The 58822-nt window shown below is 45.7% G+C and overlaps 1 protein-coding gene across 1 annotated transcript; it reads left to right on the top strand.

The window, feature by feature from the left end:
• Window positions 1-4018: 4018 nt before the first annotated feature.
• Window positions 4019-15635, top strand: TBX21 (T-box transcription factor 21). The gene is made up of 6 exons (XM_065897357.1): window positions 4019-4593; window positions 12389-12543; window positions 12928-13049; window positions 13654-13812; window positions 13967-14028; window positions 14265-15635. The coding sequence occupies exons 1-6, from the start codon at window positions 4103-4105 to the stop codon at window positions 14881-14883; spliced, it is 1608 nt and encodes a 535-aa protein (XP_065753429.1). The 5' UTR covers window positions 4019-4102; the 3' UTR covers window positions 14884-15635.
• Window positions 15636-58822: the final 43187 nt, after the last annotated feature.

Consider the following 58822-nt stretch of genomic DNA (forward strand, 5'->3'; position numbering starts at 1 on the left):
AAATCCTTGGCCCTGGTGTCTTTATGTGCTGGGTCTCCACCAATAGCCACCCCTCCCCAACTCCTCTACGGGCCACTCAGTCCTCCCTGCATCTTACAGTATAAGCCCATTCAAGAGCCTTCCAGTACCATACTGTCTTGATTACTGTAGCTTTGTAGTATAGTCTGAAGTCAGGGAGACTGATTCCTCCAACTCCGTTTTTCTTTCTCAAGATTGAAATAAGTAGCTAATGGGAAGCAGCTGCATAGCACGGGGAGATCAGCTCGTTGCTTTGTGTCCACCTAGAGGGGTGGGATAGGGAGGGTGGGAGGGAGACGCAAAGGAGACATGGGGATATATGTATACATATAGCTGATTCACTTTGTTATACATCAGAAACTAACACAACATTGTAAAGCAATTATACTCCAATAAATATGTTTTTAAAAAAGAGCCTTCCGGGTCCCAAGAGGGTGCAGCACCCACACATTTTAAGGAGAGGACCCAGGTGACTGTTAGATTCTGGGGTGAGGAATTGACTGATCCTGGAGCTTCAATAAGAAAATCTTCTCAATGCCTGTAGCGGCCGTCCTCAGCCATTACACAGTCTTCCAGGCGCCGAGGAGCACACAGCAAGCAGGGTCAGGGCACAGGCTCCCAGGCTGGGACATAACTTGGAGGTGGAATAGCAAAGTGGGAGGGGGCCTGAGAGTGGGATACATGGACTCTGTGGGGCCCAGAATCACCTGGAGTCCTTCAACATACAGATTCTGGGGGAACCCGCCATAGGCCTGGGAATCAGAATCTCTAGAGGCCCATCCCAGGAATCCACATTGTAACAGCTTCCTGGCACCATCTGCGACCCACAGGTGTGGCAGGTGCTGTGTGGCATCAGGTGAGCCAAGCTCAATTTGAGTCTTGATAAGAAATGGCTTGAAAAGAAGCCTTGAATACAGGCAGAGGACAACAGTGTGAAGAAAATCGCTGTCCAGGCTGGTGGAGGGGGGCAATTTTCTTTTCTGTTTTCCAAACCTTTTCTGATGTGATCATATGACTTTTCATTTATTACGATTGTTCTCCCTCAAAATGGGAAGGCAAACACTGTTGTGGGATCAGTGTTGTGGGATCCCACTGTTGTGGGATCAGACTCCTGGATCAGGAGTCAAGAGACCGGGATTGCAGCCCTGGTTCTGCTACGAATGGGATGTGAGAGTTTGGTAAGTCGTTCGTCTTCCCATATTTACCATCCAGCCTGTCTCGTAATATTTGATGTCTGCTGGAGACGGTGTCTCTCCCATCCTGGACACACAGCCTGCGTATTTTTGCTTCTGCCTCGCCAGGGCCAGCCTTCTCGATGCTCAGTGGGTCGATCCATGAGGTAGGGAGGAAGGGCAGCGATGGGAAGTGAGGGGATCCCAGGGGGCCTCGTCACAGTCTTCTCCACCTTCCCCACCTCTCCAGCCCTGGGACCTGGGCAGAGGGTGAGGTGGCGACAGGAGGAGGAGGTATCACTGCCAGAGTTCTTCTTCTCACCCAAGCTGGCAGAGGGGCAGGGCTGGCACTGGTGACACCAGGGCCACTCAGCCTCCGCTTTTCACAAGTACTTTCTTTTTTGGGTGGAAGGAATTGGAGGGAGGGGGTGAGGAATCTGGGGTTGATGAGCCAGGCTGTAAGACCCTCTAACAGCCCATCAAGTTACGAAAGACTGCCCCCAGCCACCCTCTTCCCCCAGGGACAAGTCCCCAGGTCCACCTGATTCCGAGATTCGTAATCCCTCCTGCTCCAAAAGCTGGGTAGGAGCTCAGGTCCTTCTGATCAGAGGTAGGGAGATGGATCCCTTGACCTAAGGATTAGCATGGAGAAGAGGAGTGGAGAGAGAGAGAGAGGAACAAGGCTCCACTCGGCCCTCCAGAGCCAAGCACTTAGCGAAAATGTCTCCCAAAAGAGATGTCAGCATTCAACAGTCTCATGTCTCCTGGGGAAATCAGTCATTCAGGGAAGACTTACTAAAATCTTTCACGTTTCCCCAAAAGTAGCCAAGGGTCCCAAGGTTACCCTCTCTTTCAAGCAATGCTGCCCGGTTGCAAGAGCAGGTAGAAACTTCCCCCTTCCGTAAGAATGGGGAATGGCAGGTAAAGGACCAGGAGGAGGCCAGTCCCCGGTTCTGGTGCTTTTGTGTGCTGGCCTCCATGCTCAGGGGATGCACTGATTCTCTCTCCTCCCTCCCTGGGTCATGCCTGCCTCCTGGGGTGCCCAGCTTTGCCTTCACCTGCCAACCTGCCTCTCGGTTCAGCTCTAGGTGGGAGCAGAGGGTCCCCATGGGCCCCTAAGGGTGAAGCCCTGTTGGGCTGGGGCAAGGATGCAGAGATGGGGCCAGCCCCCAGGGGAGAATTGAGGAGGGCTGGGGTAAAAGGGGGGAGAGAAGAGGTTAACTTTTAACATGGTGAAAATGTTAAAGTATTTCTCAAAACACTCTTACAAATGTAAAGATTTATCTATATATTGACATGCAAAAAATTCCACGACACCTTGTTGAGTGAAAAAAAATATTACAAAGCAGCACGTGTGGTGTTTATACAAAATTATATATATATATATACACGCACACATATATATATGGTGTGTGTGTGTGCAAAAGACAGAGGGGGGTGTGCAAGGAGTGATGTCTGGAAGGGTGTTCACCGAAATCTTAATCCTGTTTGCCTCTGGGGGGTAGAATTTGGCATGATTTATACAGTCCTATTTTTACTTTTTTCTACTGCTGAAATTTTCTACATGAGTATGTTTTATCTTTATACACAGGAAAACTCCCAATGACGATATTTTCAACCTGGGGGAAAAAGGATTGTTTTCATGATCAAAGGAATATAGCTACATTAGTCAGCAGAAAAGGAAAATAGAGGAAGAAAAGCTCCCGTAGTCCTATCACCACGGCGGCCCTTCAGAACATGTGGTGGTTTTCCTTCCTGTCAGCCGGCTCTGAATCTGTTCAAATCTGAATCTGTTCAATCTGGCTTTTCCATCCAGGTATAACAATAGACTGGGAAGTGCTGCCCAGGTGTGCCCTCTCAGGTAAGGCTCATAGCCCCTCTGAAAAGTACATCAGTTTGTTTTCTCTAGCCTAGGGGACTTCAGGCACTTGAGGCTGACTTTCAGGCAAGGGAAGTGACTTGCCCAGGTCACATATACCTGAGTGAGGGGAAGAGCCAGTCCTGGGACTCTGAGCACTGGCAGCCCAGTGCTACTTCCAGTGCGCATGGCTGCCAGGCCCCGGTGGTGGAGCTTCTGTGGGCCTGGACCAGCCCAGGACCCTGCAAACCCTCAGCTGTTGCCATGCAATTCGTTTGAAGGAACTCTTCTTGCTGCCCACCAGGTCCCAGGTCTGCCCTGGGGCTGAAGGAACAAGATGCATCGGACACAGTCCACTTGGGTCTCTGGCAAAGAGAAAGAATGCAAACACTTCACACAAGGCCACTCAGCACGGAGCCTGGGCACAGAGTGAGCATCAGTGAACATCCGTCACATGCCCACGGGCGAAGCGGCTCGGAGCCTGCGAGTAAGCCCATCTGGGCCATCACCGAAGGCTTCCCGTAGGAGGGGGCCTTTGAGCTGAGCCTTCAAGAATGGGTGGAATTTCCAGAGGGTCCAGAGAAGAGAAACAGTCTGCATTTCAGGTGGAGGGGTTGACGCTCTCAGAAGGCAAAGTATGCGAACTACAAAGCGCGCGGGGACTCGCTGGTCTACACGGTTGGGGGCCCTGCAGTCCTCACCAACCGCGTAGAATTTGCCGAGTATTAGCCACGAGGGGCGGGGTGAGGCGGGGCGGGGCCGAGGTGTGGGGGTGGGGGTGGGGGTGGGGGTGGGAGGCCCCAGAGAGCTTCATAAAGCCACAGCAAAGGCGCCGCGACGCTAGTGACAGCGACCCGCTGAAGACGGAGCCCGGGAGTTGCCGCGCGCCCGCCAAACGCGGGCGCAGGACCCAGGCGTCCAAGCCCGGGCTCCGGTGGGGCCCCCGCCCCCGCCCAACCCCCGCCAGCCTCCGCCCAGCCGACCCCCCGCGCCCGCCCCCGCGCGGAGAAGGGCCGGTCCTCGACGGCCGCGGTAAGGTGCCAGCCCGCCCCGGATGGGCATCTTGGAGCCAAGCTGCCGAGACATGCTGACGGGCACCGACCCGATGCCGGCGAGCGACGAGGGCCGGGCGCCAGGCGCCGACTCGCAGAACCGCTACTTCTACCCGGAGCCGGGCGCGCAGGACGCGGCCGACCGTCGCGTGGGCGCCAGCCTGGGGGCGCCCTACGCCGGGGGCGCCCTGGTGCCTGCCCCGCCGGGCCGCTTCCTCGGAGCCTACGCCTACCCGCCCCGACACCAGGCCACCGGCTTCCCCGGGGCGGGCGAGCCCTTCCCGCCGACGCCAGGCGCCGAGGGCTACCAGCCGGGGGATGCCTACACCGCCCCGGACCCGCGCGCCACACTCTACCCGGGGCCGCGCGAGGACTGTGCGCTGCCGGCGGGGCTGGAGGTATCCGGGAAGCTGAGAGTCGCGCTCAACAACCACCTGTTGTGGTCCAAGTTTAATCAGCACCAGACAGAGATGATCATCACCAAGCAGGGGCGGTAAGTGAGGCGCGCGCCGGGAGCGCCGAGCTGTGGGAGCCTCCTCGGTCCCGCCGGCCCGGACAGGGACGCGCTTTTCTTTTTTTTTTTTTTTTTTTCTGTCTAGACTGTGCTAGTGTCTCTGTGTCCCTCACAGTTTTGGCTCAGGCTTTGGGAGGAAAGAGGAGTTGAGTTTCGGACAGGAAAGTTCTGGGGGTTGTTTACTCTCAGGACCAACAGGCACAACTCAAAAGGGAGATGGAGGAGAGGGGCGCAGTGAGCCGTCGTCCTGGTTTAGGGGGAGGGTGCCTATGGTTTCACCCAGTATTGGGGTGCAGTCCCTACCTGGTGGGAGGCGCGGAGGGCGCAGGGGGAGTGTGTGCTGTGGGTCTGACAGAGCAGGGCGCCTCTTAGCCCCTGTGTGTGGGGAAACGGAGCGGAAGGCAGAGTCTTACAGTGGGTGGACAGCAATCCGGCCCTCATCCCGGGGCCCCTTGTGCCCACCTCTCCCAGCCCCCTTGCTGCTGTTATGTACAGGTCAACTCTGGGGGAAGGGGTGTGTGTGTGGTAAAACTGGGATTTGGTGACATGGAGAAGTGGTCGCCAAGTTTCCTTTCCGGTAGTACTTTGAGATCATATGTCTGGTGTGCGCATGTGTTGGGAGGGGGGTGGTGGTAAAGTGGGAGGGGGCATAGATTCCTTCCAGACACAGTCCCTTCCCCGAGGGCACAGATGTCCATGGGCCTGAGCAGGTGAAGCTAACCCATGGGTCCCAGCTGGCAGCCAGTCCCACACCCTGTACTCTTCAAGGTTTGTCCCTGAAAGCCTGCCCCACCCTTATCCAGATACTCACCAGTCCATCCTGGGGAACCCATGGCTCCATGGTTCAGGGTCCCCTGAGCTCCGTGCGTGCGGGGTAGGGTTTGGGGCCAAGGGTGCTGCTTCCGGAGAGAGTCTCCTACGAGGGGAAAGAAAGAGAAACTTGCAACTTGTGTGGTATTTGTTTAGTAAGCAACACTCTGAGTGGGCCCTGCCTGTGTCTGGTGTGTGAGTATGCACCCACCCTTCCCGGTGGGGGCCCATATGGGCAGGGGACCAGTGAGGGCCTCTGTGTGGAGGGGCTATGTCATCAGTGGACCTGGGAGGTGTTGAAGAGCAGCTACCAAGGGTTGGGCTTGGGGAGGGAGAAGGGAGAGGCCATGCTGGGCCTGAGGGTTGGCATTCAATCTGGGCATTGCTGGATGGATGATTCCTATGGGGTGGCTTGGGATTGAGGGACCTGTCCACCAACCACAACTGGCTTCAAGTTGCTGAACTGTCCCTCTTTCTCGGGGATGAACCCGAGAAAGTTGGCATTTTCTTTCGCGCCACGGCCTTCATCTTCTAGGCCTTCTGATAATTGCTCTCTGCTCCCCCAGCCCTAGCCCCTGTCTGGGTGCACCCAGGCATAGCCTAGGCTTCTAGGCTATGTTGTCTGAATTGGAGGAGACCCAGAAGATCCTGTCCCATCTTCTCCCAGGACAGAGAGGGAAATGGACCCAGAGACAGTAAGAGACTTTTCTGAGGTTACACAGAACATTCATCACTGGCAGAACTGGCACCAGCATGCAGAAGTTACGTGCCTGGGTTTCTTTCTCTGGTGCCCCACGACCAGGAGTAAAAACAGCCACCCACACTGTCCGAAGGCCTTGATGCATTCAGAGTGCTTTCACTTCCATTATTTCACTGTGTGCTAGGTAGGCCAAGCGGCCTCCCCATTTACAGCTGAGGGCACTGAGGCCCAGGGGAGCTGGTGGCTTACACTGGGTTACACGGCAGACCTGAACTCAGGCTCAGGCCTGAACCCTGTTGAGTGGTCAGGAAGCCTTCCCACCCTGGGGCCTGGTGGGGGTCTCCCCACAGCCTTGCAGCCAGGCCCCAGCCCCTCCAGTCTTGAGGGATGAGGTAGATGGAACTTCAGCAGAACCTCAGGGTTCTGGGGGTGAAGGGCTAGCTGAGGGTCTTAGGCGGATGCGTGTTTCTGTACTGGTTGCCTCCTTTACGCCTACAGCCTCCTTCTTTCCTTTATTTTCCTGCTGAATAATCCTCTCTGGACAAGTTTTGTTTTCTCTCTTTTAGATCCACACACTTAATTTCCTTTATTATGAAAAATTCCAATATATACAAAAGTGAAGAGAAACATGTAATGGATCTCCATCTACCCATTATCCAGCTTCAATAGCTGTCAATACTGGTCCAATCTTGTTTCTGCTTTATCCTCGCTCACTTAACTTGTGGTCTGAAACTATATTAGCGATAGTGTAAGTAATGAGTAAGTAAATCCTAGACACTGTATTACTTTACCCTTAAGTAGTTCTCCGTGCACCTCTAAAAATGGCTTTTTAAAAATAAACACAATGCCATTAGCAAACCTGAAAAGAAACTCTTAAATGTCGTCAGATTTCCCTGATTGTTTTGTGTGTGCGCGCGCGTGCATGTTTCACAATCCTCACACTTTCGATCCATCCTAACGGACTGCTTCGGACACTGCGGGCTGTGGGGCCGTTGGAAGGGGGCAGTGGCCCCTCACTACTTCCTCTGAGGCCTCCTCTTGGATCAGGCCTTGGGGGCCCCATGGCGGGGTGGAGAGGACGGAGGACACACCGCCCCCGATTCAGCACCCCTGACTGTGAGCTTGGGCTCCAGTGATCTGGGAAGTCGGCGGCCATTTCCTTCTGCTACTGGCTTCTGAAAAGGAAGACTTGGGCTCAGAGAAGAGCTCCCATTCTGTCCTCCTGCTTTGGTGGGCTGGCCTGTCCTTCCATGATTTCCAGTGACCCCCCAGTCACCACCACATCACCCACGGCTTTCTTCCTTTTTGAAAAATCCTTCCAGCCCAGGCCCACCCACAGCCCCGTAGCCTTTCGCCTTGGGCTGACTCACTCCCTCCCAGATCCTCCCTCTCCCACCCACCCTAGACCCATTCCTCAGTGTGCACACAGTGATACCCTCCTCCATGGGCAAGCATGGGTTGGGGAGCAGGGGGTGATTCCAGGGCCCAGAGACTGATCCAGGCAGCTCAGATGGGGCTGGGAGGGGAAACGGAGGACAAGAAGATGGACTGGCCAGCTGGAAGGCTGAGAGTTCAAGTTTGTGTGTTTGTGGCGGTTCATGGCCCGACAGACCCACTCATGTTGCCCGGCCTCGTGTCGTCTCTGGGAGGCAGTGTGTGTGCTGCGCCCAAGTTGGCCGGTGTCTGTCAGTCGATGGTAGACTTTCTCAGTAGAGGAAGAGAGAGGCGGCTGTCTCGTGTGTGGGCGTGTGGGTGTGCAGTAATTGCCGGCAATCCCCACTTTTCTGGGTGTAATTAGTTGATTATTATGATCAACATAACTGTCCTTAAGTAGCTCAGTTTGCATTTGTGTATCAATTTCAGTCCCGTACCATCCTCGACCACCGGCCTCAGCCCTTTTGGTTTTCTCTTCTCTACGTTCCAACTCCAAGAACTTTTTAGATTTTTTTAAATTTAATTTTATTTTTTTTAGCTTTAAGCCTGCTTTAATTTGGGCTGACTGGCTTTATTTCTTCTGGAGCAGGTGAAAATGGCTTTGCTTTCTCTTCCGCCATTTGCTGGTGGCTGTCTATCTATTCAGTGGGTCCGAGGTCGGTGGGAAGAGGCGATCCCTTGATGCCTGAGAGCTTTTTGAGTTTGGATCGGTACAAGGCATTGCCAGAACACCCTCCTCAAAGGTGGTACCGCTTTACACCCCCACTAATAGTGGCCGAGAGGACCCATTATCCCGCAGGTTCATCAGGATTAGATACTGTCAATTTTGAAACATTTTGCCAACATGACTGATAAAAACCATGTTTTAATTTGTACTTAACGATGGTGAATTGGAGCACTGTCAGAGGCGTACAGGATGGGGACGGGATATGATGACTTTGTGAATCATTTCAAACTGGATGGTCCTTAGAAGCAGCAGAGGAGCTTGGGGTCTTGAACCCTGTCCTCTGAGGGCTGAGTGAGTGCTGAGCGGTCTTTCCTAGGGGCTCATTCTGGCACCAGACCCATCTTCACTCCTGGTTCCTTCCCAGCAAAGTGTCGTGTAAATCAGAGGCTATTTTGGGATCCCAGCTGGTGGTGATTCTAGACTTTTAGGGTGAAGTTGAGACCTCCCTTCTCCTCTCCCTCTTCCCCACAGTCTTCCTGTGTCTCCTGCCTTTCACTCTACCAGCGATGAGCAGGATGGGGTGATGGAGACGGTAGCATGCGCTCTGCCATCAGGAGACCCCATTTCTGCTCTCCCACCGTGGAGTCATCACCAAACCTCTCTGAGCGTCATTTTCTTCAAGTATAAATTGGAAATAACATTTTATATCTCAAAGGACTGGTTCAGTGAACTGGCTGCTGCATAAGTAGTGGCACTTGAATTAATAACGTTCCCTTCTCTCTGTTACTACATGTTTAGATAGGAACTGGTTACAATATAGGACACGTGAATGACCTGACCACTGTTGTAGAATGAGCTGGTGGTAGAAATGGGTTGAAAGTGTTCTCCCACCCTAGACTGCTCAGTCTCATCCCTAACCTTTGACTCCTCCAGTTGACTGGCATACCGAGCTCCTGGGACCGAGGGCCTCAGACTGGAACTCTGGACTCTTGCTTGGGGCTCTTCAGCCAGGCCAGAGGGCTTTGATAGTTCTGGGCCTGGGAGAAGGTGGGATGGGGGTGGGATGGGAGAGACGGTGAGCTGAGTTTCACATCCTTCAAACTCCTTAACAGCTGTCAGAGGAAAGATGGACAGGAGTTATTATCTCCATTTACGGGTGAAGAAAGTGAGGTTTGGCTTGGGAATTAACTTATCCAAGGCCATAGGGCCACTAAGTCTCTTTTTCTCAGCCCAGGAGAGTCTGGGGAAAACAGGAATGTGACAGTACCCTCCCGGGAGATCTTTCCAAGGTTATTAGCGATATTGATCTGGGACCCTCTGGGGACTAGAATCCACCCAAAAGTGCTCCTAAGGGGGCTTCCCTGGTGGTGCAGTGGTTGAGAGTCTGCCTGCTGATACAGGGGACACGGGTTCGTGCCCCGGTCCGGGAAGATCCCACATGCCGTGGAGCGGCTGGGCCCGTGAGCCATGGCCGCTGAGCCTGCGCGTCCGGAGCCTGTGCTCCGCAACAGGAGAGGCCACAACAGTGAGAGGCCTGCGTACCGGAAAAAAAAAAAAAAAAAAAAAAGTGCTCCTAGGCCCCTAGAACTCTCCTTCCCCCAGGTTTCCTCACTCATGAACCAGTGCCTTTCTTCCCAACCTGCAGGGCTTCTTGTAGGGGAAGGTAGAAGTGTGTGGGAATGAAAAGTAATTCTGATGAGGATTTGACTCTGCCAGCTTAGAAACTCTGCTCTTCCTGCTTGGGTTAGAAGAGAAAGACTAAGCCATAGATGCGCTGGTTGTAGTGATGGTGGTGATGGGCTGGTGGTGGTTGCAGTGGTGGTGAGGGGGTAGTGATGGTGGAGGTGTTGGTTGTAGTGGTGGTGGTGATGGTGGAGGTGCTGGTTGTAGTGGTGGTGGTGATGGTGGAGATGCTGGTTGTAGTGGTGGTGGTGATGGTGGAGGTGCTGGTTGTAGTGATGGTGGTGATGGGGAGAGTGGTGGTTGTGGTGGTTGGGGGGGTAGTGATGGCGGAGGTGTTGGTTGTAGCGATGGTGGTGAAGGTGGAGGTGTTGATTGTAGTGATGTGGTGTTGGGGGTAGTGATGGCGGAGGTGTTGGTTGTAGCGATGGTGGTGATGGTGGAGGTGCTGGTTGTAGTGGTGGTGGTGATAGTGGACGTGCTGGTTGTAGTGGTGGTGGTGATGGTGGAGGTGCTGGTTGTAGTGGTGGTGGTGATGGTGGAGGTGCTGGTTGTAGCGGTGGTGGTGATGGTGGAGGTTCTGGTTGTAGTGATGGCAGTAGTGGCGGTGGTGTTGGTTGTAGTGGTGGTGGTGATGGTGGAGGTGGTGGTTGTGGTGGTTGGGGGGGTAGTGATGGTGGAGGTGCTGGTTGTGGCGGTGGTGGCGACGGTGGAGGTGCTGGACACGATGGTGGTAAGGTAGTGCTTCTTCCTCTGAATCTGTTGTAGCGATGGTGGTGATGGTGGAGGTGCTGGTTGTAGTGGTGGTGGTGATGGTGGTGCTGGTTGTAGCGATGGTGGTGATGGTGGAGGTGCTGGTTGTAGCGGTGGTGGTGATGGTGGAGGTGCTGGTTGTAGCGGTGGTGGTGATGGTGGAGGTGCTGGTTGTAGCGGTGGTGGTGATGGTGGAGGTGCTGGTTGTAGCAATGGTGGTGATGGTGGAGGTGCTGGTTGTAGTGGTGGTGGTGATGGTGGAGGTGCTGGTTGTAGCGGTGGTGGTGATGGTGGAGGTGCTGGTTGTAGCAATGGTGGTGATGGTGGAGGTGCTGGTTGTAGTGGTGGTGGTGATGGTGGAGGTGCTGGTTGTAGCGGTGGTGGTGACGGTGGAGGTGTTGGCTGTAGCGATGGTGGCGACGGTGGAGGTGCTGGTTGTGGCGGTGGTGGCGACGGTGGAGGTGCTGGACACGATGGTGGTGATGGGCTGGTGGTGGTTGCAGTGGTGGTGAGGGGGTGGGGGTAGCGGTGGTGGCGACGGTGGAGGTGCTGGCGACGATGGTGGTGAGGTAGTGCTTCCTCCTCTGAATCTGTTGTAGTGGTGGTGGCGACGGTGGAGGTGGTGGCGACGGTGGAGGTGCTGGCGACGATGGTGGTGAGGTAGTGCTTCCTCCTCTGAATCTGTTGCAGTGGTGGTGGCGACGGTGGAGGTGCTGGCGACGATGGTGGTGATGGTGGAGGTGCTGGTTGTAGTGATGGCAGTAGTGGCGGTGGTGTTGGTTGTGGAGGTGCTGGCGACGATGGTGGTGAGGTAGTGCTTCCTCCTCTGAATCTATTGCTCAGCACGATAGCACAGCATCCCAATTCCAACTTCCTCCACGTTTCCTGGGAACCAGGACTTTGAACATGAGGACTGTGCTCAATAGAGTCCCTCTTCCAGGTGGATGGGAAGCTCCAGCTAGGACTTCGGTTACTTCTCTGAAGACCCTGGAGCAGGCTGTGCTACGGACATCAGGCCCAGGAGGATGGGGCAGGGAGAGCCTGTGGATGGGTGCTCTGGAGCTAGGTGCGTGTTAGCACCGTGAGAGCCATGATGGAGAGGATGGATGGCAGACCAAGGCCAGACCAGGGTTCAGGGAACTGAGAGATGAGGACCTACTAGGAACTGCTTGTGTGCGGCTGGCTTGGGGCTTTGCTCCCCCTCTAGGGAGCATGCTAAGGCTTGCAGCTAATGTCTAGCAACTGACCCTCTGAAAGAAAAACATTTTTAAAAGTCCCGATTCATAGTGTTTGCTGATTTCCGTGGTAAATACCCCTATAATGGCTGCTCGTAAGCTGCCCATGTGATATCACTGAACGCGGAGTTGGGAAGACACGTGTGGTAGTGCACATAATCTGGTATCTCCACCGGACAGGTACAATAGATGTAAACAATCTCGAGAGCAGAGGTAATAGTAAACTGTAGTAAAAAGAACTGAGAAGTGATTTTTTTGAGTATTTATTACCTTGGCTTGTAATGTAATATATTTAATTGTAAATTTATGTGATTTAATTTTTAATCGTGACTGTTTAACAACTGGCTGGCAGACTTCCTGGACTTCTCCAGCTGGCTCTGGTGAGGGCTGGGAACCGGCTCCAGCACACCAGCGACGGACAGCCTTTGCGCAGGGCGTGGCTGTCCGGGGGGCTGGGGGCTGATGGGTATTGATGGGTCTCTCTGTTCTCCCCAGGCGGATGTTCCCATTCCTGTCGTTTACTGTGGCTGGGCTGGAGCCCACCAGCCATTACCGGATATTTGTGGACGTGGTCTTGGTGGACCAGCATCACTGGCGGTATCAGAGCGGCAAGTGGGTGCCGTGTGGAAAGGCTGGGGGCAACATGCCAGGTATGCGCCTCCTTGGGAACTGGGGGGCATGCTTTTTGTCTAATACTGGGCGCCCCCTGGTGGATCCAAGAGGAACCCCCAAGCCCCTAGCCCTGACTCCTAGGATTTCATTCTCTTTTCCATCCCTCCCATCCCATCCCACCCCACCCCACTCCACCCAACCCCATCCCCTCCCACTTCTCACTTCCGTTCTGTTTGTCATCTCTTCTACTTTGCTCTAGCCTGTCTTCGGCTCAGTCCTCTGCCCACAGCTCCCCCTGTCCTGCCCCGTCTGTCCTCCCCCTGCATCCTTCTTGCCATTCCCCTCAGAACAGGCAAAGAAGCCCCACATCACCAGGGGTCTGGTACCAAGGGCTGCATGCCAAAGAGATTAACTGTCCACAGGGAACCGCCTGTACGTCCACCCAGATTCTCCCAACACTGGAGCCCACTGGATGCGCCAGGAAGTTTCATTTGGGAAACTAAAGCTCACGAACAACAAAGGGGCCTCCAGCAATGTGACCCAGGTGGGACTCCTCCCCGTGGGATAGCCCCGCACCCCTCCCTGTCCCCGAGGTCGCAGCGGGTCCTGCAGGCTGCTTCTATTCTGGAAGAGCGACTTTTCTCCCTCTCTGACTCTGGTTCTTTTCCACCCACCTTGGGAGGAAGCTGAATCTCAGGGCAGACGGGCGTCCCATTTGGGCCAACATGGACCAAACCAGCCAGGGGGTTTCTTCACCGAATCCTGGGCTGCCATCACTCGTGTACCATATTGGGTATAGAGTTGGTACCGGTGGTCCCAGGGAACGGATGCAAAGTTTCTTTGAGTTGAGCAATTCTATTAAAAGTGCCCTTATCCCTGAAAAGCCCTGTTTGTGCTAATACCTTGGTCACAATGGACATCTGGGGATAGGTAAAGGGGCAAGAGAATAGAATTAGTGCCCTGAAGAGGCTAGGGACTGGGGCTGGAAGCCTGGGAGAAGTTATGTGGTGGCAGGGCAGAGGAATGGGCACGATGACCTCAGGGTCCTTTCTAGCTTGGCCATAGGGCTGGCCATAGATGGTGGGGCTGGGAGAGGGTTCCTTTGAACTCCCTCCTCCCACCCTCACAGCCGTCCTACCCTCCCTCAGATGATAGTGCTCCAGTCCCTCCATAAGTACCAGCCCCGGCTGCACATTGTCGAGGTCAGTGATGGAGAGCCAGAGGCGGCCTGCAACGCTTCCAACACACACATCTTTACTTTCCAAGAAACCCAGTTCATCGCCGTGACCGCCTACCAGAACGCCGAGGTGAGGGCTCCCTGGGCGAGGGTGGGCTGAGTCTGTGGCAGGGCGGGGGGACGACGAGGGGGAGAGTGGAGCCCCCAGTCTTCCTGGGAGCGATTTTGGAAGTTCCCCGGCCTCAGACTCAGGACTCAGGTGACTCTGTTTCACTTCTCTCTAGATTACTCAGCTGAAAATTGATAATAACCCTTTTGCCAAAGGATTCCGGGAGAACTTTGAGTCGTAAGTGTCACTGGGTTCATCTCATGTTTGCAGAGGCCTCCTCTTGTCCCTCTGAGACCAGACAAGTGCTCAGCACGTCCCCTCTCTGCCTCTGCGGTGGGGAAGTGTGGGCTGGGTACTGGAGGGTGGCAGGCAAGTCAGGAAAGAGGGTCTGGGGAAGGACATGAGACAGGCAGGCTCCTAAGTGACCAGTTCCGTTCGTGACCCCTGTCTTTTGCTTCCTGTTTGTTTTTTAGCATGTATGCATCTGTTGACACCAGTGTCCTCTCCCCACCTGGACCCAACTGTCAGTTGCTTGGGGGAGACCACTACTCTCCTCTGCTCCCCGGCCAGTACCCCGTTCCCAGCTGTTTCTACCCCAACCTTCCCAGCCAGGCCAAGGATGTGGTTCCCCAGCCTTACTGGCTGGGGGCCCCTCGGGACCACAGCTACGAGGCCGAGTTTCGAGCTGTCAGCATGAAGCCTTCATTCCTGCCCTCCGCCTCTGGGTCCACTATGTCCTACTACCGAAGCCAGGAGGTCCTGGCACCTGGAGCTGGCTGGGCTGTGACCCCCCAGTACCCTCCCAAGATGGGCCCAACCAGCTGGTTCCGCTCCACGCGAACTCTGCCCATGGAACCTGGCCCTGGAGCCTCAGAGGGGCGGGGGCCGGAAGACCCGGGCTCCCCGTCCTTGTGGACTGAGATCACGCCTATCCGGCCAGAGTCCAGCGACTCAGGACTGGGTGAAGGAGACTCTAAGAGGAGGCGTGTGTCCCCCTATCCTTCTAGTGGCGATAGCTCCTCCCCTGCGGGGGCCCCTTCTCCTTTTGATAAGGAAACCGAAGGCCAGTTTTATAACTATTTTCCCAATTGAGCAGTTGACATGGTGAAAGGAGCAGAAAGAGTGTCATCAGGTTGGTGACACCAACTAACGTAGACCACAGACCCAAGACTGAGCCGTCCCCAGCTCCCTCTGTCCCATCTCCTTCTGTAGCTGGTTGAGGAAGAGGGGGGTCAAGAAGGATTCTGGGGTTCACTTGCTGCCTCCTGGCCCACAATGAAACCTGCGAGGAGTGTTCTCTGCCCCTTCCTCTGTCCCAACTACACTCATCAACCTGGTGCTGCTTCTGGTTGTGGGTTCCCAGCTGGAGAACAGAAAACAGACAATGGAAGGTCTGGGACACAAAGGAGCTTCCTCCCTTCTGCGGGGTGTAGGGGTGGGAGTGGGGGGGTCAGGATTAGGTGGGACAACCAGACTGGAGACTCAGATCTCTTCCTCTGCAGAGTAACTTTCAACATTTGTGTGTGTGTGTGTTAATCCCTGATCTGGAAATAAAGACACATGAATTTTATAACAGCCAGCCAGCCACAGTCAGGGGAGAGGACCCAATGACTTTGGGCAGCTGGCTTGGGCCGCACCCTCTTAGAGGCAGTGGGGTCCCAAGGAAGGGGCTGGAAAGGGGGGGAATTGTGCACAACTCAAGAAGCAAGGTCTTGAGGGGGGTGTGAGGGTGCATTTTTCTTTTTTATTTTTTGGGAACGGGGGAGGCTATTTATTGTACAGAGAGTGGTGTCAGGATATATTGCTTTTGTCTTCATCACTTTCTGAAAATAAACACGAAACTGTCAAGTGTGTCCTGCTTTAGTGCCTGGGTGGGGGACATGGGCGGGGACTCTACCGGGAACTGCAAGTGCACCAAAGCTGTTCTCTCTGCTCTAGAACAGAACTTGAAGTTCCGAAGACCATGTACCTCCTAGAAACTAGAAGTGACTTCACTCAGGGGATAAACTGAGTTAGAGCAATTCTACGTGTCCTGCCTTTGGTGCTCAGGTTAATGGCTGATGCCACTTCTTAAGGTGTCTTGGGATACCCTGACCTGTAGAGCAGGGTGTGAGGGCAAGACCAGAGGATGGGGGCTGGATCGGGGCGGGTGGGTCTGAGGAGAAGGATGACACTTGATTTCTCTTTGCATTTCTAGCAGCTTTGGATCCTCCATCTTCATCTTAGGGTTGTTCAAGGATTAAAGGAGTAAATGTAAATAGGACTACGTGAAATTGCTCTTTTTGTAGGTCAAAAACGGCCAAATATTGGCAATTTCATATATTTTACCCTAGTACGTGTAAAGGGTTTAGAACAGTGCCAGATAAACAGTAAGCACTCAGAGTGTAAACTATCATCATTGTCATTATTATTATTCTCTAGCTGTTTCTCTCTCTCCTTATACACATACTGAATTGCATTTGTAAAATGATACATGCTTCTTTTAAAGAACTGAAGCAATGCAGAGAACTATAAAGACAACAATAAATTATCCTAAATCTTACCACCCATCAATAATTATCATTAACATTAGATGGATTGGAAAGACAGAAATATTTTTATAATATTGGAATCATACTGAAAATTCTTTTTCTTAATGAAACCTATTGAATTTTCATTAACAGAAGTTAATAATAACCCACCAAACCATCAAAACCCCCAAGAATCTCAAGTGAATGAGGATAATTGCCGAAGTAAAATCTTCCTTCATGATAAGAGATATTTCCTGAAAGAGCACTCTAAGGTTAAAAAAGGAGCTTATGAGAAACATTAAGAGGTTGGAGTTACTGTTTGCCTCACCCCAGTCCACAGTATACCCCATTCTAATGTGGGAACATCATTATAGGCTGTACAGGTGTTCTCCCAATTCTTTTTAGAGCCTGGAAAACTTCACTAATGTCTCACAGTTCACATTCCCTCTTTTACTGGTCTCTGCCCAGAGGTAATTTTCATCACCATCTAGTCAGAAGAAGGAAAAGATAATGAGACATACATATTTGGTTACATCCTCTTTGGATTTGGAAGCTCATCTTCTTAAAATGACAAGAGGAGTTCAGCCATATTTCACTCTGTGAATGTAGATTAATCCTCCCCATGCCCCACCCCTTGGCTGTCACTCCTTGGAGTTAATGATATTAAACTGAGCCTATTTCCTTTCTTGGGAACTGTTGTGAGTAATTACAATACTCTTCTTTAAAAAAAATTGTTTTTTAATTATTTTATTTGTTTATTTTTGGCTGTGTTGGGTCTTTGTTGCTGCACGCGGGCTTTCTCTAGTTGCGGCGAGCAGGGGCTACTCTTTGTTGGGGTGCGCAGGCTTCTCATTGTCATGGCTTCTCTTGTTGTGGAGCACGGGCTCTAGGCACTCGGGCCTCAGTAGGTGTGGCACACGGGCTCAGTAGTTGTGGCTCGCGGGCTCTAGAGTGCAGGCTCAGTAGCTGTGGCGCACAGGCTTAGTTGCTCCACGGCATGTGGGGTCTTCCTGGACCAGGGCTCGAACCCGTGTTCCCTGCATCGGCAGGCAGACCCTCAACCACTGCGCCATCAGGGAAGCCCAGGTATTAAAGTTTTTTTTCTCTATAAAAGGTATCTTTTAAAAATATATATTTCCTAATTGTTACTAGTATATAGAATTACAATTAATTTTGCATGCTAATCATAAGATCCAGCCACCTTGCTAAATTCTCTTATTATTTTTCAGTGGTTTGCTATAAATTCATTACTTTCTCTGTGGCCAATCAGGTTATTTCAAATAATGAGAGTTTTATTTCCTCCTTTTGAATCATTATGCTTCTAATTTCCTCTTTTTTATTTTTTAAATTTTTATTGGAATATAGTTGATTTACAATGTTGTGTTAGTTTCAGGTGTACAGCAAAGTGAATCAGTTACACACATACATATATCCACTCTTTTTTTAGATTCTTTTCCCATATAGGCCATTACAGAGTATTGAGTAGAGTTCCCTGTGCTATGCAGTAGGTTCTTATTAGTTATCAATTTTATATATAGTAATATGTATATGTCAATCCCAATCTCCCAATTTATCCCTCTCCTACCCTTATCCCCTGTAACCAAAAGTTTGTTTTCTACATCTGTGACTCTACTTGTTTTGTAAATAAGTTCATTTGTACCCTTTTTTAAGATTCCATCTAATTTCTTCTTTCTTCTTCTTATCGTATTGTACGGGCCAGAACTTCAAGTGCTAGTTTCTTGCCCTTGGAGGGATGATTTCCCCCTATTTATTCCACTTTCCCCCTTATGCTGGCTTGGTATTTCTGTAACCTATTTCTCTTATTTTAGTGGTATCTCTATACAGTTTATATGCACATTTAACCTAACAACGTTGTAATGTTGAATGATATTTTGCCCTCCATTCTGGTCAGTAAAACAATTTTAGATCACTTTAGCTCTGCTCTAACCCCTCCTGACTCACTATTGCTTTCCCCCAACTTACTGATTTTGAACATTTCAGCTCTGTTTTTTTTTTGTTTGTTTGTTTGTTTTTAATCCCACAGATTAGACTCCTGTATTATTTTACTGAGACAGAACTTGTTTGGGCTTACTTTTATGTTACCATTCGTTTTGTTCACTTTTCCTTTTTGCATTTCTACTTTTTTCTGGGATCATTTTCCTACTTTTTAAAATTTTGTATTTTATTTTATTTTATTATTTGGCTGCATCGGGTCTTAGTTGCAGCCTGTGGAATCTTTTGCGGCACGCTGGCTTCTCTCTAGCTGCAGTGCACGGGCTCTAGAGTGAGCAGGCTTAGTTGCCCTGTGGCATGTGGGATCTTAGTTCCCCAACCAGGGATCGAACCCGGTCCTTGCATTAGAAGGCAGATTCTTAACCACTGGACCACCAAGGAAGTCCCCATTTTCCTACTTCTTGAACTAAATCCTTTATATGTTCTTTTAGGGAGGATCTCTTTGTAAACTCTGCATGTGTTGTTTCTTATAAATATTGTTTTTTCCCTCGTTAATGAATAAGATTTGCTGAGAAGACAATTCTAAATGCTTAGTAATTTTTTTCTTATCATTTTATAGAAGTTATTCCACTGTCTTCTGACTTCTGTTGTTGTTTGTGAAATCTGCTGCCACCCTAATTGCCATTCTTTTGTAGGTCATCTGTCTTTTTCTTTCTGCTTTCCAGATCTTCTATTTATATTTGATGTCCAACAGACTCACTATGATGTGACAAGGTATGAATTGATTTTTCTTGCTCATTTTGGGATATTCTGTGCTTCCTGGATCTGTGTATTCATGGTTTTCATCAGTTCTGAAAATTCTCAGTCAATTATCTTTTATTTTTTTAATTGAATATAGTTATTTATAATATTATATTAGTTAATTTTTTTTTAAATATTGCTTCTTTCCATTCTCTTTAATTTCACCCTTTGGGACTCCAATCAGATGGATGTAAGAAATTGTTATTCTATTATTATTCATGTCTCACAACTCTCTATTATATTTTCCCCCTTGCCTTTCTTTGCTGCATTCTGGATAAGTTCCTGGGATATATGTTTTAGTTAAATTCTACTTTCAACTGTATCGAATAGGCTGATTGATTAGCCCATCCATTGAGGGTTTTTTCCACAGTTTACAAAACAGTTTTCATAAGTATTTTATATCTCCATTAAGTTTTATTTCAAGGTTACGCTTTGCATTTTTATAAGTTCTATTTTTTCCAATTTGTACAATCTTGATGATCTCTTATTGCATGTTTTCCCTTATACTTGCATTCTTTGTTTCTGTAAACATTCTAGATGCAACCATTCTGTATTTTGTATTTGACATTTCCAACGTCTGCTGTCTTTGTGGAGGTGGTGGTAGGGGTATTGTCTAAACATGTTGTTTCTTCTGGTCCTCACTCATAGTGAGTTTGCCTTCTTGCACATTTGATAGTCTCTGTAAGGCCATGTTTGACTTTTAACCCATACAAGTCCGACAAGACTAACTTGGGGAAACTTTCTTCCACAGATGCTGCCTCTGATTCAAAAGATGTGGAACACCAAGTAGTGGCTGGACTTTTTTTCCAGCACTAAAGTTTGATTTCTTGGCTAAGGGCTTCAAAAGAGTGAGACAGAAGCTTCCAGACCGCTAACGGCCAGGCCTGGGACTGGGACAGCATCACTCCCACTACATTCTATTGGTCAAAGCCAAACCATATACAAGGGGAGGAGAAATTATTTCCTCTCTGAATGGAAGAGTGGCATGTGCTGCCTAGCCATTGTCCTGGGATCTTTCCTTCACCATCAGCCTGGGGATTACTTTCATGTCTCTCTTGTGTTGGATCTCCTGTTTCCTGGATCACATCTTTCTGTTTCTTTGTTTATTCTCTTATTTTACTGAAGGACATTTTTTTTTTTTCTGAAGGAGTTTTATGGTGCATAGAAGGTAAAAGTATGTTTTCAACATGTCTGAAAATGTCTTTATTTCACTTGGGCATCTGATTGATGGCTTGACTGGGTATAAAAGCCTCAGCTGGGAATAATTTTCTTTTGAAATGTCCAAGGTATTTTTCCATTGTATTTTAGTTTTCAGTATTGCTCTTAAGAAGTCTGGTGCCATTTTGATTCATGATCTTTTGTGTTAGGTTTTTGGATCCTCTCTTTATCCCCAGTGTTTTGAACATTCTAGATTATATGCATTGGTTGGAAGCTTTTTTTTTTTTTTGCCTATTTATTATTCTGGGGCACTCAATGAGACCTACCAATTCAGAAACTATGTTCTTTAGTCTTAGAAAGTTTTCCTTTTATCCATTCTTTTTTGTTTATTTCTCAACTTCTTTTAATCATGTGGTAGATGTCCAAGGTGATTCTCTAACTTTATTTCCTAACTTTAAAAAAAATTTTTTTTAAATAAATTTATTTATTTATTATATTTATTTTTGGCTGCGTTGGGTCTTCATTGCTGCGTGCAGGCTTTCTCTAGTTGTGGCGAGCGGGGTCTACCCTTCGTTGCAGTGCGAGGGCCTCTCATTGCAGTGGCTTCTCTTGTTGCTGAGCACGGGCTCTAGGCGTGCAGGCCTCAGTAGTTGTGGCACGTGGGTTTCAGTAGTTGTGGCTCGTGGGCTCTAGAGCGCAGGCTCAGTAGTCGTGGCGCGCGGGCTGAGTTGCTCCGAGGCATGTGGGATCTTCCCGGACCAGGGCTCGAATCTGTGTCCCCTGCATTGGCAGGCGGATTCTTAACCACTGCGCCACCAGGGAAGTCCTATTTCCTAACTTTAATCCTTTTTCTTTTTATTGTTTTAAAAGAGTTTCTTTCTTTTTTTAAGGTTCTTTAAAAAAATATTTATTTATTTGGCTGTGCCGGATCTTAGTTGCAGCATGTGGGATCTTTCAGTTATAGCATGTGGTATCTTTTAGTTGCAGCATGCAGGCTCTTAGCTGCAGCATGTGGGATCTAGTTCCCTGAGCAGGAATCAAACCCAGGCCCCCTGCATTGGGAACATGGAGTCTTAACCACCAGGGAAGTCCCTTTAAGAGAGTTTCTAGTCTTTATCATCTGCTTCTGTTATGGACTGTAAAATTTCTCCTAACTTGATTTTAATTCTACAAACTCTTTCTTGTCCTCCAAATGTTTTTATAGCACCCTGTGCCTCTTTTATGGATGAAATATCTTCTCATATCTCTAAATATATTAATTGGAAGAGGGAGCTTTTATTTTGCTTCTTGCAATATATCTGTTTTTTCAAAGTTCCTTTTTCCTGCTTGTTTATTTTAGACTCTTTTTCATACTGGAGGCTTTGCTCAAATATTTAGTAATCCTTGACTGTTCATGTTTGAGAACAAACCACTATAAAAACAATAATTTAAAAAAGAACAAGGCACTAAAGCTTACATAAAAGCTCTTGTGTGTTCATGGGTGAGGGGTTAATCAACCAGTGGGCTTCATTTCAAAGTGATATCAAAAGATGGTCAGATTGAGGACCTGGCAGTGGTGTGCTGGAGCTGGCTGACACCAGCTCTGCATTCAGTGGCATCGTGTTTGTAGCTTGAAATTGTCCGTGGGAATATTTACACCAGGGAAATCAGCAAATGCTACAAGCAAGGGTACACTTCCTCCCAAATTGTTGGTTGTTAAACATTTACTGCCACATCACTGGGAGCTGGTATATTAGGTTGGGAAACTCACAATGAAACCTGAGAGGAGTGTATAGAGGTCTTTTCTCCTAAGATACTATTCAGTTCTCCTAAGGAGACTTTCAAATTTTCCCTGGTTGACAGCATTCTAGGAGTAGAATACGAGAAGAGAAATTGGGGGTCCCATTTTTTCTTTTATAAACTTTCAATTAAATTTTCTGCTTTCAGCTTTGCCTCATCCTTCTCAGCCACTGACTTTGTTTTTTTTTGTTTTTTTAAATACAAATTATTTTTATTTACAAATATTTATTTATTATTTTTTTAACATATTTATTGGGGTATAATTGCTTTACAATGGTGTGTTAGTTTCTGCTTTATAACAAAGTGAATCAGTTATACATATACATATGTTCCCATATGTCTTCCCTCTTGCGTCTCCCTCCCTCCCACTCTCCCTATCCCACCCCTCCAGGCTGTCACAAAGCACCGAGCTAATATCCCTGTGCCATGCGTCAGCCACTGACTTTGGTATCCCCAAGTCCCATGTCTGTTCTCCCTTTCTTCAGAGAATAACACTCTGCTCTTTTAGGTGGTGGTAGACATCTTGATACCCGTGATTTCAGTCTTTTAGTCCATCCACCAATTTTCAGTACCATGCCTTAATTGCCACTGTGCCTGATACTCCCAAGTCCTGAGCCTCTTAGGGGTTATTGGTTGGTAAATCAGTTCACTTATTGTTGATCCTGTTTGCAGGCATTTCAGACGTGGGTACATTTTAGTTTGTTGCTCCATCCTGCTTAATCAGATACTATTCCTTCATCTGTTTTCTATATTCCAAAAATTTGTTGAAATTTATTGTCTGCTTCCTTTACCTCTGTTGCTTCTGTGGTTCTATACATTAAGAAAATTCTTGGGCTTCCCTGGTGGTGCAGTGGTTAAGAATCCACCTTCCAATGCAGGGGACATGGGTTCGAGCCCTGGTCCGGAAAGATCCCACATGCCACAGAGCAACTAAGCCTGTATGCCACAACTACTGAACCTGTGCTCTAGAGCCCACGAGCCACAACTACTGAGCCCATGTGCCACAACTACTGAAGCCCGCATGCCTAGAGCCTGTGTTCCACAGCAAGAGAGGCCACTGCAATGAGAAGCCCGCGCACTGCAATGAAGAGTATCCTCCGCTCGCAGCAACTGGAGAAAGCCCGCATGCAGCAACGAAGACCCAACACAGCCAAAAATAAAAAATAATTAAGAAAATTCTTATATTATCATTTTTGTAACCAATATACAATTTTAATTGAAATACATTGATGTACAATATTATGTTAGTTTCAGGTGTACTACATAATGATTTAACATTTGCATACATTATGAAATGATCACCACAATAAATCTAGTAATCGTCTGTCCCCAAAGTTATTACAATATTATTGACCATATTCCTGTGCCACATATTACATCTCCATGACTTGTCTATTATGTAATTGGAGATTTGTACCTCTTAACCCCCTTCACTGAGTTTCTCTTCTCCCTACCCTCCACCCTTCTGGCAACCACCTGCTTTTTCTCTGTATCTGAGTCTGTTTTTGCTTTCTTTTATTTTGTTTGTTTTGTTTTTTAGTTTCCACATATGAGTGAGATAATGCAGTATTTGCCTTTCTCTGTCTGACTTATTTCACTTCGCATAATACCCTCTAGATCCATACATGTTGTCAGAAATGGCAAGATTTCATTTTTAATGGCTGAGTAGTATTCCATTGCATATATATATACCACATTGTCTTTATCCATTCATTTATTGATGAGCACTTAGGTTGCTTCCATATCTTGGTTATAGTAAATAATATTGCAATGAACATTGGAGTGCATATATCTTTTCAAATTAGTGTTGTTGTTTTCTTTGGGTAAATATCCAAAAGTGAAATTGCTGACTCCTATGGAAGTTCTATTTTTAATTTTTTGAAGAACCTCCATACTGTTTTCCATAGTGGCTGCACCAATTAACAATATCACCAACAGTGCACAAGTTCTTTTTTCTCCACATCCTCACCAACACTAGTTATTTGTTATCTTTTTGATGAAAGCCATTCTGACACGTGTAAGATGGTACCTCACTGTGGTTTTGATTTACATTTCTCTGATGATTAGTGATGTTGAGCATCTTTTTACGTGTCTGTTGGCTGTTTGTATGCCTTCTTTGGAAAAATATCTATTCAAATCTCTGCCCATTTTTAAATTGGGTTGTTTGTTTTATTGATTTTGAGTTGTATGAGTTCTTTGCATATTTTGAGTATTAACCCCTTAACAGATATATCATTTATAAATATCTTCTCCCATTCAGTAGTCTTCCTTTTTGTTTTGTTTATAGTTTCCTTTGCTGTGCAAAAGCTTTTTAATTTGATGTAGTACCATTTGTTTATTTTTGCTTTTGTTTCTCTTGCCTGAGGAGACATATCCAAAAAAAATATTACTAAGAAAGATGTCAAAAAGCATACTGCCTATGTTTTCTTCTAGGATATTTATGGTTTCAGGTTTTCCATTTAAGTCTTTAATCTATTTTGAGTTGTTTTTTTTTTTTTGTATATTGTGTGAGAAAGTAGTCCAGTTTGATTCTTTTGCATGTAGCTGTCCAGTTTTCCCAACACAGTTTATTGCGGAGGCTGTATTTTCTGCATTGTATATTCTTGCCTCCTTTATCATATATTAATTGACCATATAAGTGTGGGTTTATTTCTGGACTCTCAAGTGTGTTCCCTTGATCTATGTGTCTGTTTTGTGCCAGTTCCATGCTGTTTTGATTACTGTAGCTTTGTAATATAGTTTGAAATCCGAGCGCATGATACCTCCAACTTTGTTCTTCTTTCTCAATATTGTTTTGGCTATTCATGGTCTTTTGTATTTCCATACAAATTTTAGAATTATTTGTTCTAATTTTGTGAAAAATGCTACTGGTATTTTGATAGGAATTGCATTGAACCTGTAGATTGCCTTGCGGAGTGGCATTTTAACAATATTAATTCTTTTAATAATTAATTCTAATTATTCATTAGAATTCTAATAATTCTAATTAGAATTTATTAGAATCCTAATAATTCTAATTAGAATTCTAATTCTAATTAATTATTAATTAATTCTTTTAATTTTAACAATATTAATTCTTCCAATCCATGAACATGGTATACCATGAACATGGTATACCTCTTCAGTTCCTTTCATCAATTTCTTATAGTTTTCTGAGTACAAATCTTTTACTTCCTAGGTTAGATTTATTCCTAGGTATTTTATTCTTTTTATTGCAGTTGTAAGTGGGATTGTTTTCTTAACTTCCCTCTCTGATAATTCATTGTTACTGTATAGAAATGCAATGGATTTCTGTATATTAATCTTGAATCCTGCAACTTTACTGAAATCTTTTATTAGTTCTAATAGTTTTTTTCGTGGGGTCTTTAGGATTTTCTCTATATGATATGTCATCTGCACACAGTGACAATTTCACTTCTTCCTTTCCAATTTGGATTCTTTTTCTTACTTTATCTTGTCTGATTGCTAAGCCTAGGACTTCCAATACTATATTGAATGAAAGTGGCATCCTTGTCTTGTTCCTGATCTTAAACGAAATGCTTTCAGCTTTTTACCATTGAATATGATGTTGGCTGTAGTTTTGTCGTGTATGGCCTTTATTATGTTAAGGTATGTTCCCTCTATACCCACTTTGTTGAGAGTTTTTGTCATAAATGGATGCTGAATTTTGTCAAAAGCTTTTCCTGCATCTATTGAGATGATTATATAATTTTTATTCTTTAATTTGCTAGTGTGGTGTATCATATTGATTAATTTGCATATATTGAGCCATCTTTGCATCGTATACCATGGTCAAGTGGATAATCCCACTTGACCATGGTGTATGATCCTTTTAATGTATTATTGAATTTGGGTTGTTAATAATTTGTTGAGGATTTTTACATCTATGTTCATCAGTGATATTGGCCTGCCATTTTCTTTTTTTGTGTGGTGTCTTTGTCTGGTTATGGTATCAGGGTAATGCTGGCCTTGTAGAGTGACTTTGGAAACATTCTTTCCTCTTCAAATTTTTGTAATAGTTTGAGGGTAGGTGTTAACTTTTTAAATGTTTGGTAGAATTTATTTATGAAACTGTCTGGTCCTGGACTTTTGTTTGCTGGGTGTTATTTTATTACTAATTCAATTTCATAACTGGTAGTTGGCTGTTCATATTTTCTATTTCTTCCTAATTCAGTCTTGGGAGATCGTTCATTTCTAGGAATTTATCCATTACTTCTAGGTTGTCCATTTTATGGCATATAATTGTTTGCAGTAATCTCTTTGATCCTTTGTATTTCTGTGGTGTTGGTTGTAACTTCTATTTCGGTTTCTGATTTTATTTATTTGGGCTCTCTTTTTTTCTTGATGAGTCTAGGTAAAGGTTTGTGAATTTGTTTATCTTTTCAAAGAAGCTGCTCTTAGTTTCATTGATCATTTCTACTGTTTTTTTTTTAAATAAATTTATTTATTTTTGGCTGTGTTGGGTCTTCGTTGCTGCATGCGGGCTTTCTCTAGTTATGGAGAGTGGGGGCTACTCTTTGTTGTGGCGCACAGGCTTCTCATTGCAGTGGCTTCTCTTGTGGAACATGGGGTCTAGGTGCACGGTCTTCAGTAGTTGTGGCTCATGGGCTCTAGAGCGCAGGCTCAATTGTTGTGGCGCGCAGGCTTAGTTGTTCCACAGGACTTGGAATCTTCCCAGACCAGGGATCGAACATGTGCCCCTGCATTGGCAGGAGGATTCCTAACCACTGTGCCACCAGGGAAGTCCTTTACTGTTTTTTAAGTCTCCATTTCATTTATCTCTACTCTGATCTTTATTATTTCTTTCCTTCTACCAACTTTGGATTTTGTTTGTGCTTCTTTTTCTAGTTCCTTTAGGAGTAAGGTAAGATTTTTTATTTGAACATTTCTTATTTCCTGAGGTAGGCTTGTATCATTATAAACATCCCTCTTAGAACTGCTTTTACCATGCCCCATAGATTTTTGGATTGTTGTGTTTCCATTTTCATTTCTTTACAGGTATTTTTAAATTTCTTCTTTGATTTCTTCAGTGACACATATTGTTTAGTAGCATATTGTTTAGCCTCCAGGTGTTTGTTTTTTTGCAGTTTTTTTCTTGTGGTTGATTTCTAGTCTTAAGCCACTGTGGCCAGGAAAGATGCTTGGTATGATATGTTTTCAATCTTCTTAAATATATTGAGACTTGTTTTGTGGCTTAGCATATATATGTATATGTTATACACATATATATCTTTATATATATATATGATTATTTTAAGTTGATGATCTCAAGTTTGAACGTATTCTAACAACCCTGCCTTTTTACTCCCCCCACCATGTTTAATGTTTTTGACATCATTCATCATTTTTTATATCTATTTGTTTTATGTATCCCTTAACTACTTACTGTAGGTATAGGTGATTTTACTACTTTTGTCCTTTATTCTTCCTACCTGCTTAATAAGTGGTTGATCTACTACCTTTACTGTATGTTTGCCTTTACCAATGAGATTTTTTCCTTTCATAATTTTCATGTTTTTAGTTATGGTCTTTTCACTTCCACTGAGAGAAGTTCTCTTAACATTTCTTATAAAGCCAGTTTAGTAGTGCTGAACTTCTTTAGTTTTTGCTTGTCTGTAAAACTCTTCAAATATGAATGATAGCGTTGTCATGTACAGTATTCTTGCTTGTAGGTTTTTTCCTTGTATCACTTTGAATATATCATGCCACTCCCTCTGTCCTGCAAAGTTTCTGCTGAAAAGTCAGCTGTTAGTTTTTTTTCCTTAAAGATTTATTTATTAATTATTATTATTATTGTCATTTATTTTTTGGCTGCACCGGGTCTTAGTTGCAGCATGTGGGATCTTTGTTGTGGCATCTCTTAGTTGCAGCATGCGGCCTTCTTAGTTGCAGCATGCGGACTTTTAGTTGCGGCATGCATACGGGATCTAGTTCCCTGACCAGGGATTGAACCCAGGCCTCCCGCATTGGAAACGCTGAGTCTTACCCACTGGACCACCAGGGAAGTCCCAGCTAATAGTCTTATGGGAATTCACTTGTATGTAACTAGTTGCTTTTCTCTTGATGCTTTTAAGATTCTCTATCTTTAATTTTTGCCATTTCAATTATAATGTGTCTTGGTGTGAATCTCTTTGGGGTCATCTTATTTGGGACTCTCTGTGCTTTCTGGACCTAGACGTTTTTTTCCTTTCCTAGGTTAGAGAAGTTTTCAGCTATTATTTCTTCAAATAAGTTCTCTGCCCGCTTCTCTCTTCCTTCTCCATCTGGGATACCTATAATGCAAATGTTAGTACACTTGATGTTATACCATTGGTCTCTTAAACTATTGTCATTTTTAAAGTTTTCTTATTTTTGTTTTTCTATTCCCCTTGAGTGACTCTCCCTGCTCTCTTCCAGTTTGCTGATCTGTTCCTCTCTATCATCTAATCTACCGTCGATTCCTTCTAGTGACGTTTTTATTTCAGCTATTGTATTCTTCAGCTCTGTTTGGTTCTTTCTTATATTTTCCAAGTCTTTGTTAAAATTCTCGGTGTGCTCATCCATTCTTCTCCTGAGTTTGTTGAGCATCTTTATAATCATTACCTTGAACTCTTTATTGGATAGATTACTTATCTCCACTTACTTAGTTCTTTTTCTCAGGTTTTGTCTTGTTTCTTAATTTGGAACATGTTCCTCTGTCTCATCATTTTGCCTAATTCTCTATGTTTATTTCTATGTATTAGGTAAGTTGGTTACATTTCCTGGATTTGGAGAAGTAGCCTTATGTAGTAGACATCCTAGGGGGCCCAGCAGCACACTCCCCTCTGGTCACCAGAGGTATATGCTCTAGGGGTACCCCTTATGCAGGCTGTGTGGGCCATTCTGTTGTGGCAAGACTGACTACTGTGGGCAAGCTGGTAGGCAGCCCCCAGCATGGTTGGCTGCCAGGCTCTGTCTTGTGTAGTAGCTGCAGGCATGCTGATAGATGGGGCTGTGTCCAGGTGCAGCTGGCTGTGCATCCCAGGGGTCCTGGGGTTGGTGTCAGCCCACTGATGGGTGGGCTCATGTCCCAGGGTGACTGAGCTCATGTCCTAAGGTGGCTAGTTGTGGGGTGAGGGTGGCAGGGGCAGGACTAATATACTACTTTTAAACTAAATACTTTTCATTGAGTTTGAATGGAGATTCGTAAATCTTTCAATCTTTATAATTTGGGCTTTTATCCCCCCTTTTTAGTAAAGTTTTATTTAATTTTGTCTCTGATTACCTCTCATCCAGTTAATTTTTATTTTTCAGGGACATCTGTGATTCTTTGACTTGATCTCTACCCTCTTTTTCTCTCCCTATGACTTTATTTTCATCTTTTAAAATTTATATTCTGTACTCAGAGAGGTTTCCAAATTTATTGCAGTAATGGAATACTAACTTGGGGATGGCTGGAGACTAATTTCTTAGGGGAGAGCGATCCAAAAGGTTAATACCTGTACTTATAACTTACATGAACGCCTTTGTGAATGTCTATGGTTACAGCTATGTCTTAATATGTTGTTTTATGAGAGTTAATAATGGCAAGAGTTCTAAATAGCTGGATATAAAAGTAACTGTTGGGCTCAAGATGTGAAACTACATTAAACACTAGTCTAATCTTTTCTCAGACTTAGCAAAACCCAGACTGTTTGAGTTACTTATATGTAGATTACCAATGGTTCCTCCAAGTGGGGAAAAGGGACACAAGAATTATGTCAGGAAATATCTGAGAAAGCATAACTGCCTATGCTCATGTCCTTATATGACAAGTATCCTTCTGTGATGAAAGAGAAATTGTGGCAAAGATATGTGGCTGAATCACGTCAAAACACACACATCAGAATGATCTTTCGGGACTTCCCTGGTGGTTCAGTGGTAAAGAATCTGCCTTACAATGCAGGGGACACTGGTTCGATCCCTGGTCAGGGAACTGGGATCCCACATGCCACAGGACAACTAGGCCCGCGTGCCACAACTACTGAGCTCACGCCTCAACTAGAGCCCGCGTGCCGCAAGCTACAGAGCCCACACGCTCTGGAACCTGCACACCACAACTACAGAGCCCACACGCCCTGGAGCCTGCGCGCCACAACTAGAGAAGAGAAAACCCGCATGCCACAACTAGAGAGAAGCCTGCACACCACAGCGAAGATCCCGCGTGCCGCAGCTAAGACCTGACGCAGCCAAAAATAAATAAATAAATCTTAAAAAAAAAAAAAAGAATGATCTTCCACTACACTGATTCATTTTTCTTTTTCTTTTTCTTCTTTTTTTTTTTTTCGCGGTACGCGGGCCTCTCACTGTTGTGACCTCTCCCATTGCAGAGCACAGGCTCCAGACGCGCAGGCTCAGCGGCCATGGCTCAAGGGCCCAGCCACTCCGTGGCATGTGGGATCTTCCTGGACCGGGGCAAAAACCCATGTCCCCTGCATCAGCAGGCGGACTCTCAACCACTGCGCCACCAGGGAAGCCCCACTGATTCATTCTTCCCACAGTTCAATTGTGCTCTTTAGAGCTTCACTGAGAGTTTAAATTCTGATATTAGTTTCCTTTTTAATTTTGTCTTATCCCGTCTATCTCTCCTTCATCTTGGCCTACTTATCCTTGGATAACAATTCTTTCCTAATAGATTTCTTTTACTTAATTGAGCATGCTGAATAGTTCCCTGGAATTTTCTTTTGGATCTTGAAACGGCAAGATAGTTGAGTGAGGCAGCTTACTAATGGGATTATTAGCTACAAATCAGTTAAATGAATAATTGAACAATAGCAGTTTTGGGGAAAATAATAGATATGTGTCTTAGAACCATACTCCTCCTTTATGCAAACTCTAACGACACCCCCTTCCCTCCAGGGGTAAGACCCTGAAGGCCACGCTTATATAGTGTGACTCTGCCCTGCCTCATACCCCATCATAGCTGGTTGGAAGATGTACTGATGTCTGAAGGAATTGGGGTTGAGAGTTACTAGTTACTTTGGGGTATTGCTTGAGTTTAGATTGTGCGAACTGTGGTTCAACAAGGCAGCCAAGTAAATGAAAACAAAGAATGCAGTTTGTGGATATCGGAGCAGAAGATGATGTGCAAAGAGATATAGGAATAGAGTATGAGAGACGAGGGAGTGAGTGATAGCCAGAGCAAGAGTGACAGTGAGAAGCACTTCCTTGTTCCAGTTCCTCTTAAGGTCCTGTTGAAATTCATCTCTTTGTCCTCTGAGCCACATCCATGTGCTAACAACAATTTCCCTTTAGTTTGGAGGAGGAGTCTGAGACGACTAAGAGAACATTGATTAAGGCATCCCTTCCTAGCCATAATCAGCGAATTGTATCATTGTGAGTAAGAGGTTGAAAAAGATGTTTCACATTCTGTCCCAATAGTGGGAGGATATGCATCCAGCTTATCCCAAAGTAATATCAGACGATTAGGAAACAAAGTGAAAAAGTGCGGGGGTGGGTTAGGATGAGGGAACAGAGACCACAGCCTCATTTTACCTCTGTGGAAATTATTTTCTGATCCCTCAGAAGGTAGACCCCCCCCTTCCTAGGTCTTGCTGAAGTACTGAGCTATGGGTTCCATATGAGCAGCAAAAGCTTGTGCAACTTAGCTAATAGCCAATTCCTGATCACGGAATTAAAGGTGAGTGAGAGCTTTTAGCTTGGTGGTGAGGACCCCAAGCCTAGGCTGAAGTGGAGGGTCATATCCAAGGCTTGCCTGCTTCTCGTGTTCAATATTAGCCAGAGAAACCTAGAGCTGCAGGTCAGTGAAAAAGCAGTGGGCATACATTTTTGATGGATGCTGTGACTTTGGAGGAACAGCAGGTTGCCTTTTAAAAAGAAAGAAGACAGTGAGATTCATCTAGATGGGAATCAAGCCTTTGGGACTGACAGCAGGTTGGCAGGGATTGAGGGCATTCTCCAAGGTGGCCCTTGAACATCACCAGGGCCAGGGGGGTTCTTGGATGCTATATTCAGTGACAGCTTTCTTCTTTTGAAACATATTATGAAAAATTTCAAACATACAAAAAACGCCTCAGATTTAACAACTGTTGGTATTTTTCCATATTGTTTCATCTTTTCTTTCCAGATGTATTTAAAATTATGAACATTATGGTATTTCATCTCCAAATATTTCAGTCTGCATCTCTTAAAAATAAGGACACTTACAGGACTTCCTCGTTGTCCAGTGGGTAAGACTCTGCGCTCCCAGTGCAGGGGGCCTGGGTTCGATCCCTGATTGGGGAACTAGATCCCACTTGCCTGCCTCAACTCAAGAAGTCTGCACTCCACAGCCTAGGATCCCACGTGCCGCACTGAAGACCCAGTGCAGCCAAAATAAATAAATAAATATTAAAAAAAATAAGGACGCGTTCTTACAGCAATGCCATTATCACACTGACAAAAATCAACAATTCCTAATATGTTCCCAAGCTAAGTCCTTATTCACATTTACAAAACTGTCCCCCAAATGTATTTCACTATTGATTTGTCTGTACAGCCCCCAAAGGCCACAGCTTTCATTTGGTTGTTATTCCTCTTAAACATATTTTAATATGGAACAGTCCCCCACCTTTCCTTTCATGCTGTTGACTTTCTAAGAAGCCAGATCAGCTGCTCTGCTGCTCTGCAGAGGCGTATCTCACCTTCTGGATCTGATTGCTCTTTTTTTATATATATATATATATTTATTTATTTATTTGTTTGTTTTTATTTTTGGCTGCGTTGGGTCGTCATTGCTGTGTACAGGCTTTCTCTAGTTGCAGCGAGCGGGGGCTACACTTCATTGCAGTGAGCGGGCTTCTCATTGCAGTGGCTTCTCTTGTTGCAGAGCATGGGCTCTAGGCACATGAGCTTCAGTAGTTGTGGCATGCAGGCTCAGTAGTTGTGGTGCATAGGCTTAGTTGCTCCGTGGCATGTGGGATCTTCTTGGACCAGGGCTCGAACCCGCGTCCCCTGCATTGTCAGGTGGATTCTTAACCACTATGCCACCAGGGAAATCCCGCCATCATTTCTTTGAGTACTTTTTTAACCCTGCCTTCTTTCTCCTTTCTTTGAGACTCTGATGACAGGAGTGTGAGAGATATTTTGTTATAGTCTTACTAGTCCCTGAGGCTCTGTTCACTTTTTAATATTTATTAATTTATGTATTTATTTATTTGGTTGTGCTGGGTCTTAGTTGCGGCAAGCGGGTTCCTTAGTTGCAGCATATGAATGCGTAGTTGTGGCATGCATGTGGGATCTAGTTCCCTGACCAGGGATCGAACCTGGGCCCCCTGCACTGGGAGCGCAGAGTCTTACCCACTGAGACACTAAGGAAGTCCCTGAGGCTCTGTTCATTTTTGTTTTCTCTCTGCTGTACAGTTGGGTAATTTCTAATTTTCATTCCTCTAGTTCACTGATTTTTCCCTCCATCCCTTCCATTTTGCTATTGAACTCATCCACCGAGTTTTAAAATTTCTGTTATTACATTTCTCAATTTTAACATTCTATTGGTTCTTCTTTAAGTCTTCTATTTCTTTGCTGAAGCTCTATTTCTTTGATGAGGCTTCCTTTTTTTTATTTGTTTGTTTCAAGCGTTTTTATTGAAGCATTTTAAAAATCATGGCTGCCTTGCCATCATTGTCACATAGTGTTAACATACCTGTCGTGTGTTGGCATATATTTTCTTTTTTCATTCAGTTTGAGGACTTCTGGCTCTTGATATGACAAGTGACTTTTTACTGAAATCTGTACATTTCGAGTATTGTGTTATAATACTCTGGATCTTATTTAAACCTCCTGTTTTAGCTGACTTCATCCGACACTGATCAGGCAATGAAAGTGTTGGCACCCCTCCTTACTGCCAAGTGGAGGTGGAAGTCCAGGTTCTTCATCTCTATGGACACTGCAGAGAGGAGACTGCCCGCAGTGGTGATGAAAGTCCTGACTCCTTATTCAGCCTTTCCTTGACACCACTTGAGTGGGTTTGTGGGAGGAAGGGTCAGTTGCCTCCTTACAGCCTGGCAAGCATGGATCTTGACTCCCACTTGGTCTTCGCTGGCATGTATGGGGATTAGGTCAGTTTTTTTGTTGTTCTTTTGTTTTGTTTTTTGGGGAATTTTTTTATGGTAGTGTTTGGCTGTAGTAAAGTGGCTATTGTTCAAAATTTTTCTATATTGCTAAGTTGCCCTTTTCCTGATCCTTTAGCTAGAGAGAGTAGACTTTCATAGGGTTTGTTTGTTTGCCTGTTGGTGTTTCCAGATTGCTGGCTTCTCCAAGACCCAGTCTGGGATATATGGGACAAAAAGAAAACCCACAGAACTCACCTCTGTGTCATTTTTCAGGTCACAAGGTCCCTATGCCAGTCCACCTTCCTCTCTCCATCTTTCAGAGTTTTCTTGTTGTCTTATGTAAAAGATTCAGGGTTTTTAGTTGTACTTAGCAATAGGAATAGGGGAAAGTATGTCTACTCCATCTACCTGGAAACTGAACCATCCCCAAGAATACACTTTTTAAAAATATATATATAAATTTGTTTATTTTTGGCTGTGTTTGGTCTTCGTTGCCGTGTGTGGACTTTCTCTAGTTGCGGTGAGCGGGGGCTACTCTTTGTTGCAGTGCTCGTGTTTCTTGCTGCGGTGGCTTCTCTTGTTGCAAAGCACAGGCTCTAGGCGACGGGCTTCAGTAGCTGCAGCATGCAAGCTCAGTAGTTGTGGCGCACGGGCTCAGTAGTTGTGGCTCGCAGGCTCTAGAGCACAGGCTCAGTAGCTGTGGCGCACGGGGTTAGTTGCTCTGCAGCATGTGGGATCTTCCTGGACCAGGGCTCGAACCCATGTCTCCTGCATTGGCAGGTGGATTCTTAACCACTGCGCCACCAGGGAAGCCCAAGAATACACTTTTAATTACTGTAGTTTTATATTATGTTTTGACATTTGGTAGCAACACCTCCTTCATTATTTTTCTTTTTAAAAAGTTGTCTTGGTTATACTCATCCACTTCCAGGTTAACCTTATTTTTATTTATTTATTTTATTTATTTTAAAATATTTATTTATTTATTTTATTTTTGGCTGTGTTGGGTCTTCGTTGCTGCATGCAGGCTTTCTCTAGTTTTGGCAAGTGGGAGCTACTCTTCGTTGTGGTGCACGGGTTTCCCATTGTGGTGCCTTCTCTTGTTGTGGAGCATGGGTTCTCAGCACATGGGCTTCAGTAGTTGTGGCACTTGAGCTTCAGTAGTTGTGGCATGTGGGCTCAGTAGTTGTGGCTCGCGGGCTCTAGAGCACAGGCTCAGTAATTGTGGTGCATGGGCTTAGTTGCTCTGTGGCATGTGGGATCTTCCCAGACCAGGGCTCGAACCCATGTCCCCTGCATTGGCAGGCGGATTCTTAACCACTGTGCCACCAGGGAAGCCCTATTTTTATCTTTTAAAATTATTTATTTATTTATTTATCTGGCTGCACTGGTTCTTAGTTGTGGCATGCGGGATCTTTTGTTGTGTCACGGGGGCTTCTCCCTAGTTGTGGCACACAGGTTCCAGGGCATGCAGGCTCAGTAGTTGAGGTGCACAGTCTCTCTAGTTGTGGCGTGTGGGCTCTCTAGTTGTGGCACGTGGACTCTCTAATTTTGGCACGCAGGCTTAGGTGCCCTGCAGCATGTGGGATCTTAGTTCCCTGACCAGGGATGAAATCCATGTTCCCTGCATTGAAAGGTGGATTCTTAACCACTGGACCACTAGGAAAGTCCCTCCAGGTTAACTTTAGAATTAGCACTTCAAATTCCCTTTTTAAAAATCCCACTAGAATTTTGACTGGGATTATATTAAATTTATAGAGGAGAGGGTATCCACTGTATTAGAATATTAAGTTGTTCCATCTAAGATCAAAATCTCTTTATTTTTATTCATGCTGTATTTTATGCTCTTTATTGAAGATCCATAGTTTCCCTGAACACTTTTCGTTAGATTTATTCTTACAGTTACAGGGTTTTTTTTAAATTGTAAATGGGATATTACTAACTAGCACTTTATAACTGGTAATTGTGAATGTATATAGAGTCATTGTTTTCTATATATTTATCTTGTACCTGGACACTTTACTCAGTCTTTTCATAAATTTTTTCAGTGGCTTTTTTTTCTCTTCTAAGCATCCCCTTCCCCATTTCTTCTGGTAACTGTTGCAGGAGTACATATATAATCCAGTACAAGTCAATCACAGCATCTTAACCTCCTGGATGATAGGTGTACACATGACCCAAGATAAACCAATCAAAACGCTTCCTGGGATTTTTTATGGTTGTTGTTGACAGGCAGGAGGTTTGTTTCTTTTCTGGTCATGGAGTTGTCAGGTACAATGCTGGATGCCATTGGTGGCCAATGTTCTCTAATTTGCTTACAGAAACCCACCCTAACTTGGAAGACAATTAAGCTGAAACAGAATATGAAAGCAAGACAACTGAGAGAAAGTGAGAGTGAGTGCGCAAGCAGTATTTTGTCCCTATTTTCAATATATCCCTGCCTTTCCCATCCCATGAGCCAAAAAGCCCCCTCTTCTTTAAATTACTTTGAGTGAGGTTGCTTTATTTGCAGCTAAAAGAATCTTGACCAAGAAGATCTGGTACGAAAAGTGGGGCGTTGTATGTCACAGAATTTAAAACGTGGACCTGGCCAAGTGGTATGGAAAGCAGTAATAAAGACATTCTTTCCAATTTTATTATCCTCATGGAAATGGATTAGCTCATCTAACCATTTCCTGTTGTACTTTAGGGCTCAGACTATGTGCCCAATGCTGGTGGAATTATTGGAGGTTTCATAGAAAAATATCACATATTTTTATAAGATATTGAAGGTGATGTACTACTTGTGGTCTTCATATCGTGCTACAAGATAACAAAAATCTTTCCTTTAAGCTGGACCATGAGAGGAGGTTGGATAATTAGCTTTGTTAATAAAGATCTAACCAATGATCTAAGACCAATCATCTAAGACCACTGAGAGACAATTGTGAGTTACCTGTAATTGCAAAAGCTGAATTTTATTTTCTATGCTAAAATTAAGAGGAGCCAGAGGAAACAATCCATTGTAATCATAACCTAGTTTTTTTTTTTTCTTCATCTTTTTATTCTGCTTCTTCAGTGTTGGATAACTCCCCTTATCGTCCCAACAGTCCTCATGGCTGACAGCAGCTCCTTGTTCGAGATCATCAAGATCATCAAGAAAGAACAAGTCCGTGTCCCAGCATTTTCAGCTAAAGTCCTGTAATTCATTCTGATTGGGCTGCCATAGATCATGTGCCCATCCCTGAACAATCATTTTGGTGAGGGAGATGGGGACGTACTGATTGGCACATCCCTGGACTTTGGGGTAGAAAACAACCCCAGATTAAATCTATTGGCTGAGAATGAGAGTATGAAAGTTGGTTCCCCAAAAGAAATTCAGTCTCAGTCACAGAAAGGATGCTGGTCTGTGAACCCCAGATGCCCATATACATACCAAGGAAGAATCTTAACCTAAGGTCTAGAAGGATAGTCAGAGCCCCAAGCCTGTTGCTAAGAGACAAACCACAAGAAGTGGGCTCAGAATCGAGTTTCATGACTGGGCAAGATTTCTGGCATTGCTTACTTGCATGTGGCATCCCTAGGAACTGAAGTGGCAGACAGCCAACTAGGATTTAAGGGAGTTGTGTCGCTAGAGAAATCACAAGCCTTGCAAACAGAGGCTTCTGGTTGTTCAGCCCTGAGATAATTCCAACTCTAATTATGCCAGTGGGAAGTGGAGCATTTGAGCAGGACACCTCCCGAGAGGGGAATACTCTTTAAACTCCTCTCGGGTCTGGCCATGGAGGACAGTGGACGAGATAAATCCAGGCAGTGGGCAAAATCAGAGGCTATCAGACTTGCTAAGAGAAACCTGATTTCACTGCCAGGGAAGTGAGACATTGCAGATCCCGTCCTTCTGCCTGTGGTATTTTCCAGACTGTAGACCATTGTCTGTTATTCCCCCTTATTCTTTAAAAAATATATACAGTAAAAGTTTTTTATGAAAATAATATAAGTGCTCACTTTTTTTTTTTTTTGGCGGTACGCGGGCCTCTCACTGCTATGGCCTCTCCCGTTGCGGAGCACAGGCTCTGGACACGCAGGCTCAGCAGCCATGGCTCACGGGCCCAGCCGCTCCGCGGCACGTGGGATCTTCCCGGACTGGGGCACGAACCCGCGTCCCCTGCATCGGCAGGCGGACTCTCAACCACTGCGCCACCAGGGAAGCCCATGCTCACTTTTATAACACCAAATAATATAGAAGGTTATGAAGTGAAACACTAATCTGTCTCCAGAGCCTCCTCCTCTGGGAGTTCCTACTCCCTGAGGTTTACACTGTTAAGAGTTAGGTCTGTATCCTTCAGAGGTTTTCCTATGTAAAACTGAAAAATTAAAGTCTTCCTCCATCAATTCTGAGGCCCATTCCCCTGAAGTAATCATCTTCAACCATTTCTCCTTCTAACCTTCCTGATAGTACTTCCATGATGCCAGAAAATATGCTAATATCTCTGTACCTCATTCATCAAGTTTAAACAGTATCTCCTGACTCCCTGCAATGAAAGGTGATAAATTTAGCTTGCTTTCACCATTTCCTGTCTTTCCCTAATCCCTGCTGGTCACCTATTTATTTACTCCTTCTATTACTTACTTTTAGGGCTTTAAATAATCCATTTAAACATCTCTTTCTTGACTTCTCTTTGGGTTGTTGCCTATATAAAAATGACTTCATTTTATTCTCATACTTGATTGATATGTTGGCTGGGTATAATTTCCCCTAAATATCAATATGAATCAGGTTTAGCTGTAAATAAGAGACCCAGAACATCGGTGCCTCAAACAAATTGCGGTTTATTTTTATTTTTTTCATGTAAAAGATGGCAGGGGACTAGGCTCCTCCCAGTTTTCTGCCACACGTAAGATGTGGTCCTTGTTATCACAGTCCGAGATGATGGCCTCTTATTAGCTTTCCAGGCAGCATTATGGAGGGAGGAAGGTGCAAAGGGGAAGGGACAGCTGGAACTTGCATGGCCACACAGCTCCAAGGGAGGCTGGAAATACAATCTTGATTCTGGGTGGCTCTGTGCACAGCTAAACACCAAAGGTTCTACTACAAAGGAAGAACGAGGGAGCAGACGCTGGGGACAACTAGCAGTCTTGCCACTCCCTCTTCCCTTTGCAGGTTTTGCTCTACCTTCTTCTTGAATCAGGGGTTGCCGATGAGATGTCTGATGACAATCTGGTTTTCATTCCTTTGCAGGTAATCTGATCTTTCTCCTAGAAAGTTTCAAATGGGAGAGAATTACATCTGCAGAGGCCTTGGGACCTGAGAGCACAAATCATGTTCTCACCATGTGCTGCTGACCTGTTCGTCCTTTTCTCAGACTCCTTCCTTCTTGTGTCCTCTCTGTCCAGCCACTCAGCAAGTGTGGGTGCTCTCACCTTTCCTCTCACTCTCCCTGAGTGACAGCACCCTCCTGTGGATTCTGCTACCACCCACTGGGATGAATTCCAAATTTATATCCACAGCTTAAGTTTTTTCTCAATCTCTAGATCCAAAACAACGCACTCATCTACTGGTCTCTCCACCTGACAGACTCACGGGCCCCCAGACCCCTCATTGCCGCTCTGACCTCTTCCGTTCCTGTCACTCCGGTTTGCAATTCCTCTGTGTCCCTCTCTTGAGGAACTGCCAGCAACTTTCCCCTCTGTGCATGCCAGGAACCTGTGATTTTGGAGTGGTCTACACCCCTGTATGTTGCTTCCTCTCCCTGACTTTCCTTCTTCCTTTCTTCCCTTGGCTACTTCTTTTTTTTGTAAATTATTTTTGGCTGCGGTGTGCGGGCTTCTCTTTGCGGTGGCTTCTCTTGTTGCAGAGTACAGGCTCTAGGGCACGTGGGCTTAGCGGCTCTGAGGCATGTAGGATCTTCCCAGACCAGGGATCGAACCCGTATCCCCTGCATTGGAAGGCGATTCTTAACCACTGAGCCACCAAGGAAGCCCCCCTTGGCTAGCTCTTGTTCATCTTTCATAACTCAGTTGAGGGGCAACTTTTGGGGGAATATGTTTCCTGGTTTCTTTCTGCCTCAGTCTGATTTGGGTGCCCCTCTCTTGGGTTCCCAAGGTGTCTGGAGAGTCCCTGTATCTCCTCATCATCGTGAAAATTTCTAACCATCCGACCCCTCATCTGGACTGGAGCTATTTGATGGTAGAGACGGGATCTTATCTCTGAATCCCCAGCATCTAGTAGAGGGTTTGGCACAGAAAAGTGGAAGCTTCCTTTTTTTTTTTTTTTTTTTTTCCCCTGTGCTGTCCAGTTCATTTTGTACATATCTCTTCATAACTGAACCCCCTTTTCTTTGGGGAATCCCCTCCACTCCACGTGGTCCTGAGGAGCTGTGAGTTGGGGTACTCCCTCACTTCTGCCTCCTCTAAAGAGGCAAACACGTGACCCAGCCTGGGTTAATCACAGTCTCAGCAACAATGATTAGACCAACGGGTATCGCTGACCGAACAGGACCAATGAGACCATTCCTTGGGATTAATATGCAGACACAGGAAGGAGGTCCTCTTCATGTTGGGAGTGCTAGATGAGATGACACAGGCATGGGGCTCTAGGTGACCACCTTCCCTCCACGTGAAGGAGTCTCTCTGCAGAGCAGAGCCAAGCAGTGATGGAGACGAGCCGCGGACAGGCGTGGAGCTCTAGTGGCTCCCGTTGCCCTTCCTTCTCTCCTTTAGGCGCTCACAGTACCACCCCCCAGTCCTGTGAACCAACAAATTCCCTTTTTGTTTAAGGTGGTTTGAGTGGGTTTCTACCACTTGAACTGAAAGAGTTCTGACTAATAGAGAACTCCATAAAAGTTTAAGGAAAACATTAATAAACCAAGTGGACCAGCTACAGTGCCTCTCTCCCATGTGCTCCCTCTGAGACTGGCAATAGATGCCTCCCAATCTATGCTCTTTGGAGAGGTTGATACCATCCCTGTCTGCACTTATGGTGCCAATTCTGAACTCCTCAGCCTGGCAAGTGAGACCTTTGCAATCTGACCACAACTCCCCGGCCAGTCTCCCGTCCTCCTCCCAGGCAGCCTTTGTGCCAGCCAGATAAATGCCAACAGTCCTGCACTTGCCCTGTTGTTCCTGACAGCTGCATCTTTGCCTGAGCCTCAGCCTGGAATGCTCCTCCCTGCCCATGAATCCCAATTCACCAGCCAAGGCCAGTCTCAAGTGGCACCTCCTTCAAAACCTTCCCCGCACCACCCCCAAGCAGAGTCCAGCCCTCTTTTCTGCAGCAGTCGCCTCCGTTGTCCACCCTTCGCACTGAATTGCAATTGTCGTTTACTCATCTGTCCTTCCTCTGCTAGACAGAGTTCCGTAAGGGCAGAGAGCTGCTATTTATCCACCTCTGTGTCCCCATCTCCCAACACCCACAGCACACTGTCAACTAACATGTGGTGAGTGAGTGGAGGTCTTAGGAAGAGGCTTCATTTCCTTCTCTGTTAAATGGTAGAAAGGGAGTTCTGACCCCACACACCTCCAGGTTTCAGGTTTCAGAAGAAAGGTGAGTCTTGTGATCCCTCCCCAGGACCCCCTCCATGCCCAGAGGGTGGAGAGTGGGAGGGCAGTGTGGATGCCGTCTGACTGGCCTGTGTATGCTCTGGCTTCTGGTTCAGTTAGTGATGGGACCATATTGCCTTAGAGAGCTCTGACTCTCCCTGAGTTTTGCAGAGCTTTGAGTCCGCCTCCTCTCTCACTGTCCACCTCCCAGAACCAACAAGGTCAGAGAAGGGAGGTTCTTGGGAATCTCCTGGCCCTCTGTCCATGTGGCAGGGCACTTGGCAGATTTATCTTTGGGAGGTGTGGGGTGAGCTTTGGGGGAGTGAGGGAAGGAGCCAGGGGAGATTCTCTCCATTGCAGTGCACACATCCTCTTGCTGTGCCTGTGTTGCTGTACGAGGCTTCTCACACCATTGAGAGGCAGTGTGGTGGAGGGTCTGGGATCCAGAGTGGCTGTGTGACCTTAGGCAAGTCACCTAATTTCTCCGTGCCACAAGTGCCTCATCTGTAGGATAGGAATAATAATACTAACCTCATGAGTAGCTGTGAGGGACACATGAGTTGATATTTGTAAAGCACCTAGTAAGCGCTATGTAGATGCTTGTTTAGACTATACTAGGGTTTCATGTTTTGAAATTCAATCATGGGATCCCAGAACACTTTTCATCCTTGATAAAGAGACCCCTCAGTTGTCTGTGAGCGCAGGGGTGGAAATGGTCATGGAACTACTTGGAGAATGGAAAAGATATAGTGAATTTCCTCAAGTATCCACAAGAGGGCACCCAATTTCCCGAAAGAGCCCACTTCCTTATGTAGAGCCTTAGGGGACTTACTGCCTCCATGGGCCATATTGGATGAAGGTGCTGGCCAGTGATGATAAATGACTCATACAAAATCATCTCCAAACTCAGGCTGTGTGCACCCCAATACACACCACCTCTTACTCCTCAGAGACCCAGATATCCTCACCCTTCAGCACTGTCCCTGAACCTGCTACCCTGAGGTCTGGATGCTTGGGAAAGGAGTGTCAGGTGCTTCCATGCCTAGATTTGCTAGTTCCGTCATCCCCATCCCCACCGCGCCCCCGGGAGTCAGATCCCTCCACTAACCTCACCCATCAGGCTCTCAAAATGGTTCTTACCCTCATGCCATCACAGACCCCTCACTCACCACTCCCGCTCCCCCAGCTACCTGAGCCTGACCAGAGTCTGGGCTGGGTCGTGTGAGTCCAGCTCTGGACCTCACCTCTGGTCTTCCAGAGATAGCCGGAAATGGAGGCGGAGTGAGGTGGTGAGACCGGAGAGTCTCCTTGGCCTGGCCCCACTGAGATGCTGACGTTTGAAGTGGGGAGATTACACCCAGCGCCTGATTCAGCAGAGAACTCAAGGACCAACATGGGACACCACTGCTCTTGGGTCTCTCTAGTGAAAGGTAGAGAAGCTGGAGGGTAGAGAAGGTGGAGGGTAGGGAAGGGAAGTCCCACAGACTGCCCCTCTCCACCTTTCCCTTCCTCCCCACAATCCAGGCCCAGGGCCACCTTCCTGCAGCCAGCTCTGTGGGGATGCCGCACTCCGGGACCCAGACAGGGCAGAATCACTCCCACCCCCCTCCCCGCTTCACAACAGAGGGAGTCAGGGGCAGAGGAAACAGCACGGGGCTCTATAGGAGACCTGGGTTCTATGCTTGGCACTGTCATCGACTGTTGTCACCTCCCTCAGTCTCAGTTTCCTCACCCTTAAGGTGGGGATAAGGATGCCACCCAGCTCAGGCAATGGGGCTGCTGACTGGCTCCTGGAGGAGATGGGATCCGAACTTGAAGACTGGGAAGGATGGGGGTCCTGCCAACTGCCAAAAACAGCTCCTAAAATTACTTAGTAGCTTAGTTGCAGCTGGAACAGAGCAGATAGCGACCTGAGATCTCCCTCAAAAGACAGGGTCCCTCAACTCTGTGGGCCCCTCACCATCAGTGCCTGGGACAGAACACGGCATGCCTGTGTCTGTTAGCTGACTGATCTCCCTCCCCAGTTAAGGAGGCTCGGGCTGTGAGGGGCTCCAGATTCACCCACCTCAGACACAGGAGACACTCCAGGCTAAAAGGGGCCAGAAAGTCCTGGAAGGGCAGCAAATCCCTGGCTGACAAAGATGAGGGTTAAGGGGGCAGAAGTGGGCACCTGCCCCAGGCCTCACCTTCACCTTCACCTTCACCTGTGGCACCGACACGGGGTGGCCGGGGTGGCAGGTGGCCCGGGTGCGTGTGGACACCCAGCTTCGCAGGAGACCCGGGGGTAGAGCCGCGCCGCCCAGCCCGGCCGCTCGGGTGCAGCGGGCACGGTGGCTGCGGGGTGGAGCCCGAGGACCGGAGACACCCGAGCGTCCTCGGTCGCCTCTGCGCTTCCCCGGGGGCTGCGGGGCTCGGGGCGCCGGGGAAGCGCGGGGTCCGCGGGGGCGGCCGGAGTCTCCGTGCCCTCCCTCCGCTCGCACCAACGCCGGTCCCCTCACCCAAAACGCGCACCGGGCGCTGCGGGACCCGGGACCGCGCCCCCGCCTGCGGCGCTCCCCCTGCAGAGAGGGCAGGCCCGGGAGCCCAGTCCTGGCGACCTTCTACCCCTCAGAATGAGTGACCTAGGGGCTGAGGAGGCTTCAGGATGACAACGAAAAGGCGCCTCAGGTCCTGTGAATTAAAGGTGTACATTTGTATACGATGGGGGACCAGCAGATCACACAACACTTTCACTCCCTTTTGAAAATATAATAAACCATTTTAAGAAAAGTGCACATTTATTGTAAAACCACAACAACTGATCAAACAACATTAGGAAAGAAAGTAGAGTCGTGGAAGATGAGTGCCTGTCCCTGCCTCCCACTGTCCCCAGGTCTGCTTTGTAGTCACATGATAAAAGCCTGGCGACTCCCTGTGAGGGTCTGGAGGAGAGGCCCTCAGACCCCTGAAGCTGGGGTGCTGGAGGGGAGACCCCAGAGCTGGCTGGTGCAGACTGAGTGGAAGCTATCATCCCAGTGCCACTACTGTCTGAGATTCTGGGAAGATGGGGCCCCAAAGGGCCTGGGGAAGGACTGGCCTCTTTGGTGGGACCTGGAGCAAAGACTTGCAGGTCAAGCAAGCTGAGGGGTCTTCCCTGCTCAGATATGGTCACCCCTGAACCCAGCGGCTCTGTTGGGCTGAACTGCTCTCCTCACACCCTGTCCTGGGAGTCTGAGAGCCCAAAGGCTTCCTCCACCCTCCTCATGCAGTAAGAGGCTCCTACCTACGCTAACCCTCAGAGCCGAGGAAATTCCGAGAACCGAATAGCAAACAGAGAAACCACAGGGCTTGGTATGTGTGGATAAAAAGAAAGCTTACAGGTCACTCAAGATGACTCAGTAGTTCGAGCGAGAGGTCACGTTAGCAGCGCCTGGGGGAAGGCTGCACCAGTGGGTCACCAGTGAAGGGGACCCCCAGGCTATCCAAACCTGAACCATTCTCCAGGATCTGTGTCAAGGACTGGGGATGAGAGCAGACGCCCGCGGGTCAGCCAGGGCCACCCAGTCCTCTGTGCTTCAGGTGTCGGTTCAGGTGGTCCCCTTTCAGACAGGCAAGTCTGGGCTTCTGACATGCTTCGGATGTGGCTGTGTGTGTGTGTGTGTGTGTGTGTGTGTGTGTAAGGAATGCCCATCCTCACTCCCTCCCCCACTGTAATCAGGAGAGCAGCCTTCCACAGGCCTTTGAAAGGTTGAGAGCCTGGCCTAGCACAGTCTCAGCATTACTGCCCCCTGGGGCCTCATGCCCTGTGTCAGCTCTAATCTGCCCTTCAGGCCAGGAATCCTTTAGGAATTGAGGATTCTTATCCACCATGTTCCAGGTGCCCCGGCCTGGGCCTGGCTCAGGGTAGAGGTTCAATAAGACTTCTGTCACTTGGAATCACAGCTGGGACAGCATGGTCTGTGGCCTCCGGGATGGCAGGGCCCTGTCCCCCAGGGCTTGTATTCTGGTGAGGAGGCAAGACAGATAACAATACAGAAAAATGAAGTAGTCCTGGGTGCAGGAAGAACATTGGCCTGGGAGTCAGGTGTCTTGATTTCTACTTTTGTCTTCCGTAAAATGGGGCAAGTGTTCACCATGTAGGCTGTTACAAGGATTAAAAACAAAAAGTCGTGAAAAACAAAAAAAAAGTCATGTAAGGTACCTGAGCCCCTCCCCAGCATGTCCCTTCCCTCTCTGGAACGTTTTTCCATCTGTTACTAAAGGGACTGTTAGATGATGCCTACGATGGCGCTTGTAGAGATGTTTTTCACACTGCATGTTGACAGTGGTGGGTCCCATGAGATAGGCTCCCTCCTGCTCTTGAGATCTAAGGGCAGAGTTGACATCCCCCCTAGGACAGGGCCCCACTCAGTCAGGGCAGGCAAATAGGCAAGTGACTACACGTTTCAGCTCAGTCTGCTCTTAATTAAGTGCTCAGCTGTTCTATCTTATGTACCTGGAATTAGAATTTAATCAGGGACTTGAGGGGGGTTCATCATTATCATAAAAATTATGTTCTTTTTCCCCTAATTTGTTTGATTGTTATTACTTACACAATGAACGTATATTTTTCTTACAATGATTTATTTAAAAAATCAAATAAATTTTGATTTTTGGTTGTGTGATCTGCTGTGTCCCTATCTATACAAATACATACCTTAGGGTATGTTTATCTTTCAATGCATATGGGAGAAACTTGAAGCTTTACTACAAAAATGTGAACAATGTCACCTCTGGGGAGTTAGACAAAGAGTGAGGGTAGATCTTCAATGTTCTCTTTTGTACCCTTTAGGATTGCTTATACATTTTACAAGTACTTCTTTTAGAATTAAGATAACTTTGAGAAAAAGTATTCATAATATTTCACTCAATGATACTTAGCTCTTATCCTAAAAGAATAAGCAAATGTTGGTGCACATGTTCGCTGCAGCATGATTTAGAGAATATTTAGCAACTAACAACCTAATCTTCCATTAGTAAAGAACAGGCTAAATAAGTTGTCATTACTCTTCCAGTAAAATATGATACGTCAAAAATCACACTTTTAGGGCTTCCCTGGTGGTGCAGTGGTTGGGAGTCCGCCTGCCAATGCAGGGGACGCGGGTTCGAGCCCTGGTCCGGGAGGATCCCACATGCCATGGAGCAACTGGGCCCGTGAGCCACAACTACTGAGCCTGCGCACCTGGAGCTTGTGCTCCGCAGCAAGAGAGGCCGCGACAGTGAGAGGCCCGCGCACCGCGATAAAGAGTGGTCCCTGCTCGCCCCAACTAGAGAAAGCCCTCGCACAGAAACGAAGACCCAACATAGCCAAAAATAAATAAATAAATAAATTTTAAAAAATCACACTTTTATAAATTACTTGATGATATGGGAAAATGCTCTTGATATAAAGTTAAGTTTTAAAAGCAGGATACAAATGTCAATACAGTTTGGTTATATAAATGATTGCCTCTGGTGATAAGATTAGCAATTTATAATTTTCTTAATTTTGTTGTAAATTTTCAAATTTTCTCAAATAGATTCGCATCATTTTATCTGCAAGAAAAAACAAACAAACAGTGATTTAATTAAATGAATGGAAAGAGCATTTAAGCCTGGAAAGGGTCCATGGACCCTCCAACCTCTCCATCAAACGATGTCTGAGTTGGCTTGTTCCGCCCCACTCAACATACAACTTTTCCTTCAAACTCCCCTTCTCTTAATCCAACCATCTCTTGACCCTCAGTCCTTCAATTCACAGGACAGGAGGGGCCTTTTCGTTGTCATCCTGCAGCCTCCACAGCCCCTAGGTCACTAATTCTGAGGGGTAGAAGGTCGCCAGGACTGGGCTCCCGGGCCTGCCCTCTCTGCAGGGGGAGCGCCGCAGGCGGGGGCGCGGTCCCGGGTCCCGCAGCGCCCGGTGCGCGTGTTGGGCGAGGGGACCGGCGTTCGTGCGCGCGGAAGGAGGGCACGGAGACTCCGGCCGTCCCCGCGGACCTCGCGCCTCCCCGGCGCCCCGAGCCCCGCAGCCCCCGGGGAAGCGCAGAGGCGACCGAGGACGCGGCGCGCCGCTCCCTCCCGTCCGGCCCGGGCCCCGCGCTCGGGCGTCTCCGGTCCTCTGGCTCCGCCCCGCGGTCACCGGGCCAACTGCACACGAGCGGCCGGGCTGGGCGGCGCGGCTCTACCCCCGGGTCTCCTGCGAAGCTGGGTGTCCACACGCACCCGGGCCACCTGCCACCCCGGCCACCCCGTGTCGGTGCCACAGGTGAAGGTGAGGCCTGGGGCAGGTGCCCACTTCTGCCCCCTTAACCCTCATCTTTGTCAGCCAGGGATTTGCTGCCCTTCCAGGACTTTCTGGCCCCTTTTAGCCTGGAAGTCTAAGGTGTCTGAGGTGGGTGGATCTGGAGCCCCTCACAGCCCGAGGCTCCTTAATTGGAGAAGGGGATCAGATATAGGTTATTAGATATACAGATGATATTGTATTTTGTCAGTAGAGTACACCTGGTGGAGCCAGTGTTTGGGACACCTGCCTGACCACCAGGGGGAATTGGGCCTGGAGCCCAGCGTGTGGTAGGCAGCACAGCCAAAGACAGCCCAGGCTGATGAGATCTCTAGTCTGGTGTTGCCCAAAGCTGCACTTACCACTTGCTTGGCCCCCAGAGTTCATCGTGTATTCAGTACCACCATCCTCTTTAACATGTCTGTCAGCTCTGGGTGGAGAGGGGGAGGAGGCACCAGATATCCAGGACTGAGCAACAGGTTATCCCAGGACTACCTAGTGTCCTGACTTTGTGGAAGAACATGGTTACCTGAATTATGGCAAATCCGTGCAGTGGATTTGCATTGCCATGGTAGATAGAGCACACCTCTGCACCCCATTTCACACCAAGTCCCACAAAAGGACAGAAAAGATGGGAGGGGGAAATAGTGTGAGCAAATTGGAAATGCTGAAGAATTTCTTCAGTACGGAGATCAGTCCAGATCAGCCTTCCTGAGGAAGAAAATCACACCATGCGTTAGGTGGAGGACGGCCCTGGAACCAGAATCGAAGTGGTTAGATGCTGCCTCTGGAGCAGTGGGCAGCGCCTAACCTCCCTTTAATCACTCTAGCTGAGCAGCAGGCATGAGTAACGCTTGCAGAAATGGTAAAACAAGTGTGGGCCCTGTGACTGGAAAGGCAGGATCAAGACGTCTTCACACCCAGAAGACAAAGGCCCAGCTCATCCCTCCTGGTGGCACACTGTGTCTAACATCCTAAGAGTTAACTGAGAAAAATGAGACGTGTGAAGAGGTACAATTAGGATCTCCAGAGGGATGGCTGGCAGTCTGTCACATGCACAGTCCCCAGAGAACCACGCCTCCTGCTGTGCGTGTCCTTGATAGTCCCCACTCATGTTGGCTCTGGGCTGGCCTGGGACCTGCTTTAATCAGTGTACTATGGCAGAAGTGTGCCAGCTCTGGGTTTAAACCTTAAGAAGTCCTGGCATGTTCCCCGTTTGTGCTCTTGGCAGCCCTGAGCCACCGTTTAAGAAGTCCAGCTACCCTGCTGGAGAGATGAAGTCGAGAGACTGAACAAAAGGCAGTTAGACTGCATAGAGAAAGAGAGGCCTGGCCATCCCGACTGAATGCAGCTGTATGGACCACCTGCAAGACCAATAGAAGAATCGCCCGTCGAGCCCTGCCAAGACAAGGCACTTAGTTCTGGGGTAGTTTGTTGTACTACAGTGAATGACTGAAAACAGGAGGCAAGATAACACACACACACACACACAGCCAGAAGCTCTGGAAATTAAATGTTTGATTGTCAGGGGGAAAAACTTCAGAAAATGGTTGAATAACAGTATGGATACAGCTGAACTGGAATACTGAGCTGAAGAATCTCCCATAATACAGTGCAAAGAATGAAAGTGATGGAAAGTGTGAGTGAAAAGCTTAAGTTATATGTAGAGTTTCCACATCCATCTAATAGAAGTTCTCTAAGAAGAGAATAGAGGGAAGGGTGTGTGGGGAGCAATAAAGAAATATGATAACATTTCTTACGCATCTTCAGTTTGAGAGAGCCCACTGAGGGTAGTACAGGAAGAATTAAAATGATCAACCCACATATATGTCGTGTTGACATTTCAGAGTCCAGTGATATGGAGAATACTCTAAAACCAAGGGAGTGGGGAAAGCTAAACAGATACCCAGCATACTGGACTAGGTGATGAAGAACGGACCAGGGATTGGCAAGGGTTGGCAGGAGTGAAAGGAGAGTTGGCCTCAGAGGGGCAGCACGGGGATTTTTTGAAATGATGAAACTTACACTGCTGTGGTGATTAATGACTAGGCATCTGTTAAAACATATACCTATGTAGTTTGCACGTGCAAAAACACCTGGATGATGCAGCTGACATAGGACTCAACGATTGTACTCCTGGGCATTTATCCCAGAGAAGTGAAAATACGTGTTCACACAAACACGTGGATGTTCATAGCAGCTTTGTTTATAACACAAATAACTGGAGTATAAGCCAAATACTGGAATCGGCTCAGATGTCCTTCAACAGATGAATGGTTAAACCAATTGTGGTACATACATACCATAGAAAAATACCCAGCAATATAAATGAATGAACTATTGCCACAGACAACGACTTGGATGAATCTCCAGGGAATTATACTGAGCAAAAAAGAGCATTTCTCAAAAGGTTGTGTACTGTATTATTCCACTTATATAACATTTTTAAAAATGAAAAAAATTTGGGAAAGGCAGTCAGATTGGTGGTTGCCAGGGGTTAGGGATGGTGGGGAGAATGTATGGAAGGGAAGGAGGTGTGATTATAAAAAGGCAACAGGAGAGGATTGTTGCGGTATTGGAACTGTTCAGCGTCTTGACGGTATTGGTGGATACACAGTCCTACATAGGTGATAAAATGGTATAGAACTAAACATACACACGCACAAATGAGAACAAGTAAAACTAAGGAATTCTGAATAAATTGTATGGATGGTATCAATATTAATATCTTGGTTGAAATAGTACATTATAGTTTTGCAAAATGTTACCAATGGGGGAAACTGGACAAAATGTCTGTGATATCACTATTATTTCTTCTAACTGTAAAGTGAACCTACAATTATCTCAACAAAAATTTCAAAAAAAAAAAACCCACCTGAGCACATTTACCGCAAAGTGACAAGACTGATGACCTTGGAAAGTGGAGTTTGGGAGGTGGGGATAGGAGGAGGAGTCACTTTTACCTTTTATTTTACATGCTTGTAGTTTTAAAATTTATTCTGCATTAAGAATGCATCACTCCTGTAACAGAAGGAAGCAAATCTTTGTCTAAACCTCTTTAAGAACAGATATATAAACATAAATACTTTAATTTTATTTTTATATTAACAACATATTTGCAGTTTATTTTAGTGTATGGTGTTTGGTAAAAATCTGACTTTATTTCTGACCAAATGGTTTATCAACTATCATAGTACTATTTGTCAAACTCTGTTTTTCTTTTTCCCATTGAGTTATGACGCTGCCTTTGGCACAGGCTAAATTCTTACATGTGCTCCAGTCTCCTCTGCTCTGTGTTATTTTTCATAATCCATTTGATGATTCATAAGTAACACATTTAACCTAATTAATTTAGAAAGTATTTTAATAGCTGATGAAAATTACTTAATTTTAACATCTATTTTTCAAATTGTTTTCTTAAATGGTCTCATGTTTATTCTTTCAGGAATCTAGAAAACCAGTAGCATTTAGAATCACATTGTCGGACTTCCCTGATGGCGCAGTGGTTAAGAATCCAACTGCCAATGCAGTGGACACGGGTTTGAGCCCTGGTCCGGGAACTTGTGGCACGTGGAGCAACTAAGCCCGTGCACCACAACTATTGAGCCTGTGCTGTAGACCCCGTGAGCCACAACTACTGAAGCCCAGGCACGTAGAGCCCATGCTCTGCAACAAAGAGAAGCCACCGCAATGAGAAGCCCGCTCAACATAACTGCAACTAGAGAAACACAACACAACTGCAACTAGAGAAAAGCCCACGTGCAGCAATGAAGACCCAATGCAGCCAAAAATAAACCGATTAATTAAAAAAAAAAGAATCACATTGTCAAGGAGCAAAGAAAAGGCCACTCTTAATTGTTTTATTACAGAAGTAATTTATACTCATAATTCAAACAATGCAGAAGACATAAAGACCATGATAAAAATTTCTCTCTCTCCCCACCCTACTCCATCCCTCTGACACAATTACTGTTTAGATGTTAGTGTGTATCCCTACACACCATTCTTTTTATTTATTTATTTATGGCTGCTTTGGGTCTTCATTGCTGCACGTGGTCTTTCTCTAGTTGCGGCGAGTGGGGGCTACTCTTCTTTGCAGTGTGCAGGCTTCTCATTGCAGTGGCTTCTCTTGTTGCGGAGCACAGGCTCTAGGCACGCAGGCTTCAGTCCTTGTGGCACATGGGCTCAGTAGTTGTGGCTAATGGGCTTAGTTGCTCCGTGGCATGGGGATCAGGGAAGTCCCACCCCATTCTTTGTGCTTATATAAATATGTAAACATGTACACACACATTGATTATTTTTTTCTTTTCATTGAAAAAGGAACATTGGATTGTATTATTCACATTACTCTGAAATTTGCTTTTCTTATTCAAGAGTAAGTAATAGAAATCCTTCCTGGTCAATAAATATACACCTTACTAATTTTTTAATTTTATAATTTAGCTTGCTTTCTATCTTTTTATCATACAGTAGTTTAAGAACTAAGTTGTTCTGGAAGCCTTGTTATGAAGAGCTTTAGTGTCTCACGTCTCCCATTCTTTGCTCCTTGGAGGCAACTCCCTCCAACTCTTTTAGCTCAAAATGTTTATATAGCTACTTAGTTGTTTTTCAATGTTGCCACATTATCTATTTACTTCCTAGGATGGAAAATAGGGATTTATCTTCCTCGTCTCCAACTCCTGTCTCATATATGCTCACTTCCCCACATATTCTCAGCATCATTATATCATAAATATGGCTGAAACCTGATTGGCTAGATCCATGTTCACATCACTGGGACCATGTAAAACTCTATCCATAACTGAAATTTACAGAGCACTGTAAGTTCTTTTCCTTTTCTGAACAACTTTTTCCCCTCCAAACTTAGTAACTGTTTGCCTATTTTTCTATGAATATATCACTACTCCAACCCCAAACCTTTTACCAATTGTCCAAATCGCTTCTCAATATTTTCAGTCACATCAAGAATTTGATCCTTTCATCTTATGGAAGAATCTTTCCCGAGCAGAACCTTCCCTCCTGCTCCAATCTGGGCTGACCACTCTCCATCGTCATCCTTTTGCTTCTCTCTTGGGTTGCATTCCTGATGCCTGTGTTCCACGTCTTTTCTTTCTTGGTTTCCATCCTCATTTCGGTAGAGTATATCCTTTAGTAGCTTCCTGAGAAGGGGTACATGGCACATATTTTCAGAATTTGTACATCTTGAATTTCTTGTTTCAATTCACATTAAATTGGTAGTTTTTGTGGGTTCAAAATTCTGAGAATTAACTTTCCCTCAGAGAAGTAGTGGTTCATTGTCTTCTAACTTCCGGTGTTACTCTTGGGGTTCAAAGCCTTTCTGGTTATTTTTCATATGATACTTTTTTTTCTTTCTCAGGAAACTTGTAGGATCTTTTCTGGGCCCCTGGTATTTGGAAGTTTTGAGATGGTGTACTTTGAAGTGAATCTATTTTAGATTTTTTTGTCAGTTTTATCTTCTATGAAGAAATCTCTTCTGGGAATTCCCTGGCAGTCCAGTGGTTAGGACTCTGCTTTCACTGCCATGGGCCCGGGTTCGATTCCCACCCCCCAGAAAAGAAACCTCTTCTGAAAGCTTCTGCTCACAACCCACACTTAGGTGATGGGCTATCACCTGGGAAAGCCTTGTCACCAGGCTCTCAGAGAGCAAGTGACCCTTTTGTGTGTTTATGTTTGAGAATGGGACACTAAGCACTTACTGGAGGAGCTGAGTTAATGGAGTAGCTGAGCTTTATCTACAGAAGGCTCATGTAGTGATCTGTCTGGACCTTTTTAGGGGACCCCTTTTGCATCTTTCCTCATGAGCTGGTAGGATTCTTTCAGGCCGCTTGGACCCCTTGCCTATGGAGTTTAAACTTCGCGGCCAGTGTCTGGGTGCTGAGTGGAAGGAGAGGTTCGGGAAGGGAGTCTCAAAATTTAACATGTAAACATCACTTATCCTCCTGTTTTCTGAATAGTAGTCCCACCCTCAGCTACATCTGGCACCTCACAGCACAGAGACTATTTATTTTAATCTCTCCACGTAATAAACCTCCATTCTTCTTTGGGGAATTAGAAGGGGAAGTTGTTCATCTGTGTTGAGTATGGAGAAAATTAGAGGACATACATATTTCTTAAACAGGCTTTTAAACAATCCTCCTTTTTCTTTTTCCAAACTTATCTTCTCCCCCACTTCCAGAAGTACCTGGTAACTTCTATACCAAGAGCCTTTAGGGAATTACATAGAAATCAGGGTTGTTACTGGGCTTTTCCCACTGCTAGCTGCATGGTATTATCACTGACCATTTGTTTCCAGTTTCCAAAATTTTGTTGATACTGTCTCCTACCTCAATTGCTATGTTTTTCTTTTAATGTCTATAAATATCTTTTAAAAATAACCCATGAATGTGATAAGCAGACTCCACTAAAGAAATGAAGAGTGGTAAAAATGGTAAAAGCTAAAGTAACAATAAGGTTATTTTTTCTTATTTTTAATCACTCTAAAAGAGAATTTACTAAAAAAAAAAAAATAGCTCAAAATAGATCACAGACCTCAATGTAAAACTATAAAACTTCTAGAAAACATAGAAGAAAATATGTTTGCCATTAGGTTAGGCAAAAATCTGCTAAATACTATACCAAAAGCAGAGAAAAATTGATAAAATTGGACTTCATCAAAATTAAGAACTTATGCTCTTCAAATGATACTGTTAAGACAATAAAAAGACAAGCCACAGGCTGGGAGAAAATATTTGCAAAATACTTATCTGATTAAGGACTTGGACATAGAATATATAAAGAATTTTAAAAATACAATAATAAGAAAACAATTCAATGATAAAGGGGCAAAAGATTCAAACAGATGCTCCAGCAAAGGAGATATATTAATGACAAGCACGTGAAAAGATGCTAAGATCATTACTCTTTAGAGAAATGCAAATTAAAACCACAATGAGATAACTCTACACATCTATTAAAATAGCTCAAAACAGGGAATTCCCTGGCGGTCCAGTGGTTAGGACTTGGCGCTTTCACTGCTGTGGCCCTAGATGGGGAACTAAGATCCCGCAAACCGTGTGGCAGCCAAAGATAAACAAAATAAAATAAAATAGCTCAAAACAACAACAAACAAACCAATTTCAAAATCCCTAATAATACAAGTGGTGTTGAGAATGTGGAGCCACTAAAGATTTCATCCATTCCTAGCGGGAATGCAAAATGGTACAGCCACTTTGGGAAAGTTTGCAGTCTCTCATAAAGTTAAAGATACGCTTAACAATTTTTTATAAAGTTAAACATACACTTAGCATAAGACTCAGCGATTCCACCCCTCTATGTCTATCCAAGTGAAAAGAACACTTAAGTTCACACAAAAATCTGTACATGGATATTTATAGTGGCTTTATTCATAATGGCCAAGAACTGGAAATAGTCCAAATGTCCTTCAACTGGTGAATGAATAAACCATGATACATCCATACGGTGGAAAACGAGTCAGCAATACAAAGAAATGAACTGTTGATACACCCAACTATGTGAATCTCAAATGTCTTATGGGAAGTGAAAGAAGCCGGATTCAAAAGGCTATATATTCTGTTATGCCATTTATATGACATGTGGAATAGGCAAAACTACAGGGACAGAAAACAGACCAGTGGTTGTAGGGGGTGGGGTGTGGGAAGGAGTTGACAACACAAAAGCACAAGAGAAATTTGGGGGGATATGCATTTGTTAAAATGCATAGAAGGGCTTCCCTGGTGGCGCAGTGGTTGAGAGTCTGCCTGTCGATGCAGGGGACACGGGTTCGTGCCCCGGTCTGGGAAGATCCCACATGCCGCAGGGCGGCTGAGCCTGCGCATCCGGAGCCTGTGCTCCGCAACAGTGAGAGGCCCGCGTACCGCAAAAAAAAAAAAAAAAAATGCATAGAAAAAATTAAAATGCATAGAAAAATTTAAAAATGGAACTTAAAAAGGGTGAATTTTACTGTATGATTACACTGCAATTACATATTGTTAAAATGATGTTATTTGATTTTATTAGTTACCTATTTTATACATTTCGTGGGTGATCTGGCAGAGAGAAAAATTATGTATATGTGTTCAATCTGTAGTCTTTACCCGAAACCCATTTCATACGCATCTGAAAAGTAGCTTTTTAATTTCTATTTTGTTGGGTTTTAATTCATTTGTTCCCACGTGGGATGGTAAGGTTTTTGCTATCAAAACCAATGCTGCAGTAAATATCTGCTCCTTGTTTGTGCTTTTATTATATGGGATATGACTTTAAGATTAGGATGTCAAAATCAAAGGGCACTTCTCTCTATGAGTGGGTGAAAGCAGGGAGTAAAGCTTCTAAGCCTGAGGGACCTGGGGCAGAGAATCTGCTCCCCGACACAGCAGAGTTCTGCATGTCACCACCAACCCCACTCATCTTGGAGGAAATCAAGCTTCTTTCCCATTGTTTGCCAGCCCTACCCTACACTGGCTCAGAAGTTTTAGTAACAACCAACAATTAGTGCATTGCTGCAACTAAACTGATGGTCATAAAGTTTTAATAACACCTGTAAGTACTTTAGTGGTATTATAAAAATACATTATAAAAATGTACACTAATACGACCACAGCGAGGAAAAATGAATGCATTACATGGAAGGAAATGATCTAAAAAGCAGAATTTATCATTGCCTTTGGAGGTAGGAACATGAGTGATTATTTCCTCCTCTCTGTATGTTTGCATTTTTCTATATATTAAGAGGATGGCATTATTTTTAAAATCATGGAATAAATGAAAGGTTGATGAGCAACTTTACAGTGGAGGCTTCAAGTTGTTACCTACTGACCAATACTGGCATCACTAAGAATGGGACACCCTGACATTATGTGCCTTCTGGGGACATGTGACGTGAAGGACTTAGCACCACCTCTGAAATGTTCTTATCCAAGAGAAAAGTCAAACCTGAATCGAATCAAACCTTTAGAACTAACTTCATGTTCACAGGAAATGCAGAGGATAAAGGAACAAGTTAAATGCCATCCCAAAGACACAGAGAAATCTGGAATATGGGATATTCTACAAGGAAACTGGCCTGGTTTCTTCAACAACATCATAGTAGAAGAAGGGTGAGAAGAGGGTGGACTACTGTAGATTAAAAGAGATTTAAGGGTCTTCCTTGGTGGCGCAGTGGTTGAGAGTCTGCCTGCCGATGCAGGGAACACGGGTTCGTGCCCCGGTACGGGAAGATCACATGTGCTGCGGAGCGGCTGGGCCCCTGAGCCATGGCCGCTGAGCCTGCGCGTCTGGAGCCTGTGCTCCACGACGGGAGAGGCCACAACAGTGAGAGGCCCGCGTACCGCAAAAAAAAAAGAAACCAAAATAAAAAATACAAAAAAAATGAATCCATTTGCCAGTGCAGGGGACACTAGGGAAAGCCCGTGCACAGCAACGAAGACCCAATGCAACCAAAACTTAATTAACTTTTAAAAAATAAGAGATTTAAGAGACATCATGAAGTGCAGTGCATGGACCTTGACTGAATCCAGATTCAAACCAACTATAAAGAAACATTCTTGGAACACTTGGAAAATTTGAAAATGGACTAGATGTTAGATGACACCAAAGAAACTATTATTTTTTAAAGGCATGATAATGGATGGAGTTTTGAAGAAAATATCCATATATCAGAGAAGTATACTGAAATTTATAGGATTGAAAAATATGTGAGGTCCAGAGTTTAAAACAATAATAACAGAAAGAATAGATTAGGCAAGTGTGGGAAAAGTTTGATAATCGCTAATTCTGGAGGATGAGAATATGGGGGTCATTGTGTTTTGTAATGCTTTCATAATAAAAATTTAAAATGTATATAATAGGTGGTTCTGTTGTGCAGATCACAAATAGTGAATGGGTATCTTGGGATAACATTTCCAGGGACACCATCATACGTGATGCAAAAATTGCTTACCCTCAAGTAGCTTGGATGGAAGTGCTCAAACAGTCCCAGTAGTGAAAACAAGTATAATGATATCAAAGGAGCAATTTGGATCAAAAAGTTTCATAAAATGGGAGAGTGACAAAGCAATATTTCTAAACTAGTCTATAATATATTGCATAATTTTATATAATGACATTTTCAATATAAAAGTGTAAAATTAACAATTTAAATGTTTTCAGTAGTAACAAACGATGTCAGAAATGAAAAAGACAAAAGCTTTCATTTCTTTGGGTGGCCCAGTTCTTTCAGCACCTGGTAAACACATCCCTAGGCTTAATTTTTTTTCAAGATTCTTTTAAGGAATATTCTAAATCTTCATTATCTTTTATACTGCATTTTTGGTTCATGTAAAAAAATACATGTGGCATATACCTAGGACTTAAAGTGTAATATTAAAATAAATGCCTATGAATCAAACACTCAAATTAAGAACGAAAACAATACCAATAACTTTGCCTCTATCTGTGTCCTCCTTCCCTACACAGCTGCCTTAGTCTCCCCCGGAGTTTACCATTATCCTGAGTTCTGAGTTTATTACTCTTTTGTTTAAAAATTATGATCCAATGTTCATATATTCTTAAACAAGGTATTATTTAGTTGTACTTCTTTTTGAGTTTTGTAACTCTTTTCAAGGCTCCTTGGGATTCTAGTCTATTTGGCTCAGGACACGATATCTCTGACTTAATTTTCTCCAGGGTTGTGGGGGAGGGAGGATTCTGGACCCTCCTTGAGACTGGAAGCCATAAAACCACTGGAGTTAATTTCATAATTAGCATCAAATCTTTCCAACGTGTTTGGCAGGATGGCTTGTGAGTTGTCAGCACCCTGGACAGATCAGGGTCATCTCAAGAATTCTGCTGCCTTCCCTTCTCCTGAGACAAAAATAACTTCTCCTCTCACCCCTTGGGGTTTTGCGATGCTATCCTAAGTCATCAGTGTTCTCAACTCTGAATCTGTTGACTCTTCTGGTTCTGGATTTTGCCCAAGGCAGGAGCCAAAG

This window comes from Phocoena phocoena, chromosome 19, assembly GCF_963924675.1.
Source record: "Phocoena phocoena chromosome 19, mPhoPho1.1, whole genome shotgun sequence".
Lineage (NCBI taxonomy): Eukaryota > Metazoa > Chordata > Mammalia > Artiodactyla > Phocoenidae > Phocoena > Phocoena phocoena.

Bases quoted from the DNA above. Each gene is read 5' to 3' on its own strand.
- TBX21 (XM_065897357.1), top strand. From the start codon at position 4,103: ATGGGCATCTTGGAGCCAAGCTGCCGAGACATGCTGACGGGCACCGAC. The intron at 13,050-13,653 runs GTGGGACTCCTC...ACCCTCCCTCAG, and splicing joins CCTCCAGCAATGTGACCCAG to ATGATAGTGCTCCAGTCCCT. The intron at 14,029-14,264 runs GTAAGTGTCACT...TTTGTTTTTTAG, and splicing joins TTCCGGGAGAACTTTGAGTC to CATGTATGCATCTGTTGACA.